This window comes from Pantherophis guttatus, chromosome 2 (genome assembly GCF_059756535.1).
Source record: "Pantherophis guttatus breed Tessera chromosome 2, ASM5975653v1, whole genome shotgun sequence".
Taxonomy (NCBI): domain Eukaryota; kingdom Metazoa; phylum Chordata; class Lepidosauria; order Squamata; family Colubridae; genus Pantherophis; species Pantherophis guttatus.
The window spans coordinates 154,894,939-154,967,027 of record NC_142064.1 but is presented as its reverse complement, the minus strand read 5'-3'; the positions used below and the strand labels follow the sequence as shown (position 1 = coordinate 154,967,027).

At 42.9% G+C, this 72,089-nt stretch overlaps 1 protein-coding gene and 1 long non-coding RNA gene across 10 annotated transcripts; both read right to left on the bottom strand.

Annotated features, from left to right (window-relative positions):
* Window positions 1-2,463: 2,463 nt before the first annotated feature.
* Window positions 2,464-6,294, bottom strand: LOC117662977 (uncharacterized). The gene is made up of 2 exons (XR_015732464.1): window positions 5,526-6,294; window positions 2,464-3,493 (listed from the first exon to the last, which is right to left on the bottom strand). It is a non-coding gene; the product is annotated as an uncharacterized LOC117662977 (long non-coding RNA).
* Window positions 6,295-19,043: 12,749 nt separating this feature from the next.
* On the bottom strand, window positions 19,044-71,360 carry LOC117662976 (uncharacterized). Of its 9 annotated transcripts, XM_087887055.1 has the most exons (7): window positions 71,231-71,328; window positions 48,532-48,582; window positions 47,060-47,191; window positions 42,684-42,804; window positions 25,410-25,547; window positions 24,465-24,552; window positions 19,044-24,287 (listed from the first exon to the last, which is right to left on the bottom strand). In XM_087887055.1, exon 7 carries the CDS (start codon window positions 21,632-21,634, stop codon window positions 20,375-20,377), a length of 1,260 nt encoding a protein of 419 aa, XP_087743181.1. In that variant the 5' UTR covers window positions 21,635-24,287; window positions 24,465-24,552; window positions 25,410-25,547; window positions 42,684-42,804; window positions 47,060-47,191; window positions 48,532-48,582; window positions 71,231-71,328; the 3' UTR covers window positions 19,044-20,374. The 9 variants fall into 9 exon arrangements, with proteins under 9 accessions (XP_087743181.1, XP_087743180.1, XP_087743179.1 ...); XM_087887054.1 differs by having other exon boundaries at window positions 47,060-49,193; window positions 71,218-71,360; XM_087887053.1 differs by having other exon boundaries at window positions 47,060-49,193; window positions 71,231-71,304.
* Window positions 71,361-72,089: the final 729 nt, after the last annotated feature.

Here is a 72,089-nt window from a genome sequence, read left to right as displayed (position 1 = left end):
CAGCACTTTGTACTCCCTCCTGCCTCCCTTTGATACCTATCAAATTCTTCCTGTTTTTTTCAGGGAGCAATCATTAAAATTGTTCAGAAAATCCAGCCCAGCTCTTGAAGGAACCCAGTATGGGGCCACCCTAGCCACTTTTCATAGGACAGGCTTGCAGGATTTGGCTCTTTTGTTGGCCTTCAGGTCCACCAATGGGAGTCTGGTGCAAAAGAAAATAAAAGAACAGCTTACATTTAGCATTCTATAATTCTTGGCTGAGTAATCTGTTTTGAAAATCCGAAGGGAGCCCAGTCCCAGCTCCATTAAAAAAAAAAAAAAGGGGGGGGGGAATCCATTCTTCCTTACAAAGGCCCTGCCCTTTTTTCTTTTTTTTCTTTTTTTCATCTCAGCAGAATAATTTAGGAGGGGTCATTTTGTTGTTGCTATTATTAAGTGATGTAAGTGAGAAATGTACTACAAATCATTACCCCATCTACTTTTTACTCATCCCAATAATAGAACACCAAATTACTAAACTTGGCTCTAATGCACTATTTCACAGCCGGCTGCCTGTGCAGAGATAGGGAGCCTCCATAGCTATCTTTCCTAGAGAAGGCAGACAAGAGAACCAGGGAGAGCAGATTCAACAAGATTTGTTGATGTCTGTTATTGGGGGGGAGGGGGCAGGGAGACAAATTCTTGCATATTCTTTCCCTCTAGATCCCAATCTAGATCCTACTCAGAACACGGCAATTAGTTACCACATTTTGAGATCAAATGTTAGTAGTTCTACAGAAGAACGTTAAGATGGCTAAAATAGTGCAGTACTTTGGGTGAAGTTAAGCTTTTTAGGAACGGAACCAAGGGTGATAAATTTAACTTGAAGGGATCATATAAGCCATTTAGAGGGAGGTAGTTGATTGAGTAATAACAGATCCCACCTCCCCCCCACCACTCCGGCTCCCACCCTCCCCATGTGTCCTCGGATTTAATGTCTGATTTTAACTTTTTATGTTTTAACTGTATATGTAACTGTAAGCCGGCCAGAGTTACCCTAAGGTAAGATGGGTGGATAATAAATTTAAACAAACAAATTAAATAAATAAACCTTAATTCAATATGTTGTGGGCCTGCCATCCAAGCTGAACCATTACTTTGTGATCTAAGGTTCATTCATTCTTTGCTCCTTTGGCTATATTTAAATTTCAAGGCCAATGCTTTTGTGAAAAAAAAGCTTTTTGTGCAGGTTTCAGTCACGGAGACAGAGGCTATTCAATTTGAAACGTGCAGGTGAGGATCATGTGGTGCCACAGACTTGAAATGTGCTTGAAAATGATTGATAATCTGGGTTGGGTGGCTGCAATCGGCAATAATTTATTTCATCTCCTGTTCTCAGCCCTCAAGGCTATGAAGATAACCTCAAAACAGTGAGTCAAGCAAATAGAACGTGTTTAAACTTGCCGGAGAACCGAAGACTTTTGTACACTAATTCAACAGGGGAACAAAACGGGGTGTAGGGATTCCTTCTTCTTCTCTCAAAGGGCCTTTGGTGATACCCATTTGGCAATTTGTGAAATGGGTCACTTCTTGGTTTGTATAAATCTCAGAACCGCTTTTGGGCAGTTTGACTCAAATGGATCCAGCAGAAAGGAAGAGGAGAAAGAGAGAAAGAGGGAGCCCCACTGTTGCTAAATGTGTGCAGGGGAGATTATATGGGAAAAGTGTATGGAATAGTTTAAGAGCCTTTTGTCTAATAGACACATTGACCTTTCTCTGCAGACATGTACAACAAAAGGACCCCTCCCCTCCCTGGAGGCCCCTGAATCGTCCTTTCTCATTGCTTGGGGTTTAGATGAAAGGTATTTGCATGGAAGACAAAAGCTTCCAGTCAATTGCTTTATTTCACCTACAGAGCAAGAATCAATAGCAATGGACTTCTTTTAGTCAGGTAAGGAATGCCTCCCACTCTTATTTCCCCCTAACTGAAAAAGGGGGTTCTTTTAAAACAAGAAAAGAATGAGAACCAATTGGAAGTAAGGGAAAATTTGGAGAAAAAGTTATCTCTTTCAGCTCTAATCAGTTCAACCTCCTGGCCCAAGAATACAATTGTAAATTTAATCCATTCCTGCCAAATAATTAAAAAAAAACTTTCCATAAACCATCTCCATTTTAATTGCCTTGTACATCCTATAGTCTGGTGGAACCTTATTTAAATAGAGTTAATTTTGACATTTGGAAGCGGCTTGTAGAAATACTTTGACCGAAACCACTGAAATCAAACCAATGTTATTTAACATCTGCACAGATTGGGGTTTTTTCCCCAGTCTAAATTCAGTTCCGCTCAAGTGATTTCAAATAATCTGAAATAAAACCCAATCCCAAAGACTGTTGCTAAAATATGAGGTGACTCATATTGGGTGGGTGGAAATGATCTGAATGAGTAACTCTACAGGACTCAATAATATAAGTCACACAAAAACATTTGTTATTGTGATATCCTGCTTTTATCTGCTCTTTTCATTTTCAGATATTAAATCTTTGGACTTCAAATATTTTGTGGCTGGCCAAAGAAATCATTTTGTGACTAACCATAATTCTCATGACAGCTCAAAACTCCCTAATAAGTCTGGGCACTTTTTGAGCCTTTGCTGCAACAATGGAAATCTTACGATGAAACTCTTCAAAATGAAAATAGCTTCTCCACGACCAGTAATGTAAACCAAACACTTGTATTAGATTATCCTAGTCGTAGCTACCTAGACCATTATTAGCCTCTTCGAATCTAACAGTGGGAGAAACAGTTAGTGGTGCATTAGCCATTTGAATCAAGTTACTGAAATTTCCAAAGCTAATGGTGATTGGAATTGCCTAATCTTCGGAGGTTTTTCTTTATTTGTTTCATTTTTTTCTAGCTTCACACATAACATTTCTTCTCATTTGGGGCTAAATGAGTTGGAGCACTGTCAGAATCATCTCTGAGCAAAGCCAGTCCCATCGTTAGCTGAAACAAAGCAGCAACTTCAGGCAAGGCACTAGAACAAGATAGAAGTTAATTCGGGTGAGGCCATCACCAGATGGCATCCTGATTTGTCACCCAGGAACGGATCCCTCACTGCATCTATGACAGGACTCTGTGCAGCAGCTTGACACCCTCGTGATCCATAGGAACTTTGCTCTGTTGTGGTCTTCACAAGAACAAGTTGTGACATGGCCGTTGGCACTGCAACATGAATACCTGGTTCTCAGGAGCTTTCTGGAGCAATTATTAGAGAGATGCTGGGTGGAAGAGTGGCTGACTGCAAGGCAGGTAGCACCACCACTGCTACCAGGAAGAGTGAGCGAGAAGAACCATATGGTACAAAGAAGCAAAAAAAGAATTGGTTTTGCCCCAGGCTGCAGATACCAGAGAGTCTTGGAGCAGACAAGCTATCCTCTGCACTCAGTGGTCCTTGTTGTAGGTCTTCCACAGGATGGAAATTCAAACAATGGAAGTTTCTTGGTTAGGAGCTATCTGAGGGGAATGAAAAGAGGAAAATTAGAATAAAGGCAAAAGAAAATAAGTACGGTTTTTGAGTGTCTATCTGGTCCATTTGAGTAAAGCAAGATGGGATAGGAAGCCAAGGAAAAATAGTTTTTTAAAAAAAAAAAATCTGAATTTAATTAATTATGGTCTGCCTGCTGTTCTGAGTCATTACAGTAAGACTTACTTCTGAGTAGGCATATGTTGAAAATCTTGTTGGAAGAGAAAATAAAGAGGAAAAATGCCATGTGTTTCTTTCCCCTATCTTGTTCACTCATTATGCTAAGCAATAAGGTGGCTTGTTTGCTTTTAGTTTTTCACACGGTGTGATTCCATCATTAAGGTTTGTTTAAAAATCCATGGTTTAAAAAATCTGGCTTAGTGTTATGTATGAACCAGGCCAATTGGTTATCTCTCACTAGAGAAAAGGATAGAGATGGGATGTGCTGAGTGCAGGGGGGAAATAACTTTTTCCCTGGTCTTATTTTTAAAATGCCAAACAAAACAAGCAATGTGAATAGGGGCAGGAAAGAACTGTGCCTATTGTACTCAGGTCTATAAGCATGGACTTCATGCCTTCAGATTTCGGCTGCCACCAGCAGAGACAATTGATCCATAAAAGTTGTCCATCTCTCCTGAAAATGAAGGAGACTAGGAAGAGAAAAAAACAAATTACTCATATTTTTTGGATTATAAGATGCTCTGAAGTATAAGACGCACCTAGCTTTTGGGGAGGAAAACAAGAAAAAAAAAATCTGCCTCTGCCTCCCAGCAATTTGCCTCCTTGCAGCAAATAACAAACAGCTTGGTCAGCTTCAGCATTTTTCACATTTACGACCATTGCAGCATCCCTCTAGTCACGTGATCAAAATTCAAATGCTTGGCAACTGGCGTTTTTATGTATTTATGACGATTGCAGTGTCCCAGGGTCATGTGATCAACTTTTGTGACCTTCTGACAAGCAAAGTCAATGGGGAAGCCAGATTCACTTAACAAGGATGTCACTAACTTAACTGCGGTGATTCACTTAACAACTGGTGGCAAGAAATGGGGAAAAACTCCCTCAACTGTCTTGCTTAGCAACAGAAATTTTGGGCTTAATTGTGGCTGTAAGTCAAGGACTATGTGTATAGCACGAAGTCTTTGATGCCATAAGAATGAGATAGCAACGTTAAGGATATCTTACATCCTATGGTATAGGGACGTGATGGCTAACCTTTTTGCCGTCGCATACCAAAAGTGGGAGTGCAGGGGGGTCATGTGCACACATGCCCACACCCATAATTCAATGCACCCTGCCCCCCCGTGCATGTGCATGTGACCCCCACTGCACTCCCCCTGCTTTTGGCACGCAATGGCATGGTGGGTCCAGTAGGCCTGTTTTTCGCCCTCCTCAGGCTCCAGAGGCTTTCTAGGAGCCTGGGGAGGGCGAAAACAACCTTCCCCACCCCCCCCGGAGGCCATCCGGAGGCCAGAAATAGCCAGTTTCCCGACTTCCGGTGGGCCCGAAAATCAGCTGGCTTGCGCACACATGCGCGCTGGAACTCAGCTAGGGCAAAGCTCGCATGCCCACCGATATGGCTCCGTGTGCCACCTGTGGTATATGTACCATAGGTTCGCCATCACGGATATAGGGTAAATGTTGTGGAGGTTAATAAATCAATAAACCGTGAACCTCTATCTATGAGATTCTACTTAAACAAATGAGCCTCTGAAGCAGCCTACAGCAAATGTTTTTATTTACACAATAAAAACATAATGATATATATACAATTAATAAACACCACTAAGTTACTATTATAAATTATACTGTCAGCTATCTATCTATATACATATCTATTCTCTCTAAGCTATGCTATCTATGAATATTCCTCCTCAGAGGAAATACCACTTTATACCACAGAACTGCTCTTCTAACGGACTTCCAGACTGCTCACAGTTCTCTAAAGGAAGATCCTAGAATACAATACAATACTAGACAGAAGATCAAACTGAACAGCAAGGTGAAGAGCAAACTGAATACCAAACTGTAGAGCAAGGGTTTCTGTTAAGAATCACCTTTTTTACTGTTAACTGTGACAGTTATAGGAGGGCCCTGGAGATTCAAACCTATTAGCTGCCCTCTGATTGGCCCACGCATCTGTACATTCCAAAAGCCATTGATAGGCACAGCTATAGAGAAATAATTTTTCTCTAACAGTAAGGAATGCCCAAAAGACTTCAGGCCGTTTCCTCCAGTTTTTACTCTTTCTCTGGCATTATACGAGATTCAAGCCAGCAATACAACAAACGGTGGACTTTAGAATGCCCAGATGTAGTAACTCTTATAACCAAAGTCCAACCAGCTTGACTCTTCTCTCATTGCTCTAGCAACAACTTACTATCAGTCCGTTTACAAATGGCTTGATAGCCATGCTCTGATTATCATCAGACACCACGTATTAGTCAAGAATAAATCCTAAATGACAGCAAGGGGGCCTAAATGAAGCAATCAGGCCCAACACACTTCCCTGCCTAAGAAGGAGTAACACATGGCTTCACCATGACTAAGGAGATTAATGCTCAATGTCAACCAAGTTGAGATAGGCAGAACATCTTAAGTTCATTACCCTTGGAATTTTTAAAAAAGGAACAACTACTTCTCTCTGGTCTTCTACTAATACTTAAAATCTGTTGCCTGAGATAGGCCTGCACTAGATGGCCTGCAAAATTCTAGACAACCAGAAGATGGAAACAAAGTGTCAGAGTTTTCTGTAGCCATTTGCTACCATCTAGTGGTAATTTGCATATCTGCAGCCCTATCTGATCTAGTCAACTCATTCTGTTGAATGATCTTCAAAATTACCATGAGTTCCTTGAAGAAACTTTCCTCAGATAATGAAGTAAGTAGCCAGAACTTCAGGCCCCAGTCTACTGCAGGAAGTCATCCTGAGCTGGACATCCACAGCATCAGAATATTTAACCTCTGATCCCACCAAAGTCGTTGAGATCCCACTGAACTCTAAGTGATGCCAGGGTTTTCAAACAGCTGGCAGAAAGAGATACAAAGCTGTGTTGTGAATGTCAGAGAGCAATACAGAGCAGGGGTCTCCAACCTTGGCAACTTTAAGACTTGTGGATTTCAACTCCCAGTGTTCACCCAGCAAAGCTGGCTGAGAATTTCTGGGTGTTGAAGTGTACAATCTTAAAGTTGCCACGGTTGGAGACCCCTGATATAGAGCACTTACCGGTACTTGCAGAAAAAGTCTCCATGAGGCTAAGGAAAGTTTTGAAGATATGAGCCTGTGTCTTCAAAAAATCTTTGCAGTAGGAACAATATCTAGTACTGGCCTTTACTATGTGTTTGCAACATTATTGACCAGTAACTGTCTTTTAGAACCTTTTCTGTATCTGAATTCGTGGGCCAAATTTCTTTGATTCTGGAGTAATTTTCTTTTTCAAGTCTTCATTCTTCTCTGGATTTCTTCGGGTGTTGTCTTTCTCTCTCCAGTTTTTAAAGCTGACTTATTATTGCCAGTGGCATGATCTGCAGATCTCTATCTAGCATTTTTCTTACTTTTTGGTGACCTGAGGGACACACACACACACACAAACACACACCCTACCAGAATAGGACAAATAGGAGTAGAGGAAAGACAAGTCATTTGAATGTGAGTGTCCAAGCTTGCTGGCCTTTTCAGGATGCTCAGACTACAGGTTGTAGCTGTTTCATCTGCATCAGGGGTATCAAACTCGTGGCCCGCGGGCTGGATGCATCACACGCAGGCCACACCCATCTCCATTTTAGCGAAGGGACGGGGAAAGTTGTGATACGTCACGTGAGGACGTGACAATGTGTCATTGTGAGTTTGACACCCCTTATCTACACCTTTTGCCAAAAGGGGATTTCACTTTCTTACCAAAATAGGGAAATGGGTAAGGAAAAGCAAGCTGGTGGTTGGAGGAAGAAATAGTGCTAATGTAACTTTGGGCCAGTTATCCCCAGCAATAAATATTTCTGATCCCTTCCAGAATATTTCTGTCCACAGCTGGTAATTATTTTCCCTTCTCTCTCCCACACATTTGGTTCCAAGGTCAACACTGTTAAGCCCTCACTCCACCCATACCAAACAGAAAACTTTATTACCAGACGGTGAGCTTTTGTCTCAGTTTATTCCTTGTTTGTTTAAAATTATTGCATTGTCTTTGCAGTTCTGTCCCACCCTGCAAAGCACCATCTGGCATAAGAAAGATCTAAGAATAGCCTTGCAGAATGAGGCCAAGATCCACCTTCAACAGATTAACAGAACTGGAAGGGACCTTGCAGATCATCTAGTCCAACCCCCTGCCCAAGCAGGAGACCCTACATCTGCCTCTAGCTAGGATCAAACTCCCAACCTCCTGATTGTGAGGTAAGAGCTCCACATCTAGGCCACAGTAGCCTTGGCACCTTAATCCAACATTGTTATGCACATAAGGCAATCAGATGCCTCAGAAAGGGTTATAGCAACAAGGTCTCCGACAAGCCCCCAATGAGGCCAAAATGACCACAGATGCACATTGCTTTCATGATGAGAATGCCACCCTCATGTACTGGTGCAGGGGTGGGTTTCACTTACCTTTGCTACTGGTTTGCTTGCGCACCACTTCTGTGCATGCGCAGAGTATATTTGATAACGTCTGGGCGTGTGGGCAGAGCCTCCCGCCACCACTGCTACCGGTTCGCCCGAACAGGAGTGAACCGGTAGCAACCCATTACTGTACTGGTGTCCCATCATCTAATGTATGTTAGATGTATGTTAATCTGCAGTGTGTATGTCCTGATGGCGGGGCATATACAATTCAACATTTGCCTCCCTTTGATCTCCCTGTGGCGACCAGTGGCTGCAAGCAGTAGCAGAATCATACATTCCTTCCACTATTGCCCCTTCATAGTTGGTTTTTTGGAGATGTACTGCTCCCAACCAGGAAGCCAACATACTGTAACTGACCACCAAGAACATTTGTATCCACTTCTGCTGTGAGCAGATATTGCTGTTGTCCCTTTAATAAAGGGCCTGCTTACTAAACTCAAAAGACACACCTTGAAAAACCTCTGGGACCTACATTGCCCAGTGCACATCCTGAATCAGGTGTGGGCAACTATGGCAACTTTACGACTTGTGGACTTCAGCTCCCAGTATTCTTGAGCCAGTCATGCCAACTTGTAATGCCAACTTGTGAAGTTCTCAAAATTGCCCACCCTTGCCCTAAACAATATGTTCTCCAAATGCTGGTTGCAGTTTGGGTTGCAGTTAAATGAGTCCATGTGAGAAACCAAATCTCTCTGCTATAATGTTACATAGAAGGAATCATAATTCTATACAGGTAATCCTCACTTATTATCATTTGTTTAGCAAGGTTCAAAGTTACAATGGCATTTAAAAAAAGTGATTTATGACTTGTGCTGATAACCATCTCAGCAGCCCTATAGTCACATGATCCAAATTTGTGCACTTGGCATGTATTTACAATGGTAGCAGAATCCTGGGGTCATGTGATCAGTGTTTGCAAATTAAACAAAATGTTAAAAAGTTATGATATTTATGTAATTACTTACCAAGCACATCTCAATTATGTTAAAGTAAGCCAAATATCTTTACATCCCCAAGGCATGTCACAACTTTTGAGCACCCCTAATGTTTGGAAATTGAACATGGAAAAATTTGACATGCCCTAATTTGCAACCTTCCCTGTTGACTTCCAACAAGCAAAGTCAATGGCGAATGCCAAATTCACTTGTGATTCACTTAGCAACTGCACTGAGTTGCTTAACAATCATGGCAAAATAGGTAGTAAAATCAGGCACAGCTCACCTTGCTTAGCAACAAAAATTTGTTCCAATAGTGGTCATAAGTCAAGGACTATATGTAGCTCTTTAGAATGTCATAGCATCAAATAGAGGAGTTTGTTGGTGGAGGCAGTTAGAAGACTTACAGAATAACAGAGTTGGAAGGGACCTTGGAGGTCTTCTAGTCCACCCCCCTGCTTAGGCAGGAAACCCTATAGCATTTCAGACAAATGGTTATTCAATATCTTCTTAAAAACTTCCAGTGTTGCAGCATTCACAACTTCTGGAGGCAAGTTGTTCCACTGATTAATTGTTCTAACTGTCAGGAAATTTCTCCTTAGTTCCAGGTTGCTTCGCTCCTTGATTAGTTTCCACCCATTGCTTCTTGTCCTACCCTCAGGTGCTTTGGAGAATAACTTGACTCCCTCTTCTTTGTGGCAGCTCCTGAGATATTGGAACACTGATATCATGTCACCCCTAGTCCTTCTTTTCATCAAACTAGACATACCCAATTCCAGCAACTGTTCTTTATATGTTTTAGCCTCCAGTCCCCTAATCATCTTTGTTGCTCTTCTCTGCACTCTTTCTACAGTAGGGCTGTCAAACTTGCAGACTGCAGGCTGGATGCATCACTAACTGGCCATGCCCCTGCCTGGTTTAGCAAAGGGTGTTAAAGTCCGATACATCACATGACTCTGCCCTGACAACATGAGTTTGACACTCCTGTTCTAGAGTCTCAACATCTTTTTTACATCATGGCAACGAAAACTGGATTCAGTATTCCTAACCCTTACCAAAGCATTATAAAAGAGGTATTAACACTTCACATGATCTTGATTCTATCCCTGTGTTTATACAGCCTAGAACTGCATTGGCTTTTTTGGCAGCTGCAGCACACTGCTGGCTCATATTTAAGTGGTTGTTTGACTCCAAGATCCCTCTCACAGGTGCTACTGTTGAGTGAGGGACCACATATACTGTACCTGTGCATTTTGTTTTTCTTGCCTAAATATAGAACCTTACTTTTTTCACCATTGAATTTCATTTTGTTAGATAGCGCCCAATGTTCAATCTGTCAAGAATCAGGAATCTGATGAAACTGAGTTGGCCCTTGGCTTCATCAGGATTACTAGCAGATTATTTGGATCCAACGGACTTTCCAGCTTGAGATCCAAATGCTGCATATCCGTATACCTTACAGCAGGGGTGAAATCTAATTTTTTTTGCTACCGGTTCTGTGGGCGAGGCTTAATTAGTGGGCGGGGCTTGGTGGTAAGGTGACTGGGTGGGCGTGGCCAAGTCAATGTCACTTCTTTGCCCTTTTTTAACCTACAAAACACAACAATACACAACTGGCTCACCCACAATGTAAAACCAGCTGTGCAAGACCCAAAATGGCCCCTGCAACAAGCAGCAACCTCACACAGCCACAAAAAGCCCAAAAAAAACAACTTTCACACTTCACACACACAAAATTCCACATACAGCTTTGTGAGATTTTGTGTGTTTGTGTAGTTAGAGTGAAACACTACAGAAACACACTAAATCTCAGAAAGCTGCACAAATTTTATTTTATTTTATTTTTATTTTTATATAAAAGCAGCTAAATTTAAAACTTCCTAAACTTTAAATTGCTAGGTCTAAAAAAAGAACAACTAAAAAAAACCCCAATTAACTATTTTTTTTAAAGCTCCCAAAGGGGAAAAAAACTTACCCAATAGAACAGGGGTCTCCAACCTTGGCAACTTTAAGACTTGTGGACTTCAACTCCCAAAATTCCTCAGCCAGCTTTGCTGGGAGTTGAAGTCCACAAGTCTTAAAGTTGCCAAGGTTGGAGACCCCTGCAATAAGAAGGTATAAGGCAGGAAGGAAGGAAGGCAGGCAGATAGAGCTGCTCACCGATGAGCTTGATTGCAGGCAGGGAGATTCAGTTGCTTGCAGATGCAATGGATTGCAGGTATTTCAGCAAGCGAAGCAAGGTAGGCGTTGCGACCAGCAGCTAAGGTAAGCAAGCTGGAGGCTGGGGTGGGGGGTCGGGGGGGGGGGGAGAGAGATTTTTGCTAGTTAGCAGGCAACTCAGCTGGGATCGTCAGAGCTTGGATCGTCAGAGCCATTTAAAAGAAAAAACTTTTTTTCTTTTAAATGGGTCTGACGATCCAAGCTGAGTTGCCTTATTAGCAGGCAACTCAGCTGGGCTCGTCAGAGCCATTTAAAGGGAAAAAAGGCTCTGATGATTGTGCGGCTCAGCTGGGCATGGGGGGTGGGGACAGGGATTTTTGCTACCAGTTCTGCGAACTGCCTGCTGCCATCGCTACCTATTCGCCCGAGCCGGTCTGAACTGGGAGCATTTCACCCCTGCCTTACAGTGTATGTCAAGTGGACAGTGATTACAGACTAAAACTAATGGAATCTAAGACTGATACTTACATGCATCAAAGATCACTGTACATGCCACAATATTATTCTTCTGCACAAACCTAAACCTAGGAATGCAAAATGCCAGACGTGCAAAAACAAGCAAAGTTCTTTCAAAGGTGTTTTCTTTTTTAAATTAGACATTAAGAATCATAAGACATTAAGCAAAGTTCTTGAAGTTATTGGGCTGAAACAAAATGCTCTGACATTCTGCAGATACGTTAGGACCGCAACTGGCAGTATTTCCAGCTGACATGTCCCAGCATATCTGGAGGATAGCAAACTGTGAAAAGCTGGGTTAAATTTTCAATATTCTCTTACCGTTGAAACTGAAACCCTAGATCAGCATACAAGAACAAAGCGAATTCTAAAAAAAGAAGACAAGAATCTTCTTCATTTAGTCATGAAAAGCAGAAACAGTTAAACAAGGCTGGTGGAATCTGATCATGTTGTTCTCTTTTGTACTTTGTACTTCCATGCAGCTGGAAATTGCCTAGATAAATAGCCACAGGAAAGGATGCTTAACTGTGCCCGGAAAGTGCTTGAAAGATTGCTTAGATTCTGAAAAAGTCTTCTTAGGGATGCTTCACAGATGCCTACGTATTATCTGATATCATCTCATCACTCAGTGACTGTCAGATGGTTGGGTAGCTGACTATTTAAAGAAGTGAAGTCAGGTGATATGAAAGCACTTTGGGTCTGAAGTTTGATCTGTGATGCCTGCTTTATATTTGTGGGTCATCACTTCATTTTTCAGTTATTGAGTGATGAATCAGCATGTGTGAACTCATCTTGAGAAAAAGACAGTGTGGGGATCATTGTACTATATCTCACAGTTAGATCACAGATATATTACTTTAGAGAAGGGCTGAGGTCAGCTTACTCTCGTTTACTGATACTTCAACTGCAGATTGCCAAGTAATGGTTTTTCTAGAAAATTCCGCGAGAAGAGAAAAGGAGCTATGTTGGATCCAACCAAAGACTTGTGGTTCTGGTGTTCTGTTCCCACAGTTCCTAAGCATATACCTGTCATAAGTTCTAGTAGGAGGAAAATAACTATCTTCTGTCCATCTCTTGAGTGACTTGGATTTGGAGACGTGCTGCCTGTGATCCAGAGGTAGCAGATAGCCATCATGTCTACCAGCCACTGATAAATCTCCTCCATAAATTTCTCTAATCCCTTTTTAAAGCCATCCCTTCTGGCAATGAATTCCATACTTTAAGTGAAACATATTTCTTTTGTCTGTTTTGTATCTCCCACCATTCAGATTCTTTTTTTAAAAAATAGTTTTTATTGAACATTTTCCAACTTTAAAAACCACAAGTAAAGAAAAAAAAAGAAATAAACCATTGACTATAAGATAAAGATATATGTATATATGTACAATCAGAACAGTTATAATTAGTATTATATTATTATAATACAACTACTATACTTCTACTAGAATTGTTAAAATCTATGAGAAGGCAAATATTGAATAGTGAAGTACAAAAGCAGAATATACATGCTGATATGGAAAGCTGTAAAATTGTATAATACTTCTGTGTTGTTTGTTTTTCCTATTTGTCAGATTCTATTATTATGAGGAAAGGACATCTTCTCTACTTCCTTTCATTTACAGTATTTTTACCAAACCCTGTATCATTTTATGAACTTAAACATATCTTCATTTATTATTTCTTTTATTTGCTCCATAAAATGTACAAACACCATGGCCTTTCCTCAGACAGAAGGTTCTCCATTCTAGTAATACTTTTGGGTTGTTTTTTTTTTAATAGATAGTGAGGTTTTAGTACCTTTATACTGCTGGAGATGGGCAAACAGAAGGGTATATAATACAGGTAGTCCTCGACTTACAACCACAACTGAACCCAAAATTTCCGTTGCTAAATGAGACTCTTCAGTGAATTTTGCCCCATTTTACAAACTTTCTTGCCACATTTGTTAAGTGAATCACTGCAGTTGTTAAGTTAGTAACACAGCTGTTAAGTTTGCAAAAGGTGATCATATGACCCTGGGTAACAACTTTGCTTGTTGCCAAGCATCTGAGCATCTGAGCATCAACTTCTGTCCTACTATTGCAACACCATTGAGACTGTCCTGACATACGGCATTCTTGCATGGTATGGGAGCAGCTCTGTAGCGGACAAAAACGCTCTACAAAGAATCATTAAAACTGCCCAGAATATCATCGGACTCCAGCTACCAGCCCTGGACAACATCTTCGAATCTCGCTGTTTGAGAAAGTTGTATAACATTCTCAGAAACTCTTCCTATCCTGCTTACAATCTTTTTGGACTGTTGCCTTCTGGCAGAAGATACAGAACAATTAAAACTCGGACCACACGTTTTCTGAATAGTTTTTATCCCAGAGCTATAATTGCACTCAACAATGAACTAAAGGGCCACCATCAGTGAGCTGTTGGACAGTATTACTTGGTCTGTTGTGTGGATGTTTGGGTGGTTTAGGGGTGGAGAATTGTGGTGGGTGAGAGTGTGTTTGGGGATTGTTATGTGTGTTGGGCTTGGTCTTTGGGTGTTAAGTGAATTTCGTTGTATGGGTATACTGTGCATACACATACAATGACAATAAAGTTATTTTATTTTATTTTTATTTATTTTATTTATCTGAATTTTGATCATGTGACCATCGGGATGGTGTAGCAGTTGCAAATATGAAAAGTCGTAAGTCACTTTTTTCAGTGCCCCTGTAAGTTGAAATGGTCACTAAATGAATGGTTGTAAGTCAAGGACTACCTGTATACAGCCAACACTTTTACACACTGTGTTACAATGCATGTACTAACATTCCCCGAAACAGTTTCTGCTGTTTTAAAACATAAACTAAAGAAATGGTTGTAAGTCAAAGACTACCTGTACCCTAAATGGTCACATCTTAAATATGTCTCAAAGCCTTATGATATTTAGCAGATCTATTTTTGATTCTTTCCCTACAGATTCCTAACCATCAAATTGTCCTTTTTTCATAGCCAACATAAAGCTAGGCTATATCACCCTGCTGTAGAACAATAGTCCCCGAACCCTTTAGGTCAGGGGTCCTCAAACTTGGCAGCTTTAAGACTTGTGGACTTCAACTCCCAGAATTCTCCAGCCAGCATAGAGAATTCTGGGAGTTGAAGTCCACAAGTCTTAAAACTGCCAAGTTTGAAGACCTCTGCTTTAGCTCATCAATCTCTTCAGGAAATGTCAGATTATTTATCAACCCCTAAACCAGGGGTGAAATGCTCCTGGTTCGGACCGGATCGCCCAATCCGGTAGCGATGGCGATAGGTTGTTCGGAGAACCGGTAGCAAAAATCCCTGCACGCCCTGCCCACCATGCCCAGCTGAGCTGCACAATCATCAGTGGCTTTTTTTTTTTTTACTTTTAAAAGCATTTTTTCTACAACCTCTTCTGATGAAAAAATGCTTTTAAAAGTTAAAAAAAAAAAGCCTCTGATGATCGCGCGGCTCAGCTGGGATCGTCAGAGGCTTTTCAAAGCATTTTTTTTCTGCAACCTCTTGGCCGAAGAGGTGGTAAAAAAAATGCTTTGAAAAGTCTCTGACGATCCTAGCTGAGTTGCCTGATCGGCAGAGGCTTTTCAAAGCATTAGAAAAAATGCTTTGAAAAGTTAAAAAAAAAAAAGTTGGCCACGCCCACCCAGTCACATTACCCCCCCACACACACACACACACCAAGCCATGCCCACAGAACTGTAACAAATTTTACATTTCATCCCTGCCCTAAACATTTATTCTATGGAAATATTTTAATAAATACGACTTTAACTAATGGTTCTATGAATAATGATAACAGCAACGTAAAGCCTTGGAGAGTCCCCTCGACCTTTGGGGTTCATATTGGCCACTTTGGGGAACTCTGATCTAAAATATGCTTCCCAGAGGCCCATGCAGCATGCGCCCTTCCTGCTTTTTGCAAGGTGGTGATAACATGCTGGCTCCTGTATTTTTTGCTCTAATTGAACTTGCTAATTGTGGGCATTCCATCTGTGGATGTATGGTTTTTGTTGTTGGCTTGTTCAGTTTTTCAATTTGATTGTTTTATTCTCTTGCTTTGTTGTACACCACCCAGAATCTCATAACGGAGGCAGTGTTTACAACTATTGTCAACCAACCAACAAACGACTTGCTGTGTTATAGCAGCAAAGATGGGACAGAGGTGAAAGGCAGGTGGGAAAAAAATTGCCCCTCTTTTGCAGTGAGAAAATTAGGAAGAAAACCTCAGTATGGATGCATAATGATATTTAAATATTTGTGTAAGTCTGAGGCCCTCAACGTGGCATGCATGAATAGCATCTGCTTGCCAACAGCTCCCTTGATACCCACTAGGCTCTTTGTCTTATATGACTATTTTTTTTTCATGCCTAGGAAACTCTTTTAATTAAAAAATAAATAATTAGGAAGCTGGCAAGTTGCAAACCACTCCATCTTCAATATTATTTTTAGTCACCAGAAGACCTTGGTTTCTAGGAAAATCCCATGGGCATCTTTAGTAAATAAACTGTAATGTGTACTTGTAGCCCATGATTTTCTTTGGAAGGATGCTCAGAAAAAGGGGGGGAGAGGGAGAGGGGGGGAGGGAGAGGTGTGGCAGTGAGAGGGATCATCTGAAAAAGCAAGAAGGACTAGTGATGAATAAGCTGCCCTATTGAGTCTGCAAAACTCCAGAAGACCAATAGAAAGTAGTAAAGAGTAGGTTTTTCTGAATGCAACTGCACCTGCATCCAGTGGTCATCTAGAATTTTGCAAATTGGTGCGGCAACAGTAGGGACAGATAATCTTTATTTTCTGCTAAACTAATGATTATTCAATGTACACAAGCACTGTGACAGACAAACTTAATGAGCAGGCATTTTTTCCTCCCTAACAATCATATGGTTCAACGTCCATAACATGTTCTTAGAATTTCCAGCATATTCACTATTCCAAAAGGTTGCACCCCATCCCAAATTCCTGGATCCAGGAAGGGACACACACACAGAGAGAGAGACACGGGGGAAAATGACATTGTAAAATGCTAAAGGGAAGTGTGTCCAACCAATCCCAAGTCCTGAAATTATTAATCCTGAAATTAATAATAGTTATTAAAATTATTAAGAATCAGGCATCATGGAATAAGGTTCACTTTCATCATGTGGTAAAAATCTTCAAATTCCACTAGTTTTCATCCCCCAAAGGGTTTTTGGCTACCCCCTTGATAGCCAGAAGAGGTGTGGAAGAAGCCATGGTGCTATTCAACATTTAAAGGCTTTCAATTATTTTAATCCATTAGAAAGTCACCCCAGAGAATTCCTGTCACCATGAAATATGCAATAAGTGAGACTCTTCTTTGGAGTTATGAAATTATGCTGTTTACCCAGTTTTAAATTTAATTTTAATATCAATTATCTCTACATCTCAAATGCTTCAGGGAGTCTTATCCCAGATATAGGATGCTAATGGTGGCTTCTCAGCACTTTTGCTGGACTGTCAAAATGCTGGGTCAGATTTCACCTCCAACTCTGTCCCGTTCAGTTTATTCCTTTAATTCCAAGAGAGGGATATTAGGTACTCAGAACCATCTCTTTTGCTCATGTCTTGTCTGCCCCTTATGCCAGCTTTTCCCAATCAGTGGCCTTTAAAAGTACTAGTACCTCCTGTTAAATTGGGTGAATGAGGACACAGCAAGCCAGGCAGTGAGTGACAACAGTTCTTTAATGTAGGGCGAGAACCCAGCGACTGACCTGGGGAAACAGCTCCCCTTATATATCTTGCAGCTGTGGTGGTCAGCCAATCAGCTGATGGCTAGTTAATTCAAAACCTATATACATAACATTCCTCCCCTCCCAGAAGTCACTTGGGGTGGACATTAGCATACGTAGTCCCTCAGGTGACCAGGGCGTGTCCGCACCCTAGTTAACCTGAGCAGTTCAGTCGGAGGTGTGGCGTCGAGCGGGTCGGAGGAACTCCCTGTTTCTCCCTGCTCCACCAATGGAACCTCCGAAAATTCGTTGTGGGCGGTGACTTCTTTGGCTGGTCGATCTTCCGTGACAGCTAAGTCCTCCACTTGACTCGCGCTTGAGTTAGCTCTGGAGTTCCGTTGGTAGTTAGGGAGCGGTTCGTCAAGGATGTCTTCTGTGTCGGCGGCTAATTGTCTCTGTAACTGATCGATGTGCCGGCGCCATATCCTCCCATCTCCCATATCTACACTATAAGACTTGGGCCCGGTTACCTTCGTAATTATCCTGGTTTCCCATGGGGGCCCATTCCCGTAATTTCTTGCATGTACTGGAGTCCCTATGGTAAACTCTCTAAGCTTCCTATCTGTCCCTCTGAAGTTGTCAGGGGAATAGCTGGGGTGTAGCCTGTCCAGGACTCCTCGGAGTTTTCTCCCCATTAGAAGTTCCGCCGGGCTTTGGCCTGTGGTGGTACATGGTTTGGCATGTTGGGCCGTTAAGAATCTGTCTATTCTTTCCTGCCAGTCTCCGGGGCCTAGCCATGAGATGGCTTCCTTAGCCGTTCTCACAAATCTCTCCGCCAATCCATTGCTAGCCAGATGAAATGGGGCGGATAGTATGTGCCTGATCCCCAACTCTGCCAAGTACCCCTCAAACTGCGTGGCCATGAACTGGGGCCCGTTGTCTGAAACTAAGGTGTCCAGTAGGCCATGGATGGTGAACAACTGCCTTAGCTCCCTAATGACTGCGTTGGTGGTAGTAGCTTTCATAAATCTAATCTCCAGCCACTTTGAGAAGGCATCCATGACGACCATAAATACCTGCCCATGGAATGGGCCAACAAAATCTATATGGATCCTGGACCAGGGACCCTGAGGCCGCTCCCATTCCCTTACCGGTGTTGTAGGAGGGTCTGGCCTAGACGCTTGGCAGGGCTGGCACTTCCCCACCCACTCAGTGATGTCCTTATCCATTAGGGGCCACCAAACGTAGCTCTTAGCTAACCCCTTCATCCTTACGATCCCGGGGTGCCCCTCATGCAACAGATTCAACACTTTTTCCCTTAGGCACAAGGGAACAATGACCTGATTGCCCCACAATAGACAACCCCCTTGCATTGTCAGCTCGCCTCTTTTGTTAGTGAAGTGTTTGAATTCCCCGCCCTCAGTCTTTTCCGGCCACCCCTTCGTGACCCAGCTCATGACTTTCCGAAGTACATGGTCTTTGGTTGAAGCCCTCGCCACCTCTGCAGACGTGATGGGCCCCGAGTCCAAGATGTCAATCAGCAGGACTGGGATTCTGGGTGTGGGGTCTTCTATCTTGTCCAGCAATGGGCAACGGTTGAGGGCGTCGGCGTTGTCCATGCTCACCCCTGGTCGATGTACCAGGCGATAGGAGTATGCTGCCAGGAAGATGGCCCAGCATGTCATCCTGGGAGACAGGGCTGCCGGGGTGGGTCGGTCCCCTGCTATTAGACCCAGAAGGGGGCGATGGTCCATGACGAGGTCGAAGCCTCTGCCGAACATGTACTCGTGGAACTTCTTGACTCCGGAGACAGCTGCAAGGGGCTCCTTGTCAAGTTGACTCAAGTTGACTTCCTTTCGGCACTTGAAAGAGTCCGGGAGTAGTAGACGATGGATGCCTCTAGACCGTTCAGAAGTCTATGGCTCAGGATGGCCCCCACACCGAATGGGGATGCGTCACAGACTAGAACAAGGGGAAGCGTAGAGTTGTACTGGATTAGAGAACTCTTGGCCGACAGGAGTCTCTTTACGGCAGCAAACGCGATAGCCTCAGCCTTCCCCCAAACCCATGTGGACTTTTTGGCCAACAACCTGTGCAGGGGCTCCGCTACTCTTGCCTTGTCCTTTAGGAAAATTAGTCCCAGCAACGCTTGTAGTTCCACCTTGTCTTTGGGGGTGGGGGCCTCTTGGATCGCTCTAATCTTGCTCTCGGTGGGGTGTATGCCAGTTCTGTCTACCTGATACCCCAATAATTCCACAGAAGGGACTGCGATCATGCATTTGTTGCATTTGACCCTGAGTCCTGCACTTCTGAACTTCCCTAGAACTTGTCTAAGTCTTCCCCCTAGCTGCTGTTCGTCCTCTGTGGTGACGAGCACATCATCAAAATACGGGACCACCCTGGGGATCCCCTGTAACAGTCGCTCCATGGTGCTCTGGAACAGTCCGGGAGCCATGCTGACTCTGAATTGGAGCCTGGTACACTTGAAGGCACCTCTGTGTGTGACTATAGTCTGTGCCTCTGCGGTAGCAGAGGCAACTGCTGATACGCCTGCGCAAGATCGAGTTTTGTGAAGATCTTGCTGGGCCCTAGGGAATGCAGCAGATGGTGTACGATCGGAACCGGGTAAGCGCTCTGTTGGAGAGCCTTATTGATCGTACATTTATAATCCACGCAGATGCGCACAGACCCGTCAGGCTTAACACGGGTCACTATTGGGGTCTCCCACTGGGCATAGTCAACTGGCACTAGCACACCTTGCTTAATCAATTTGTCCAGTTCAACATCAATTTTTGGCTTTAGGGCGAATGGTACCCTCCTGGGCTTCAACCAGATGGGGGCAATATTGAGGTCAAGGTTGAACGAAATAGCGGTCCCCACATACTTGCTGAGCCGCTCGTTGAACACATCCTGGAACTCCTGCATCAGGTCGTCTTTCAGGATGCTTCACACATTGCGGACTCCGGTGAATCCCATGCCCAGGGCTCTGAACCAGTCCATGCTCAGGAGGCTTGGGAGCTTTCTGCTGACCACGGTGAGGGGAAGCTTCTCCTGGAATTCCCTGTACTCCACCTGGAACTTGCCAATTCCTTCCACGGGGATGCGGTTCCCCTGGTAATCGCGCAGTCCGAGTTGCTGGTGCCGTAGGTGCCATTTCTGGATGCTGGGGATGGCCTTTTGTAGCTTGTCCCAGGACATGATGGTTATTGGGGATCCGGTGTCGATCTCCATTACACACTCATGCCCTTCAATTTCGACCGTCGTGTAGGTCTTCTCTCCGGGGGATGTGCAGGTCTGGCCGATTCGAATGGTGCTGGCTTCGAGGTCCTCGGATTTCGCGCCCTTCCTGTGGCCACCCTTCTGATTGGTCTTCTTCCACTGCGCCGTCTCTGATTGGCTAGCGCTGCTCCGCAGCTTGTAGTTGGGGGTCTGCTTGGATCTGCAGACTCTAGCGACGTGACCCTTCCGATCGCATTGCCGGAAAATGGTGTCTCGAAACTTGCAGTTCTGGCGCGGATGGGGTCCCCCACAGCTGGCACAGGCGTCTCGGTGACCTCGCCGGTCCTGCCAGTACTGTTCAGTTCTGCAGACCTCTTCATCCGACTCCTCCTCGCTCTCAGTGCAGACGGTCTCTTGATGAACCGGCGCTGACCTCTGTGTCATTCTGACCTGTGTTGTCCCCTGTAGTCTCTCGGCTGCTTTGGTAGAGGATTCTTGAGCCCTTGCCTCATGTAGTGCGATGTTCAATGTTAGATTCGTCTTTGCGAGCAACCTCCTCTGCAAGCGAATATCTCTCACTCCGCAGATTAGTTGCTCTAGGAGCATCTCATCTAAGTCTCGGTACTCGCACTGGTTTGCAGCCTTGCGCACGGCAGCGACGTACTCGCTGATTGATTCTCCCTCCTGCTGCATGCGTTGTCGGAACTCGTACCGCTGGACGTATTTCGATGGCGTCGGGGCATAGTGGTCCTTCAGCAGCATCTGGAGCGTTTGCCACGAGATGGTGTGGACTGAATTCGGTTCCGACAGGGCTTCGGCCATGTCGAACACCTTGGGTCCACAATGGCTCAGGAACAGGGCTTTCTTCCGCACGTCGGGCAGCCCCTGTAGATCGCTGGCCACCAGAAAACATTCGAAGCGGGACATGTAGGATCCCCACTTCTCTTCCGTTGGGTTGAAAGGTGCTGGTGATACGTAGGCAGACATCGTTGGTAGATTCTCCAGGTACTCCTTTCGCTTGCCTGGCTGGATTTGGGGTTGCAGCTCTCTTGTCGGCTCGTGGCTTCAGCTCTTTCCATGGCTTCTGGCCTCAAAATCCCACCCTCGTCGCCAATGTTAAGTTGGGTGAATGAGGATACAGCAAGCCAGGCAGTGAGTGACAACAGCTCTTTAATGAAGGGCGAGAACCCAGCGACTGACCTGGGGAAACAGCTCCCCTTATATACCTTGCAGCTGTGGTGGTCAACCAATCAGCTGATGGCTAGTTAATTCAAACTTCCCACCAAAACCTATATACATAACACCTCCAAACCGCCGAAGCCTGTAATCCAATATCAGCAGCAGCAGCGGGGAAACGTTCCTGATGTAATGGATGGAATAAATCAGGGGAAAAAGACCTTTATGTTTTGATAAAATGAAAGGCTTTGAGCATTTCTAAAAGCACTGGGGAGAATTTAGGGGCAAAGTGGGCTTCAAATCAAGCAGATCTCTGAAAGTCTAGATCCTACATTTGACCTCTTTCGATCCATTCACAGACAAGTGGCTGTCCAGTATCTTCTTAAAAGCCTCCAATGATGGAGCACCCACAACTTTTGAAAGCCAGCCATTCCACTGGTTAATTGTTCTCACAATTAGGAAATTTGTCCTTAGAAATTTCACAGTAAGAAGTTTCCTACTGTTCTGTGAAGAGTTAGATGTCTCTCTAGTGTTGATTTGCTGCTAGAGAAGTAACTGGAGAGAACAAGTTGTGAGATAGCTTGGTCTGCTGGTGCCGAGAAAGTGCTTATTATCCCTTTGCATATGCATTTCTTTCTCTCAAATTAACTAAAGGAGCACCCTTCAAAGTACTGTGAGCTAGAATGTGTTAATAGCTTTTGGCAACTGATTTCCGGTGACAACAAAAAGCAGCAAATGGTGGCTTGTTTAATATATTGCTGTTGTATATTTTTTATGGCTGAGGGAAAAGTACCATTTGTTGGTCAACTCAAGCCATAAAATATCTTACAGGTGCTAACTGTCAACTTGTCCGAAGTAGGTTTAACTTGCCTGGAGAAAAATGAGCCAAGAATGGTTTAGGATGTTTGTGAAGAAGAATAAGTAGATATGGGGGTCGATTAAGCACTTGCCAATATTTTCCTGCATATTTCTACTCGTTTCCCAGGTTGTTCATCTTTAAATTCTACCAGAAATTTGCTGGAGGAAAAGAAACTGAGCATGTCCCCAGGGGGTTGGAGGAGAAAACATTAGCAAGGAAGAGCTACAGTTAGATGAAGAGTTAATGCTCACTCCAGGCTATTAGATCTCTCCTGCAAATTTCTCCCTCCCCACTCTCTGATTACCATTATTTGATTCTTAATGTATAGTTTAGCATTTATCATCATTTGACTCTTAATGTATAGCTTATCATTAGGGAAATGAAATATGGAAAATGAAACTAGATGTATGAATCAAGCCTCCGACAAATAGGCTGGAAACAGCCTTCAACCCTTCTATGACATTCCACATTCTACATTCAGGGACACCTGTTCGTTTTGGCCACAACACCTGAGCTGCTGGGCCTGGATCCAGCAGTCATGGGATTTTCTCCCAGGTGCACCTAAACACGGTATGGAAGTTCTTCAGCTGCCTTCATCTCATTCCTAAGCCACACTTTTACCCTGGGTGCAATCTGATGCAAATCAGTGTTGAAGTCAGGATGTGCCACCCCACTCCCCCAACATCTGTTGGTCATTTTAGATTATTATGGGAAAATCTCGCACACTCCAATCTTTGGAAATTATGTTCTAGAACTGTGATGGTGAACCTTTTGGACTTGACGGCTCAAAAATTCAGAAAATGTCTACCTTGATTCTGCTGGCATGTCACTTCCTCTCTCTCTCTCTCTCACACACACACACTCACACACACACACACACACACACACACACATACACAGGAACAAAAGAGAAGTAATTCTTTATATATTCATATTTTTAAAATAAAAAATATAGTCCAATTGTGTATGTGATTCCCAGGATCTGTTGCGAGCTGCTTCCCTACAAGCGGTGTTCTTTTTCTGTTGACAGGCCCCTGTGGCAACTCTGGATCGGAAGAGGCTTTCATTCTTGCAGCAGCTTCAGAGAATGCTCTTCTGTGGCCTTTGCAGCTTCTGAAAAGTGCAAAAACACAACCCATTTTCACACAATGTTTTGAGGCCACATGAAAGCACGGCCCTCTCACACAACTCCTGCAGGCTGCACGAAAGCGTACCCCATTCTCCCATGGCCTTGGAAATCTCTGAAAATAACTTGAGTATGGGGCATGCTTTCCAAAATAGTAGTTGGCGGGGTGATGGTGAATGCTGGTGTGTTACCAAAAACTTTGTGGCATGTCATCTTTGACACTTGTGTCATAGATTCACCATCATTGCTCTAAGGCTTGGGTAGCCAGACAGCTCATTCTTTCAAACCAGGCTACCGACCTGTAACAACCAGGTGTAAATCCCAACTTGGAGATATGAATGATCCTGAACAGCAGATCTCTGGAGATAGAAAGTGGGCGGGAGGGTGGATTGCAGGGTGAAACAGGAGAGAAACAGCTCTTCCTTGCTTCAGGTTGCAACCTTCAGCCTTTTTTCAGATGTTCAGCTGTTGTTCAGCTCCTGTTGAACATGGGTTTATTATTATTATTATTTATTAAATTTGTATACCGCCTACTCCCGAAGGACTCAGGGCGGTGAACAGCCAAATAAAATACATATAATACCAGGAAAATGCTAAACCCAAATGCTATAAAAAAAAAACTCAACAAAGAGGCATCATATGTACATGTGACAGACCTTGAGAAGTGAAATTGAAGAGAGCTTTCTCACTCTCTGGAGCACAGCACTCAGCTGAGTCACTTTTAAACATGGCTTCAATGTTTTCCTGAAAGAGTGGTAAACCCACATTCAAAAGCAATCTGAATATGAATGCATCCTTCTTTCAGAAGAGCACTAAACCCTTGTTTAAAATTAGTCCGCCAAACAGCTGGCAGGCACTGGGGGGGGGCATCTCCCCCCCCCAGGAGAAGCAGGTCTCTCTTTCTTCACCCTGCATCCACACACACTCCCATATCTGCCAGCTGTTTTCTAGACTGCATGACAGATCTTGATAGATTGGCTTCCCCCAATTCCATTGCATCAGAGCTTTGGTGGGTAAAAAGTGGGTAAAAAGTCAATTTCTCCCTTCTCCCACTACCCCTCCTAGCTGTGTTTGGGCAGTCACGGGCCGGCCTTCACCAGCAGTGCCTCTTCTGTTTTCCCAGGCAGCTTTCACCATCCCCCAGATCAGCTGCCTCAGCATCACATCTTGACAAATGGCTCCAGCTATCTTTCAAAACTCATTTCCTCTCCAGACCACATTAAAGAGCCTGATTGGTGGGCATTTCCTGCTGGCTGGTGATCACGGGGAAGAGAGAGAAAAATAAAGCTGGTGGAATTCATCCGCCCCTTTTCTTAATTTGACCTGTACAGAATGAATAGAACACTTTCATTTGGTATCACAATCACAAGATAGAGATTGGCAATTGGGATGGGAGCAGCATATTTTACACCAGTATCGTTTTTTCTGCCACTTCAAGGATGGGTGAGTAGCACTTTAACATGGTTGTATGGAGTGAGCCAATGGTCCTCACCCCCTGTGCAAGACAAAGTCATTTGTGCAGACATAATTATTGCCCATCTGGAAGAAATAACAAAGTCCTTATTCCCCATTCCAGGCAAAAGGGAAATGAAATATTTCACCTGCTTTTTTTCTATGGTTCATCTTATTTCTCATCGTCTGCATTTCTCTGCCCATATGCAGAAAAAAAAATAAAAATCCAGCAATTACTAGAAGAGAGAAGTGCAAAGCCTATCAGGCCACCTTTCCCTCTGAAGGACCTGAAAGAGAAGTTTATTTAGTTAATTCAATTATTTTTAATCCTGCTTTTTATTCTTTCTATAAATAACTCAAGGTGGTGCGGATACCTTACTTTTTCCTCCTCCTATTTTCCACAACAAGCATGTATGGTGAATTGGGCTGAAAGAGAGTGATTTGCAAATGTGGAAGCAGACACTTGAAAGCTATAGGGATCCTTCTTTCTTTCTTTCTTTCTTTCTTTCTTTCTTTCTTTCTTTCTTTCTTTCTTTCTCTTTCTTTTTTCCTCTCTTCTCTCTCTCTCTCTCTCTTTCTCTTTCTTTCTTTCTCTGTATATTCTCTGATTGCAGAGGTCCAGGGCTGCTTTCAAATAGATGGGAACCTCACATGCACATGCCAGAGACAAAACTGATTACAAAATAAGGTGTTGAAAGATCAGTTGGCTTAATAAGAGGCCTCCTGCTTTGAAGAACTTTCTGTCTCTTTCTATAACAGCAGCAGCAGCATTTTCACCATAACCTTATACTTAGCAATAACAATGAATGAACTTACAAGTGCCATATAACATAGGTCTTTGTTTATTTCCAAAGTCCTAGTGGAGGAAGTTTAAGAAACAACAACTTGTTTTTTTTAGAAAAAAACCCAGTTAACTAGTTTCTTAGCCAAACTCTCCTCCATATGGGTTAGGACTACAAAACTCATAGGGAACTTTGGGAGTTATGCCATCCCAAACATCTGGAAGACACCACATTTCAAAAAGCAAAATGAGTACACGAGGTCTGTCTTGAGAAGGAGACTTCCCAAGTTGCAATTACTATGATTATCTATGCTGCACATGAAGTCATAAAAACAGCCTGTCTCTCTGGTTTCAGTCACTCAGAGCTCTTTGCTCACTGGAACTTTAATAACCACAAGAAATACATCTGCTGGATGACTGTGGCCAGCTTGTGGTCTTGACTGATTGGCTTGACCTGTAGTTGACTGCAGGGACCGGACTGGATGACCTGTGCTTTTGACTCGCTCTACGATTTCTGGTAAGGCTTCCTGCTCTGACTCTTTGCTGGGCACACCCTCCTGGAATGAGCCAGCTGGCTTAGCCAGCAATATGTTTCCAATCGCCTCCTCCTTAATCCTTGAAATCCAAACCATGTGTTATCTGCTCACCTGCAACTCATCAGCCCCAAACTACTGAATAAATGTGTCCCATGCCTCTGTGCTTGTCTCACCCCACCTCAATGCTGGCTCAGCCCTTTCCTCCCCCCACCTCTCCGGCCCGGTCTTCACAGTGTGTGCCAAGCACTGGCAGCTCCCAAAAAGCATGGAAAGGGACCGTAGCATTCTGCTTGGCAAGGCTTTCCTAAAAGACAGCTCTAGGAAAGGGCCTGGAGGAAATCCGGCTGCCTTCCAAGGAAAGCAGAAGATTCAGCCTTCCATTCCAAGGAGCTGCCTCTGCAGGATAAATGTTTCCAGCAACCTCTTCAGCAGGGGTGGCTCATGGGGAATTGGCCCCAAGGATGATTGCTAATCATGTAGGATTTTCGGTTTGACCAATAAAACTGCACGGCGTGAGGTAACTAGTGCTGAAATTTGAAAAGCCAGCAGGCTCTAGTGCGGGGCAGATTCCATTCTTAACATATTCCAGATTCTGCCCTGACTCATTTCCGCCACCCCCATCCGTGGGGAAGTCAGGCTTTTTTAAAAAATAAAAAATGGAACAATCTCAGCCGTTAAGCATAGGCAGGACAACTCGGATTCCCGCTAGCTCTTGGAACCCACAAAATAGGGGACGTCACAAGCTCAATTCTGGTGAGCCAGATCCTTCATTCTCCACACACGGTACTTCCAAGAGTTTGTCTTAGCAGCAATTCTCCAAGAACTTGGACTTGAATTTGTCCAGCAATACAGAGGTTGAACCAGGGACCTTCAGTATGGAGAAGGAGGCCCTCCTCCATTGCAGGCTCAGCTGCGATGAATGGTGCATGACTCCACCAATCCATTTTCAGAAGCTTTGCTGTGAAGGCTGTCTTTGCACCAACAAACCCTGGTTTGGTAAGAGGGGGAAAGACCAATGAAGCATTGTGGTTAAAGTAGTGGCCAGGCGAGACGTATTCAAGTTTCATCAGTCTAAAGTTTAACTGGATGGCTTAAGGCCAGCCACTTTTTTCAGTCTAACCCACCTCATAAAGTTGTGGAGATGAAATAAGACAGCCCTTTCTATATACACTCTTCAAGTCCCAGAGGAAAAGCAAGATTAGAATGCAATATTAAGATGATAAGATAATAAGATAAGGTATTTGGCACAAGCTGAACACAAATAGCTATATACTTCATTACACAAAAAAGATCAGGCATATTGATTTTGGTTATAAGGCAGAAATATGAAAATGTGGCTCATTGCTATTTTTAAAATTTACCACCTGACTCCGGTAATGACAGAGGAATCTCCAGACAAATTCCGAAGCAGCAGCAAATATGTCCAAAAGGAAGACTGATGGTTTGCGTAAATAGGTAAACAACAACACACAAAGGATCTCAGCTGGTGGCTGTGGCCATAACTCAGGATTGCCTTCCACCTATGGCCTCTAATCTTCTGCATGTGCTTTGTACTCAGCCCCATATCTTGTTTCTCTCTCTCTCTGGTTGGAAGCAGCCCACTGCTTCTGAAAATGTATATGGACATTTTCCTATAGGAGTCAAGTTGGGTAAGCAGCATGCTTAAACATGCGCTCCCAAATTCCACTCCTATTGCCCCAGGCAACATGGCCAGCAACAAGAAAATGAGAGAATTACAGCTTAAAATTTCTAGAAGACACGACAAACCCCTTAATGGATTTAGGAGTATTGCTAGGCACAGCTGTAATAATTGTTGTCTAATATTTCATTTGCTAGGGAAGCTGGGTGCTTGCTATCAAAAGCTGACCCAGTGGCTGCTGGATTTAGGAATCAATCATTAGAGAGGCAGGAAAAAGACCTTGGCAATAAGGATCATTTTGTTTCAAGAAAAAGATAATATATATTTAAAATAAAAATAACAACTTGGGCATCAGCAACTATGTGCATTTGTTTGTTTGTTTATCAAATTTATATAGCCACTCATCTCACAGATGTGACTCTGGGCAGCATACAATAGAAACAAAACGATTAAAAACCAATTAAAACATAAACATAAATGAAACTAACTGGAGGAGCGTGCATTCAAGTGTACACGCAATACAGTCATTTCCCTATTTCCATAGGATCCACTAACAGCTTTTAAGAGATTTCCAGAAATTTGATAGGATTGGGTTCAATCTCAGCACAAAGATGTGCAAAGGCCCTCCTAGCCACCACAACCACAATTCCTTGCTCTTTGAGTAGGAGTTGCGAGTCCAGAAGGACCCCCCCAGATGGCACACAGATTCTCCTGGGGACAATGTAACTCCATCCAGCACAAAGATAGTAAAGTCCCAGATTGAGAAGGCTTTAAAATCCAAACCCCGCTCAGTCTTGCCAGGGTTCAGCTGAAGCCTGTTGTCCTCCACCCAACTCCCCACAGCCTCCAGGCACCAAGACAGGACATCAGTAGCATTGCTTGGTTTGCCAGGGGCAGAGATGTATAATTGGCTATCATCAGCATACTGGTACTTTACCCCATGGTGGTGGATGATCTCACCCGGCAGCTTCATGTAGATGTTAAAAAGGAGTGGAGAGATTATCCAGCCCTGTGGAACTACACATTGTAGCGGCTGAGGGAGGGCCTCTCACTCCCAATCAACGCCAATCGGAATCAACTTTGTAGGGAGGAAGAGAACCAGCACAATACAGTGGCACCCACTCCCAATCCCCAGAGCTGATCCAGAAGGATTCCCTGATCATGGCCAGCTATTGATGTTGTGTATTCAAGCCCAGTCATTTCCCCCCTCCCCCATCTTTCCCTCCCAAAAAGCCATGTGAAGGAGGAGACACAAAAAGAAGCATCATCACCAATCCATATTGATGCTAAGCCCATCTGCTACTTTCCTGATCTCCTGGCTACTTTATATAGGCAATGTGCACGGTGGCTGTGGATGATGTGAGCTGTAGTCCAATGCCTATGGAGCGCACTAGGACAGGGAAGGCTGTCCTAACCAGAGAAATCCATGCTGGGGTCAGATGAATTAAGAGCTTGAGCAAATCGAAGGCAGCTTCAGCTCAGCTCTTTCTCTCTCTCTCTCTTTCTCTCTCTCTTGCTCGAGAGGGCTGACAAATCATTAATTTTTAAGCCGTCTTCTGAGACATCTTTCTTTCCCTCCCCAGCCCCCCAAACCAATCTTTTTATTTACTTTTCAGCCCCAGTTAAAGGTTAACCTTATTTAATGCTTGCATAGCTTTCAGTAAATTAACATCTAAGCAGGTATTTTATGCAGAGCAATGACATACACTTCCCTATTGTGTGTTCTGCTTATGCAGGATTTCTGACTGGAATTTTTCTTGTGCTCCCTTCAGTATCGCCTCCCATTCATTCTTGCCTGTTCCCGCCCTCACACACCCCCCCGGGTCTCCCCCCTCTGTCTGCCCAATCTCTCCAGGCCTGGTGGGAGGAAAGGTGGGCAGCAACCCCATTTCACTCCCCCTCGGCCAGATACGAGTCTTCTCTGCAAACTGACAGGGGTGGCCACAGAAGGTGATCTTTGGTTCACTTTCCCTTTCTAGCCCTGGGCACTGAAACTTTCTGCAGAAGAGTTCTCTCCCTCAACACATCACTCATCAAAATATATATATATATATATATATATATATATATATATATATATATATATATATATATATATATATATATATTGCTTTGCTTTCAGAAAATTGGCTGGTTCTTTTAGAATCCTTTTGGGGGCTTTCCATCCTCTCTTCCAATCTATTTCGAGAAATCATCTTTTCCCATACATCATCTTGAAAAACACCCCGCACAACTTAAATGCATACATAATTTCCTGCACTCCTAACTTCTCACACCTAGGAATCGGCTACTGGTATATCTGGTCTGAGTTTCATAAACCGTATGACCCCGAGCACCTGAACATTTTTTCTCCCATCAGAATTAGAAAAAGAACAAGTAAGGCTTGCAACAACAGCTTGCATTATACGGAGAACACCTCTGCAGTTTCAGCAAGTCAGCAACACCCACTCCTGGGATGCCCCATTTCACCCTCCTATTATACAGGTAATCCTCCACTTACAACAGTTCATTTAATGACTGTTTGAAGTTAGAACGGCATTGAAAAGAGTGACTTATGAATGTTTTCACACTTACAACCGTTGAAAGTATCCCCATGGTCCCATGATCAAAACTCAGACACTCGCTAACTGACTCATATATATGACAGTTACAGTGTTCTAGGCTCATCTGATCATGTTTTGCGACCTTCTGACAAGCCAAGTCAATGGGGAAGCCAGATTCATTTAACAACAGTGTTACTAACTTGACCACTGCAGTGATCCACTTAACAACTGTGGCAAGAAAGGTCATAAAATGGGGCAATATCAGGGGTGAAATGCTACTGGTTCGCTCCAGTTCGGGCAAACTGGTAGTGATAAAAAGTAATGGTTTGGGCAAATTGGTAGTAAAAAAAATGCTTTAAAAAGTAAGAAAGAAGTTCTGACAATCACAGCTATGCTGCTTGATTGTCAGAACCTTGGACAATCAAGAAATAGGTAGTAAAAAATGCTTTAAAAAGTAAAAAAAAAAAGTTGGCCATGCCCACCCAGTCACATGGAACCCCCCCCCACCAAACTATGCCCACCAAGCCACACCCACAGAACCGGTAGCAAAAAATTTTGCATTTCACCACTGGGCAAAACTCACTTAATTGTCTCACTTAGCAACAGAAATTTGGGCTTAATTGTGGTCATAAATTGAGGACTACCTGTATTTTATACTTACTTAGGAGAGAAAATATCTCTATGGGAATAGTTTTGTGTACATTTGCCATTTTTGCTGTGGTCAGTGTTGTTGCCAATAGGAAAGCAGGGCTGCATAACTCTATATGGCAGAGGTGTCCAACCTTGACAACTTTAAGATTTGTGGACTTCAATGCCTAAAATTCTGGGAAATGAAGTCCACAAGTCTTAAAGTTGCCATGGTTCAGCACCTCTGTTTTAAGGGGCTCCACGACCATCCTGCCTACAAGGCAAGCTTCTTGGCCAATTGACAGAAGAAACACCTATTGTCATCAGGCTTCTCCTCCAGGAGTTAGAAATGTGAACCAGATTTTTGTTGTTGTTGTTGTTGAATGGAAGAGTTAATCCATACTCTCCTGATTTTGTATGCTATATGGCCAGCATAGCTGCCACAAATGAAGCTGGCCACAATGCAGAGTTCTACAATGCACAGATCCTAAACACCTAAAACTAAAGAGGTTGTTTTTCAAAAGCTACTTTTATAAGGTAAAAGGGAAAGACAGAAAGAGAGAGAGAGAGAGAGCATGAAGCACAGAGCTGAATAATCAGACACAAACATAGTTCCTACTTTACAAACTACTCTTTGAGCCACACTTTTAGAAAATACAAGGTCTTTGGATATTAGTAGCTCTGGTTGGTAGTTTAAGCTCCGAGCTTGGTGATTTGGTTGCAAACGTTTTATCCCCATCCAAGGAGACATCTTCAGTGTGCTTTGGATTGTGCTTATCTAGGGGAACACTGGCCTTTAAATACCTTTCTGAGCCCTGGTCTGATTTCGGGTTGTGTGATTGGCTGGTCGGGACATCGACCCAATCTACCAACCAGTTAGAACAGGGCTGTCTCAGGAATTCTGGGAGTTGAAGTCCACAGGTTGCAAAAGAGCCACAATTTCCCACCCCTGACTTAGAACAAAAGAACATCAATCACGATCCCGTAGGCAGCATTTAAAGACCAATGAACAACCATGCTGCCAACAAATTTATAACTTGACAGTTCACAAGAAATCAGACCACATCTGACACAGCTGATCAAATCAACCCAAAACCAGACCATGACATCATCAGAAGACATCCAAGCAACAACACCAGCATTAATTTACATCACACAGACGGGACTTATAACCAAGGACTGTGACTCAGCAACTACAGCTAGCCAATCAAACAACCCAAAATCAGACCAAAACTCAGAAAGGTATTTAAAGGCCAATGCTCCCCCAGACAAGAGCAATCCAAAGCTCACTGAAGATGTCTCCTCGAATGGCGATGAAATTAATGGTGAAATCCAAATATTTTTACTACTGTTTCTGTGGGCGTGGCTTGGTGGGTGTGGTGTAGCTTGGTGGGCGTGGCTTGGTGGGCGTGGCAGGGGATGGATACTGCAAAATCTCCATTCCCTCCTCACTCCTGGGGCCAGCCAGATGTGGTATTTGCCAGTTCTCCAAATTACTCAAAATTTCTGCTACCGGTTCTCCGAACTGCTCAAAATTTCCACTACCGGTTCTCAAGAACCTGCTGGATTTCACATCTGGATGAAACTTTTGCAACCAAATCACCAAGCTCGGCGCTCAAACCAAAAACATAAATACGAGGTTTTTCAGATTAACTGCACAAAGACACTATTGAAGACCATACTGTTATTGATTGAAGGACCAGAAGAATGGGTGACCCTAAGCCAGACTGAGTTATGCAAGACAGAGTTTGAGATGGATATTTGAAGCCATTGAGAAAATCCTTATCTATAACACTAGGCAGTTTTTCTATGAATCAGTTGAGCCTTTGATGGTAGACTGAGGCTGTAAAGGACTTCGGATTCCAAGGCCAAAATATGCTTTGAAGTGCATGGGGTGCTTCTATAACACCTGTCTTCAACTCCTTGAAACAGCTGTGACTTTTCCCAGGAAATACATGGCTGCCCTTTGCAGCTGCAGTGTGAACCCAGGAAATGATGTGTTTGGAGTTTCAGATGGTGTATCCTCATGTAAATGACAACCAAAAGATTCAAATTCAGCCTTAAATGGATCTTAGTCTAGGGAAACTTCAAGGCTTTTTGGACAGGTGTATAACCTGGTCCCCCCTCCCTTAGGTGGAAAAGTTTGTGGTTGGAATTCCTTTACTGCTTGCTCTCCAAAAAATCATGAATTGTCAGAAGATACTGTAACCTTCTAATTTTGAGTACAAAATAACTAAGCTTGAAATAGCCAGAGTTGTAAAAAGAGGAGAAATGAAGAGAGCATTGCTCTTTCCCAACGTTAGTGAGTTTCAACAAAGAATAAAATATGAAAAACAAAAAGAATTTGGGAAAGGAAAAGTCAGGGATAAGGAGTTGCAAAAAGTAAAAAAAGTAAAAAACAAACAAACTTGATTTTCTTTGATACAGTTACAAATATAAAGTACTTTTAACCTCTAGCTCTAAAATTCACAATAGTACCCACTGCTTCCATAATCATAAGCAGTTCTAATTGTCAAATTCCATAATCAAAGTTTCATTTCCTTTGGTTTCAAGAAAACTGTCCAAAAAAGTTTTCAATGTAGAAACAAAGCTAGACAAACTCTTTTTTTCTAATCAAAGGGAGAGTTGCAATGAAAAACTTTTTCTTCTCACAGTCTCAGCAAGGAATACCCGAAGGTCTAGCATGGTTCACAACATGAACTATCTAATCCAGGGGTCGGCAACCTTAAACACTCAAAGAGCCACAAAGTCCTAACTGAAAGCCCCCCATTCAATTCTGGAGCTGACCGGAAGTCCAGTTCCCCCACCATAGAGTCTCCTCCTAGCGCGGTGTCCTTTTTCCTCTACCTGCCCTAACCAAAAGCCCTATCAATTGGGGAGCCAACCAGCAACAAGGAGCCACAGCAGAGGGATGAAAGAGCCACATGCGGCTCCAGAGCCGCAGGTTGCTGACCCCTGATCTAATCTGATCTGCCTTCCCAGTCTAAAGTACAAACTGGGACACCATCATCTCTGAATTTTGTCATCGAGTTTTTAAGTTTAAAACCAAATGAATGTGAAAATATATATTTTACAACTAAATGCATCAACTTTGATAATATTCCTCAAAAATACAAATATGTGTTTTTCTGCTACTTTTTTCCTTTGGCAGAACATGAAAATGGGAAGAGTTATGAAGGGATAAATTAATTACATGCTGTAACACCACAAATTGATATATCCCATTTTAATATTGACCCTGAAAAGAACCAAATACTGACCTTGAGGTCAAAGTGAAGTCACACACACACACACAAAAGTTGGAGGGTACAAAAGTATTATTCTTGGAATCCATGCATTTAATTCTCATGTATTCTTTTAATGTTTTCACTTCTATCAGCATGTAGCGCTGCACTGTGACTTTTCACTATTATTCCTTGGCAGATAGTGGAACTGAGATACAGAAATGTATATAAGGCCAGATATCAGAAAAGAGTGGATTATTATTCCACATTTCAGAGATTGCAGATGTTTGGGGACCACGTTGGTAGAGGAGAAGCAGTGGCAAGAACATAAATCTGGTTTCCCCATTGACTTTGCTTGTCAGAAGGTTGCCAAACCTGATCACATGACTCCAGGGCACTGCGCCCATCATAAATATGAATCAGTTGCCAAGTGTTCAAATTTTATCATGTGACCACAGGAATGCTTCAATGGTCAGAAGTGTGAAAATTGGTATTGTCACTTTTTTTCAGTTTCGTTGTAACTTCAAACAGTCACTAAATGAACTGTTGTAAATTGGGACTACCCATATATTCAGGACCTCATATATTCAGGACTTCTCTAGTGTTGGCTCAACATTGGATGATCTTTGGTTAATTGTTGGAAAAGTAAATGAAATGTATATGGGGGGGGGAGGTACAGATCTCTATAAACTTATCTATGCTAAGTTATTATCCATGGAAATGTAGAAATGGTCACTCCAAGCTAAACTGTGAAACAAGACATATTTCACTGGGAAAGATGTGTACAAGTGTAGGAAGTTAGCACCCACCCCTTTCCTAGAAGAATGAAATATTTTAGGAAATATTAAAAAGGCAGAATATTTTCCCTAAAAGAGAAGTAGAAACTCAGAGAAGCAGAAACTCAGTCCCCCACCCTTTGTCAATGGACCATCATCTGCAACACAATAGGACCCATCTAGCAACAGAAACTAACACAATAGGACCCATCTAGCAACAGAAACTCACCACATGGCACCTGGGAAGATTACATCAGCCAGCAAGGCTAGCTAAGACCCCCTGGGAGTATGACAACCAATCAGGATAATCTTTCAGGGACCCAGGAAGTTCAAAGCCAGAGAGGGCATAAAACCCGGGGACTCGCTGCATCTCGTCCCTTTTCTGTTCAGGAACTCGAACCATGTGATCCTGTCCACCATTAAACCATCTTTCCAAGCAGTCTCCATGTTTCCAGTTTCTTTTTCCCCACTTGGAGCTGAACCCAGAAGGATAATTCTTCTAACACAAGTAGGTTCAGGGGACCTCTCTGCATCTGTCCTAGGCAAAAGTGGGCGATGTGTGTTTTCAAGGTCCTTCTCTTGGTTGCTTATCTTTAAAGTACCCATAAAGGAGAATATTTGTAGCTCAGGGTTGAAATGAAGGGTCCTGGGTGCTTGGTTGTTTTCTGGCAGGTGTTTCTGATGATGTTGCCTAGTTTGGGTAATGAAATTTCTGCCAGAAAGTAACCAGGACCCCTCATCTTTAAAGTAGGTATTGACTGGATAGCTCTTTACAGAGAGATGTGGCTTCTGGAAAGTGGGACACAGCCATTCTGGGAACCTAAAAATCACCAAACTGGATTTCTGGCTGAGCAGATAGGTAACAATGGTCTCCCTTCAATTCCTAGTAAGTTTATGGATACATTGCATAGCTTTCTTTACAACAATATGGAAGTGGATTGCTATTCTCTTCTCCCGGGGTAACTTTTCACTTTCCAGTTTAGCCTAATGGAATTTTTCCTGATAGCTTCCTGTCAAAGATCTCACCTGGGCTAACCCACTTTAGCTGTCAAGCAGAGACCAGGTTGATCAGGTGTGGCCACCCATCTCCTTTAATTGTGAGGAATTACTTTGACTCAGTACAGCTCCTACTCCACCACTAACAAAAGAGAGCTGTCTGTTTGACTATTGACTCACCCTATTAAGTGTTTTTTTCCCCCCTTTCTATACCTTGGTCCATTATTACCACAAGAAATTGGACTGTTGTTAACAGCTTCCGGTGAAGTTTTTGCACAATTGTTAAACAAATCAAGTAGTTTCTTCTAATTCCTTTGCTTTAATGAGAGAAGGAAATGGGGTTTTATTAATCATTGGGGGCTTTCAGAAATTGCCTTTAAGTGCCTCACTTTGTTAAAGAAAAATCAATAAAGAAAAAGAAAAGCTTAAGTTTGTAAATGGACACAAGTGACAAAACTCCACCAATTACCCTCCCCTACCCCCTCCTCCTCTTCCTTGTCTGCCCACCCCAAATGAAGCACTTGCTAAGCTTCCATTAACTCAATTATCGTTTCAAAAGCATCTCTGATCATGTAATCCTCCAATCCACACCACACTGGGCTTCATTTTTATATCCAGCTCCAAAATGATTAACTTGCACAAAGTTATTTATTGAAGTGAGATAGCAGGGCTTGTCTTCTTTTCTGGTTGAATGTATATGGCACCCGTTACTTCTGTCCGGTTGGAGAGCCTGTGCTCAAGCGGTCTTATTGGCTTAGAGTAGCTAGCACACCCAGGTACCTGTAGATCTGCTAAAACTGTAGTTCCTAGTTACCCTTCACGCTGGTTGGGTTGCAGGAGCTGTGATTCAGCAGCCTCTGAAGGGCTACAGGCCTTCCTGTTATAATGGATCAAATATGCATCCAAACCTTTTCAGACAGCAGGCAGCCCTGCCTCTCTGGAAAGTTCACAAATGAGTTAGGAAAGTGACAGTCTGTTAGAGCTTCACACTAAGTTTTCAGAGACACATATTCCTTCTCTAAAGGAAGGTTTCACTTCACAGGAAAGTTGTCTGCTTTGCTCTTGTGCTCTTAACAATCCAAAGCAATCAGCAGGGAAAGCTTTACAGAGGAATATTCACCAACAAAATCGACTGCTCTGTCTGGTATCCTACCAGCAGATCCAGTGGTGGGATTCAGCCAGTTCACACCTATTCGGGAGAATCGGTTGATAGAAGAAATCATATTTTGTTTTTTTTCCACTTTACAGGGCTAATCCTGTAAAGCAGGCAGGAAGGAAACATTCTGGTGGTGTTTCTAGCCTAATCTTTATTGCCCTGCTTACAGAAACTGCCTCTCTGCTTAACCCTTATTACATTGTAACAGCTAAGGCGCTTCGCTCATAGATGTGAATGATGTTGAATTGGCCATGGCCACACGGTCACATGACCACTAAGCCACGCCTACCCAGCTGGTCATTAGGGCAGAGAACCAGTTGTTAAATTATTTGAATCCCACCACTGAGCAGATCCATCCCTATATAGCCACGTTCTTGAGGTTTCCTACTCCTAATGTGGATTCTGCCACATCCTATAGCTCTTCAATCAGTTTGTCTTAAGGGCAGATATCCCCTAAAGCAGAGTGTCTATGGAAATTCTCACTCATCTAGGTCATGGTTGTCCCAAAGGTGCTTTTTTCAACAGGCAGCTGGACTTTCTGGTTTTTCTCTGAAGACCTTTCGCTTCTCATCCAAGAAGCCTCTTCAGCTCTGACTGGATGGTCAGCTGTGTCTTGAAAAAAGCACCTTTCAGAGTCTAAGGCAGAGGCTTCCAACCTTTTGGGTACTAGGGACCAGTTATGTGGAGAGAGGAGTTTCCATGGATCAGAGAGGGCGTGCTGCCTGTAGCTCACAGATGGAGCTTCGCTTGTTTGCATGGCCCAGTTTCTGACATGCCTGGTGCCAGTCCATGGACTGGGGCTTAGGGACCCCTGCTCTAAGGGTAGGGATTGGTATTCTTTCACTTATTAAAGGCTGCACTTAATGGAATAGTAAGGTCTGCAGTGAGCTTTGAGAATTGAGAAAAGCAACCTTGCCTTGTTTAAAATGAGTTCTCCCTTTGACTTTAAAACTGTTAAATCCCTCTTTGGGATTGGACTATAGATAGCCCTCAATTTATGACTTGAACTTGTTTAATGACAGTTCAGTTACAACTCAGAAAAAGTGACTTATGACTTGTCCTTGAAGTTACAATTGTCAGCCCCACAATCGTTGTACCATCCCTACAGTCACATGATTGCAATCCAGGCACTTGGCTGTCTTGTGATTTGTGACAACTTCCCGGCTGGTTTCCGACAAACAGATTCATTTAACGATGTCATGATTCGCTTACTAACCATATGACTTACTTAATGACAGTGGCTTAAAAATGGACCTAAAATTGAGTCTGGTCATGTGATGACTCCATAACTGCTTCGCTTAGCAACAGTAATTCGAGTCTCCATTGTGGTCATGACTTGGGGACTAACTGTACCATATATGTGTGTATCTCTTACAAACCAGAAATGGGGATACATGAAAACTTCACTGGCAGATCTCTTGCAAAGATGTCCAGGAACAAAACTTTAATATAAAGGATGTACCAAAAGACAAAGCCTTATGGACAATTTATTATTTGAATTACATTAAATGTTCAAATTGGTTACCATTTTCTTCCAAACAGGTCCTTGTTGTTTGAAACATCATCTTTGAAGCCTTCTAAGTACAGTAGCATTTCTCCGGGGGGGGGGGGGGAATAATTAACAAAGCATAGTATGACTGGCGCAAGGGGTTTGGTCCATTCTATATACTCAATAGGCTGCTACCTATCAGGTTGAACCTCCTGAAAGTTTCTACAGCAGAACACAAAGGAGATCTTAGCCTTTCTACCAAGGAGTTCTCTCTCCTTTAATAATATTTTGGGTTTCAGTGCATGAAATCACACCTAGAGTACTGCATCCAGTTTTGGTCACCACACTATAAAAAGGATGTTGAGACTCTGGAGAAAGTGCAGAGAAGAGCAACCAGGATGATTAGGGGACTGGAGATTAAAACATATGAAGAACGGTTACAGGAACTGGGCATGGCTAGACTAGTGAAGAGGAGGAGACATGATAGCAGTGTTCCAATATTTGAGGGGCTGCCACAGAGAGGAGGGGGTCAAGTTATTTTCCAAAGCACCTGAAGGCCAAACAAGGAATAATGGATGAAAACTCACCAAGGAGAGATTCAACCTAGAAATGAGGAGGAACTTTCTGACAATGAGAACAATCAACCAATAGAACAGCTTGCCTTTGGAAGTTGTGGGAGCTTCATCACTTGAGACTTTCAAGAAAAGATTGGACTGCCATTTGTCAGAAATGGTGTAAGGTCTCCTGCTTGAGCGGGGGGTTGGACTAGATGACCTGTAAGGTCCCTTCCAGCTCTATTACTCTTATCTAATCTCATTGCGGACGGGATGATTGGAGAAAGATCACTGGGCTCTTCTACTTGGACATCCTTTGACGGGCAACTGTTTCCCCCACCCCAATTTCTTGATATCCACATATTTATAAATATGGGAGTTAAATGAAAGCCATCCTCTATTTTTTAATTGCATTTATATCCCACCCTAACTCAAGGCAGTGAACACACCTGATACTTTTTCCTCCTCTTCCCTACAACAACAACAATAACCCTGTCAGTAGAGGTGGTTCCCAAACCACAGGCACCGTGGGATTACAAACTACTAACTCAAGGTAGTTCATGGTTTTGGCTTAGGGATCTTGTGCAAAAACTACAAAGACATTAAGGGTATGGTGAATTAAAGAAGTTTGGGAGCCTCTGCTCTTTGGGGAGACTGCTTTGTTCAATCAAAGACAATATTCCTTCTATGATCTCCTGGGTCTAGTCAGCCAAGCAGTCATTACTTAAGGATAGAATTTTAAAGGCAATGTCTAGTTTTCACTAATTTATAACAATCCCATTGTTATGAGTGGTGTTACATGGGAGGTACATGTATGGGGAAACAAAACCCAAATTCCCTCTATTTAGCCTCTCAGTTTACCATATGCTTTAGGGGGCACTGTGGTGCCATTTCAAAGCCAGGAGTCTCTCTCTTTTCATACACATACACACAGAGACACAGTTTCCTATTCTGGTGCTCCCAGGTGTCTTGGAGATGCAATTCCCAGAATCCCTGGCAAACAAGGGGCAGGAAAGTCTGAAAATTCCCATTTGAAATCCCCATTTCAGAATTTCCCAGAGTATCCAGGCTCCAGGCATGCAAGGCTGCTATAGGTTAGGCAGGGGACAACTGTTTTATGAACACCCCAGCATTGTTCGGTAGAAAGTTAGCACCCACCCTTCTCCTAGAAAAATGAAATATTCTAGGAAATATTAAAAAGGCAGAATGTTTCCCCTAAAAGAGAAATGGAAATCTTAAGGGACACAGAAACTCAGCCCCAGCAGATATTTTGGTGCCAGTTTATCTATAAGACAAAAGACTGGGCCATCTTATCTACAAGACAAAAGACCTTCAGCTCCAGGGTGATAAGATTAGCCCTCACTCAAGATCCAAACCAGGACAAAGCCATTAAGCTATAATAGGAATTGCCCAAATTCTCTTCATTACATTACCCAGCAAGATTCAACCAAGCTTGGGACTCAAGGCAACATATAAAATTACCCCTGCATGGCCCCATGGGAGTCTGACAACCAATCAGAATACATTTCTTTTACAGGAACAGGAAGCAAGTTCAAAGCCCAAGAGGGTATAAATCTCTCTCTTACACACACCCATGTGCTCAATTGTCCAAGACCTCAAACCATGTGATCCTGTCCACCATTAAACCATCTTTTCAAACAGTCTCCATGTTTCCACTGTCTTTCTCCCCACTTGGAACTGAACCCAGATGGACATTTCTTCCAACAGTTCCTTGAACTAAATCATTTCATGAGGCTCCACATCCAATGTACACCACATTAGCATATTAATCCTCTATTTATTCCAACAATTCTTTCTTTGGAAGCTACTTCAGACAGACAAAACGCATCTCCAGAAAAGTGAGGTTTATCTGGATGATCTTCATGCTGCTTCAGATTGCCAAACTAAAAAGGGTTAAGTAACACAGAAGCAAGCAGCTTCCTATTAGGTCTTAGACTTGGTCTTTTTCTGGGGTTGGGTGGGTATAGCATCTTTAAGTAATAATGGGGAACTCTCCTGTTCAAAAGGCCTAAGTCAGATCTGCTGCAGTTGTGGGCCCTTCTGACTGTGCTCCAAAGACTACCCCTATCTTAAAGTCTCCCTTGTGGCATCTGTGATATGATCAGCCATCACCATGAACTCAGGAAAAGTCATAGCGACACAGAATAGCACAGACTGATTAGCACAGATTAACTAAAAAGCAAAAATCTTTAGGGTCCTATTGCATTCAGGCTGAAGCCTGAATCGTAGCACCCTTTGTAATCAATTTATTTACATTCCTAATTTCATCTGTTTTTCATTTTAACCAAAAAAACAATATAGTGGATTTTAGAAAGGCAATAGCAGTGATATGTAGGTCCAAAGAAAACAGTCACCTTTGGATAATTAATTCCCAATTATCCTTCTGCATTATGACCCACATATGTGGATCACAACCTCCTGTCTGCTCCCCCTGTTTGCCTCAAGTTCAGTTCACATCCTTATACACCATTCTTTCCTTGAAAATGAGATATATATCTTGTCTGGGTTTCTTGCACCACAGCTACTTTATTTACTGTATTTTACTATGTACTTAATGTTGTAGAAGGCACAGTAAACAAAATAAGAACAAGACACGTGCCTGCCAAGACAGCCTGCAATCTAAAATAAATGTACAAATAATGGCAACTGGCTTTGCTCGGCAGAATAAAAATGAAGTGTTTAGCATCCTTCCCCCCACCCAACTGTGCAAAACAAGAGAGTGAAATTGGATGCAATGCACATAGAGCATCCATTCAGTCACAAAAAATGAGCTTCCCCATGATAACCCACATTGAATCGAATATTTTCACCTAAGGCTACACAAATGGTAGCCAGAAATCTTTGAGCAATGGATCACCTTTCTTGGATGAAATAACTGTGCTAGACAAATTTCACTGGCACACTATTCCTTAGATACTACTAATAATCTAACCTGCTAGGAAAGCTTTGATCAACTGTTTTGGATGGAATATCAAATCCTACTAATATTTTTTTGACTGCTCCAAAAACAGGAAAAGTTACTGATCTCCAAACTATGTTTCCTGCACAGCTATAACTCTGGAGAGAATTTCTCTTGTCTACCTCCTTTTCTTTTGAGAGTTCTTCTACAGAGAGCAAAGTGAGATGAAAACAGCTACAATTTTTTTCTTTTCTTTTCTTCTCTCTCTCTCTCTCTCTCTCCTCTGGTCTTTGATTGGATGAGCTGCAGAAATAAGAAAATTAACCTTTTGTTAATGAAACAGTAGATTATCTGCTTTCTGCTAAAATAAGAAAAAAATAATCCACACACAACTACATTTATACACAGACACTCTGAAATGATAGATAGATAGATAGATAGATAGATAGATAGATAGATAGATAGATAGATGATAGATAGATATAGGGATGAAAAATAGATGATAGAGATGATAGACAGACAGATAGAGACAGACAGAGATAGAAAGGCAGAGAAGAAACAGACGGAGATTCTTCCGTTAAATCATGGCACCCCTCATCTTGTCTAGTTCCCTGGGCACTTGCCCTCTTGTCAGAAAAGAGAAATGCCAACTTCCTTTGCCAGAAATCTGCCCCTCCTCAGAGTCCAGAGTTGAATGTGATGTCACTTAGGTTTTTTCCATTTTTTTCCCCTCCACAGCATCAAAGGAAACTGCTATGAGGGAAAAAAATAAAGAAGGGTTTGCAATGCCAGTTAGCTATTTTAGGCCTCATCTGCTGGCCACTTGGAGTGAACATGGCTGAGTAGTTGGCTCAAGAAGGGGAAGGTGAGGACAGCTGTCAGGTGCTGCACTGTGGCATAAAAACGTTGCTTGTGGGGAAGGGAGGCCAGCCATGTGTGGAAGGAGACCTCGCAAGATCAAACCACACATTAATGGACAGATTGGAATTCATGGGGGAAAGTGGGGGAGGGATTCATTTGAAACCCCCTGCGGGATGCCTGAAGCACAATTCTTTTTCTCCTAAGTTGCAATAAGAGGTTCTAAGGAGGAACCTGAGACTTGGGAACATCACAGAGTAAATAAGAAGCATCCAGTGAAGAAGGCTGTAGAGAAGAGTACAGCTAAACAGCACAGCATTCATCCAACAATGGCTTTGAAGCCGGAGAGAAGCAGGCTGAAGCTTACAGCTGCATTCCAGCCGGAGGGCTGTGGAGCTTCTCAGAGGCCTGAAATACTGTAAGAACCTCTTACTGCTTGCTAAAGGTCGATAGTATAACTTCCCGTTTTGCTTAAAGGGAATCCTACTTTTCCCAAACTGATGCCCTCCAGATGTGTTGAACTATGACTACCATCATTCCCACTGAGTGGCACAGATTTTAAAGGCTGGTTGAGCTAGCCAGGGAAACAGGAAGCTTAATCCAACTTTTTAATGTCTCATGCTCAGGGATGGCGATACACATGGCCATTCAATATTTTATAAGGCAACACAGACCCAGGATATTATGAAGGTTGTTGGCACATCACCTCCCCATTTAAATTAGTGGAAGCTGAGCTCTCATGGTGTTATTTTAACTCTGCTCTTATACCAGCATTTCTTTCTTTCTTTTTTTTTTTAATGAATTCAATTCAGGATAGGCACCCTGTTACTTACACAACTTAGCTTTCTGACTTTGTTCTTTGTAGTATTTCAAGGAAACCATCCGAATTAATCCTTCTGAAGACCCCAAAATGCAAATGTACATTAGGCTAATTGAATTAGCATGATTTATGCACACAACCAATCCTGAACACAGATGCCGTCTAAATACAGGGCCAGAGAGCATTCTCTGTGGAGAGCCCAGGTGCTCAACATAAAAGAGGGGCTGCCTCTGGGGACTGAATTCCAAGGGAAGGCAATAGCCAACCGCATCATTTCTTCAGAGGCAAGCTTGGGACTGGAAGCTCCCATCAACCTGGGAGACCCAGAATTGCCCACACAAACAAACACAGCATAATATCAGCTTTCCCTCAGCAGATGCCTTTCAGATGTGTTGGATTAAAATAGTTCCCCCCCCCCTCCTGACTGAGAATTGTGGCACAATGCATCTGGAAGCTACTGAGTTGGGAAAAGCTTTATCCCATGGTGTGTGTGTGTGCGTGTGCGTGTGTGTGTGTGTGTGTGTGTGTGTGGAAGTCACATAAACAGGCCTAAAAAGGATATCAAAATGGTAGCATGACACATTGGAATGATAGCATCTGCCTATTGTTGTTTAGTTTGATATATGCCACCCAATAATCGATAATTCTGTAATTTGAGATTGGTTAGTGGGTGTCACATGGCCCCGGGCATGTTACACTTTGTCATTTATATAGCATACTTAATGCACACTGTACTTTACCATATTTATCTTGTTCGTCCTCACACTCTGAGAGGAGGCAGGTCATTATCATCCCCACTTTATAGATGGAAAATTGAGGCTGAGAGATAGTAAATTGCCCGAGGCCACCCGGAGTGCTCTTGTCTGACATGGAATTTGAACTGAGGTCTGCCATTCCGTATTAACACTTTATCCTCTGAGCCATACCAGCTTTTTAATATTGTTTGACTGGCTGAATGAAATTTTAGCACACTCTATTGTCATGCAAGTCCTAAACCTATCAGGCCAATCAATACTGAATGCTGGATAATCCTATTAATGAGGATAAAATTCAGCAAATATTTAGGTTTCAGCCCAAAGTGCACTTTTAAAAGTCACCTTTTAAAATTCTTTTGACTGAACAGAGGACACAAACAAGAGCAGAGATTTCTCATAGACAGAGACTGCATCCATATGTTCCAACTTCAGCCTGGCAGGGTGGAAGAAATGCTTATTTAATGAGTCACTGAACAGTTGGGAACACTTTTAAGATCCTGACAGATCACAGAAAGGATCTAGAGCAATCTCTCTGCTTCTACCTAAAAGTAGAGCAAGCAATTTTTAAAAGCTTCTTTTTGTTTTATGATATACACAAGGGACTCCTCACACTTGTGCTAATAAACATTTTCTTGTTCCAATGATGCAAAGTAGCAGCAGAGAATTCTCTTCTTTCACATATTGCCCTTGCATAGACTATAACCCATCAAGTTAATAAAATTAATCTATTAAGGGAAAGAGGCAATTTTCCTAGCAATCAATTATAATATCTGGTTGTTGAGAAAATGTAATTTCTCGCTCCCCACTCCTCTCTGAGTGCATCCATTTCAGTTTGGATAGCTGCTGGAACCCTGACACTTGAAATGACAAATATGTCTACTGGCTTTGAAATGTTCACTTCCATTCTGTCTGTGACATAATTGGTTACCATTGACACCTTTCCCTCCACTGTATCTTTCTGAGAGTTGTTTTGAGGACTCTGAGACAGCCATCACATGCAGGTGCTAAATCCATTTCCCAATCAGCCCACAAGAGAAGAGGAAAACCATAGCACCAAAAGGTGACGAAATGGCAACCATGCCCAAGGTCCATAAGGATGCCGCCATTGTCCCACTACCACTATCACATGCCATCTACACCTAAAGGGAACCAACAACCTCAAGAAAATGGGATAAACCATCAGCATACTGCCCCAGATCCCAACCAGTGTCACTTCTTTGAATCCTCAGGGCCAGTGGCCATCTTTCCCCACTCATAACTATTTTGAAGCACTGCTCACCAAAGGAAGGGAAGAGCCCACTGAACATGGCAACCCTCATCAGAGAATGTTAGGAGACTGGCTATCATCGACTGATTTAATGTCCTGGAGGAGGAGGAGGAGGAGGAGGAGGAGGAGGAGGAGGAGGAGGAGGAGGAGGAAGCTGTTTTGCCCATGCCAGACATACATTCCACCCCTTCTTCCCCATCCCGTCTCTTCTCAAGCTTCCTCCACTGCTGTCTTGAAGAGCCTCCAGCTACATTTCTGCAGGGGGCAACCTTGCAACATGTCTAAGGACACCTGTGTTATCAGGACTGGTCAGGCAATCGCATGGGAAGACAGGATTATAAAGAGGTTACTTGAAATGGTTCACTGGTGGGGGGAGGCAGAGATTAAATTAGAGAAAGGTCCCATAACTGCCTGCTGACGGGGGGATTGCTGGTCTTCGTCCATTTTATTGTCTTCATAGCTGCTACAGCTTTGCCATTGCTATGTAGGCGGCCTCCCCTTGGCAGATTCAGCAGCCTGTTAAACGTGTGACCTCCCTCAGCAGGCAGTACAACATTCCTCAGCCTGACACCCACCAGCCATGCTGGGAGTGTAACTCCTAAATTCTGCAAGTTGCTTTCTCAACCCAACCCACCTAGAGGGTGTGGGTAAGGAGCACTGCCTGAGGGGAGCAGGTGTGTCTTCTTAAGGACAGCAGGAAATCCCCAGGGATTTCTAGGGAGGGTGCTGATATCGGGGGAAGGCATACACTGATTTCATTGTCCATCTATTCCTTTGACAGGTCAATTTTCTCTGGTATTTTACAGGGGCTTTTGGGTGCACCAGAAATTTAATCTCCCAGCTGATTTATTTGCTTACCTGGTCTTTGTTTGAAAGTATTCTGTGGCCTCTTTGACTCCAGCTGCGCAGAAGCAAAGTGTCCCATTTCAGTAGGGCCCCCTGCTATGATTTTGATCTCTCCTCTTCCTGATCTCACTTTGCCGTCTGTCTCTAGGATGGTTGAATGGCAATTTAGACCAATTGTGTGCCTTCCAGAGGTTCCGACTACAGTTTCCCTAATCCCCAGTCAACAGGGCTGATTGGGGATTATGAGGCTTACAGTTCAATATCTCTGGAAAGAACTGAGCTGGGAAATGCTGATGTAAGAAAAAAAGATTACCAGCACATTAGCTGTTTTCTTCTGTATTGTTTCTGTTTCCGACTCTTACCTCAAGAAATGCTGGATAAAATACAGGAACTTCTAATTTAGATAGAGATATTGGGTGGATTCAGGGATCAGGTTAAGACATGGTTTGTTTTAATCATAGCTTGTTGAATAAGTCACAGTGGCCAGAAAAGAGGGGAGGGTCCTCTCACAGAAAAATGCCCTTCGGAGTTTCAAGTGAGACATAAACTGCAACTTCAGAGTAAGGGTGAGGGTGTGGCTGTTGTCATCCAGGAGCCTTTAGGGCAGTGGTGAAATCCAAATTTTTTTACTACGGGTTCTGTGGGCGTGGCTTGGTGAGTATGGTGTGGCTTGGTGGGTGTGGCTTGGTGGGCGTGGCAGGGGAAGGATACTGCAAAATCTCCGTTCCCAGCCCACTCTGGGGCCAGCCAGAGGTGGTATTTGCCAGTTCTCCGAACTGCTCAAAATTTCCGCTGCCGGTTCTCCAGAACCTGTCAGAACCTGCTGGATTTCACCCCAGGGGGGCTTTAGGGGGGACTCTAGGAGGGACTGGCTGAGACACATAAAACATGTTGTTCTAGAAGCACACACATAACTGCCTGCATCACACTCTTCTGGACCCTCTTCAAGTACAACACATTAGAGTTTTCCAATCAGAAGATGACTATGGCATGAGTGGCAGAACTCTCCAATCCAGGAACAGGCACAACTGGTGAATAACAGAAAGCTATGCAATGGCCCTCCTAGACATATCTGCCACTACTCTTCGAGCAAGAGTTGTGAATCCAGGAGGACCCCCATATTGCACACTGGGCCTATCTGGGGCAGTGCAACTTCATCCAGCATCAAAGGTAGAATAATCTTGGAACTGGCAAGCTGCAAAACCAAAAATCACTCAGTCTCACCAGGGTTCAGCTGAAGCCTGTTTTTCCACATCCAGACCTTCATCATTTAATTTGCCAGGGTCAAACACATATAGTTAAGTATTGTCAGCATGCTAATGATCTCACTCCGTGGCAATGGATGAGCTCACCCTGGGGCCTCATATAGATGTTGAATAGGAGTGGGGAGAGCACCAAATCCTGCGTCATACCACTTAATAAGGGCTGAGGGCTTGAACTCTCCTTCCCATTGACTGGAATCAACCTTGCAACTTGTCTCTCACCTGGCTCCTCCAGCTCAGACAGACTCCAACGAAAGATCTTCAGCCACAATTCTGCAAAAAAACCCAAACAAACATGACATCGCCAGAAGTGACAGGTAGGCAGGCAACCAGGAGGCAAGTGATAGGCAGAAAATAGGTGGTGGCAAATGGAAAGCATGACCAGTAACAAGTTTTCCAGACAAATTCTCCAGACTTGGCAGCAAATTCGCTAGAGGCAGGCAAATGACAGACAACAGGCTGCTTCAAGTGACAGGCAGGGTGCAGCAGGCCAGAGGCTAGGCAGCAGGCAAATACAGGCAAGCCTACCTCCAAATGCTTGACTCTAAACACAGGCCAGTGCCAGGCAAGCAGCAGACAGCAAGCAAGCGGAAGGCAATAGGCAAATGTAGGCACACCCAATTCAAAATGGCTGCCTCGAAATGCAGGCTGGTGGCAGGCAGCAAACAGCAAGTGCAGCAAAACAGTGACAAGTTCTCCAAACACGACCAGCACACTTCTCCAGCCTGGATGAAAGCCAAACAAGTGCTGACCCAAATATTCACACAAGCACACAATATATTCCATACAGATACACTAATACCTAAAATGAGGGCAGGCCATTGTGGCTCCTGCTCTCTCCCACAACTCTCTGATTTCTTCAGTATGGACAGTCATGCAAATCTCTTAAAAAATAAAGTAAAATAAAATAAGTAGAAGTGGATTACTTGGACTCTTTTCACAGGATTCAGACTGAGTCATAGTACTAAGACAGCATTGGCTGCATTTGTGGGAGACCTCTTGAGGGTTCCAGATGAGTGATTTCTCAGTCGCTTTCACACCATGGTATCCTTCTGGAATGGCTTAGGTGATTTGGATTCGGAGGCATGGTTATTTAGTGATTCTCCCACTTTCTTAATGGCTGGTTCCAGTGACTGTTGGTTGAGGGAAGAGAAGAGATCTAGCTCTAGTCTCCTCTTATGTGGAAAGGCTCAGTTCTTTCACCTCTCCTATTCAACAACTTCAATAAATCTGCTGGGCAATGCCAGCCTGGGCACACAGTATAATCTGTATAATGAGGATACACAATTGTACATCTCTGGCCCAAGACAGAGAAGTAATGCCGTTCAGATGCTTGCCCAGGCCCTGATGGCTGTGAGGATTTGAATAGGGAAGAACCAGCTGTGATGTAACCCTACAAGGCTTTGGTTTGGGGGGGGGGGATCCCCTGGATCTGTAGACTTGCCATCTTTCACTCTTGATGGGGTAGCACTCCTCTGGATGCTATTGGTGTGTAATTTAGAGATCTTCCTTGAGGAGTCATGGTCAGGGAGGACTTTGCACAAATTCATCTTGCGTGGCAATTGGAGTCATTCCTGCAAAAGGTTGGGAGGGGTTGCTCATGTCCAATTGTGCACTAGTCACTTTTCATTTGAACTATTGAAATGAGCTTTATGTTGGGGTACTCTTGGAGTCCCACCCAGAAACTTCCATTGTTCCTGTATGCAGGAGAAGTTGCTCAAGGTTTACCTGCGTTACACTGCTGCTATGTAAATTGCACTGAATTACACTTTCCTGGTGTAATTCAAGGGGCTAATTAAAATTCTGTATGGCACAGGGCCAGGTTATTAGAGAGACCAGTTCTCCCTAACAGCATCTACCCATCCCAGTGGTTTGGACAGGATGGGCTTGCTTTAGCTCCCCTCTGATTAGATGTTCTCATCTGGTAGGATTTAGTAAGAAGATTTAGTAAGAAGATTCTCCCACACTGTAACACAACCTCTCTCCATCAATATGGAGACTCCCTCCCTTCTTGTCTTCTAGAAGGCCATTAAGACCTCACATACTGGGACATTATCCAGAATCAAACAAACTGCAACATCTTAGCAGGATGGGCAAACTGAGTGATGACTAACCAGAGATTTCATAGAATTACAGACTTGCAAGGGGTGTTAGAGGACTAATCCATGTGTTCTTCTATGAATGGTATTATAAGGTTAGAATTCTAGGTAAGATTAGAAGAGATGTCTTCAAACAGTGGCTGGATGGTCATCCATCAGAAGTGATATTCCTCATTCCAGGATCCATTAGATCACCTCTGGCAGATGACCATCCAGCCTTTGTTTGAAGACATCTCTTCTAATCTAACCTAGAATTCTAATGTTATACTACCATTCATAGAACACAAATGCCCTAAACCCTGAATGGAGTATTTTTCAGTGAGAACCTAACTGTTTTTTTCCATCTTGCATTCCACATGGAAGTCTTCTATTTAATTCTAAGGGTAATAAATAATGCTCCAAGAATTCTTGGTTATGATCAAACCATTCTCAAAGATTATTGCATCACAGCAATATTTTCCACTGAATTCTGAATAACACTGTGTGTGTAGGGGCCTCTATTTTGCTGCTCTCTTACCATGTCTGAATTTCCTTACTATGATTACATGAATCATTTTATAATAGCTAAAAGGCTGACCTAGAAATAGCTTACATGTGAAAAAAGATATTTTTCATAAAAATGCTCCAAACTGGAACAATTTGCCAGGAGAACTCTTTAAATAACTCTGCAAAACTTTTATTTGTTTACAAGTAGCGATGGTGCTGAGGTTGTAGGCCAGGCATATAACACAGGTTTGCTCCTCCCTTTTGCACACTCAACACAGCTCCTGCCCTGCTTCAATTTCCAGCTCATCTCATCTCCAGCAGTTCTTTCTTCCTCTCTTCTTTACCTACAAATCACGCACCTTTCTCTTCCTTCCAGCAATCTTGAGTTTTTCAAATAATTATGCCATACATGACCACAGGAAATTTTGTAGACCGTAGTGTAAATGACACATAGAATTCCATGTGAGGGATACAACAGCCCAATTACGCAACTACGTAGGAATCACCTAAAAAGTGGGAAGGTTTTGACCAAACCTGGAATATACTAATTTAGACATACACAACAATTGAATCTACTTTAAAGAGAATTGCAATCCTGTCCTGTGGGGGGATCTGTGGCCAAGTAACTTGTATATTTGTTCCAGGTGTTACCTTTGAATGAATAACTTCAAAGATTCTGTTTTCTCTTTTTCATTGTTAAACTGGATCTGAAGTGGGCAGCACTTCAAACAGAGGATACCTTCAAATGAAGGACTGCCCTCACCAGCTGTTCAAATAGGGGAATGTCTCTTACACAACAGAACAAGAGGCCCTCCATCCAAAATCCTTTCTAGAGCTAAAATTCCCAGGGATCTGTAGAAGGAACTTGTGGTAGCTAGCTTTAATAAGTACTAATCACTGATCATCAGCTCCTTCTGAAGTAGATTTCCAGGCTTCTATTAATGAATGGTTTATTAAGATTTTAAAATCCAGTTGTGTTATGTCAGTGATTATTATAATGCCAAGGCTTTGTATGGCTATGCATTCCAATTGCAATTTTTAATCGGACTTGAAACTCACAACATCTTCATTCTCATTATATATCTTCTACTTTTAATTCATTTCTCCATGAAGTGGGGGAAATAGACTTCAAGGCATCCTGGTTCCAAATGTTCTGCCCTAGATCTCACTCCTTATTCTGTATTTTTTTCCCCTCCAACTTTCTCAAACTATCTGTGAATGCCATAAGATCATATCAGCATTACAAGAATAGTGACTCAGAGGTGGAGGTAGTTTCACAAAGCTAGAGTTGCCTGTAATACAGAATCACTATTTTTTTTGTCACACAATTGTGTTTTGCCAAACAGATTTTGTAGGCCTTTGTTTCTTAAAGCCTGCCTTGCCTCTTTGATCAGTTCTGAACAGGTGGGGGAAAAAAACCTTACATTGGTGGGTTTTTTTAAAAAAAAATATCTTTATATATTTGAATATAAAAGCAGGAGATAAAAACTACCAACTGTACCATTTTAATATTAAAACCAATGCTATTATTGTGGATTATATGGCAAAATGGGTTTTTTTCATCTTTACCCCCATAGATTCCAGAATCATTTGCTATCACTCTTTGACAATAGGCATGTGCTATTAGCATTAAAATCTTTGTGTGTGTGTGTGTGTGTATGCCTTTATCCACCCACAAAGAATAAACCTCCCCATCTTTATATTACCTAAACAGCACTATTTCTGCATAACAGGTGATTTGGGAGAACCTAACAGTCTGCAGACATAAAGTGAGAAAAATCTCATTAAGCAGCACTCTGGACTATAACAATTTGTGTCCAACCTTGTAGAGAACTTTATTTTCACCACAAAGCATGGAATGGCTGTCCTTGGCAGTACCAGCAAGGTACTGCTGCAACCTCAGTTACGTTACATCACAACAAACTACTAACTGATCCTTTTTAATCTTCTCTTACCTTATACACTGTTAGTACTGATTGGTAGTAACTTTACAGGTTTAAGATTGGATTCTCCCACAGCTTTACTTGGAGAGTTTGAGGATTGAGCCAAAGACCAATAACCCTCCCCTCACCCATGTGAATGAACCAGGCCTTGCTAATGTGTATGTGTGTGTGTCTTAACTGGCAGAAACTTTTAAGTAGCAAAACAGATGAAATCTCTTAAGAAGCACAGATGCTATTTTCTGGCAAATCATCTTTCAGTAGAGAGCAATCTGCAAAAGCAGCACGTGTAGCTGGAGAAATGCTAGATGGTAATAGGAGAGCTAGATGGTAATAAAACCGGGCGGCCCCTAGAAACTGTATTTGGAGTAGATTGTGCTTGGGCATTTTATTTGAAAATCTGGAGCAGGGGTGTGTTAAACTCAAGGCCCACAGGCTGAATCCGGCCCGCGTGGTGCTTAGATCTGGCCCGTGGGACTTCCTTGGAAACAGTGAGGGACCGGCCCGTGGTGTCTCTGCCAGTGGAAACAGGCTCCCAAGCTCCGTTTCCAGCTGCGACGGCCTCCTGCAACTCTCTGCCAGTGAAAGCTCTGTTTTCGCTGGCAGAGGGTTGCAGGAAGCCGTCGCAGCCGGAAACGGAGCTCGGGAGCCTGTTTTTGCTTGCAGAGCACTCAGGCAGCCACAGGCACCTCTGACATGAGTGACATTGAGCAGGCCATGCCCACTCTGCCCATATCCATTCCCCCCCCCGAGGTCAAACCACAACCCTAATGCGGCCCTCAATGAAATTGAGTTTGACACCCCTGTTCTGGAGAAAGAGGATGACAGTGCAAAAGGAGAAGAAATTCTAAATATGGTAGAATCCTTAGGACCACACAATCCAAAACTGTGCAATCAGGTGGCAGTGGAACTCTGCTCATCTTGGTGCAGAGTGGGGTGTGGGAAATGGAGAAAATGGTCTGGCTTTTTAAAATTAAAGCAACTGCTGAATAAGTCAACTAACGAAGCTTGTTTTGGGGTGGGGAGTAATCCCACAGATAGTTCTCCAAAATACCAAGCAAGCACTGCTAAACTAAGGTGATCCAGGATGTTTTGGGATGTCAGGAAGAATGAGAGAACTGCAGAGGATATGACATCAGTTATGCTACCAGTTGTGGCTTCACTGTTTTCCCAAATGCATTCCAAGGAAACACCTGGAGCCAAGTAGGAAATAAAAAATTGTTCAGGTTATTGTTTTTCCGAAAGCCTCAAGGAATGCAAAGATGTACCCCAACTTGGAATCCTCCAGAGGTGACAAATGACCCAACTGTTCTCAACTTTGTGCCCTTCAGATGTGCTCAACTACATTCCATTTTTCCTCAGCAGGCACTGCATTTGGGCATGACAAGAATTGATGTCTATTACAACTAAGGGCACAGGGCTGGGGAAATCAGAGGAATTGTTCAAAATACAAAATGAGCAACGCTGAAAACATTGAATAGCAAACTAAAAATCAAATACTTTGAATGCCTTGCATATTTCTGATTATTCCCATTTCCATTTCTGAAAGATTGGATGCAGAGTTGATATTATAACTTCCAAGTATTTTTAAAATTCTCTTGAAAGACACTCCTACCAAAAACTCCTTGAGCAAAGCTTTCACTGTAGTCTGTTCTATAATGCACTGTATTATAATAGCATCTGTTCTATTTATTCCCTTTCCAGATCTGAACCTTGGAAGAACAGTCCATTATTTAATGTCCAAATTCCCAGACCACCAGGATGTTTTATTCCCTTTGTAAAAGGAAAAACAATTAACCCACGCATGTATTATCCAGCTGCTGATCTTTTATCTGGCTTTGCACTTTTGAGACAATTGTTTTGAGATGATTGTTTTGAGACAATACCTATACCAATAACCTTGTTGCAGGATGACTGGCAGTGCACTCTTCTGTGGCTTTATTTGCATGTAAGCACCACTTTATGCATAAGGTTGTAGCAGTGGTGGGTTCTTCCCAGTTCGGTCAGGTTCGGCTGAGCCGGTAGCGGTGACGATATGACTAAGGTGACCAGATTTTAACATTGGTAAAGAGGGACATTGTGGGCGTGGCTTATTTTGTGGGCATGGCTAGCTGGTCATGTGACTGGGTGGGCGTGGCTAGCTGGTCATGTGACCGGGTGGCCATGGCTATGTGTATAGGGTAAGGTGAACAGATTTTAACATTGGTAAGAGGGACACCATTGTGGGCGTGGCTTATTGTGTGGGCGTGGCTTGGAGGCCATGTGACTGGGTGGGCGTGGCTAGCTGGTCATGTGACCGGGTGGCCATGGCTATGTGTATAGGGACTACTCAGAGGGCTGGAAAGTCATTTCTGACAGGTCCTCACACTTTTGACTAGTCCTCACACTTATGACCATCCTCACATTTATGCCCGTGCAGCATTCTTAACAACCATGTCACTCATTTCACAACTGCTTCTCTTCACCATGGTGACAAGATAGGGCAAAAAACGTAAAATGTGAGGACAGTCGTAAGTTCGAGGACTGGTCAAAAGTGTGAGGACCAGTCAAAAATAACTTTTTCAGCCCTCTGAGTAGTCCATATGCACAAAAAGACTAACCAGAGGGCTGAAAAAAGTCATTTCTGACAGGTCCTCACACTTTTGACTGGTCCTCACACTTATGACCATCCTCACATTTATGCCCGTGCAGCATTCTTAACAACCATGTCACTCATTTCACAACTGCTTCTCTTCACCATGATGACAAGATAGGGCAAAAATGTAAAATGTGAGGACAGTCGTAAGTTCGAGGACTGGTCAAAAGTGCGAGGACCAGTCAAAAATAACTTTTTCAGCCCTCTGAGTAGTCCATATGCATAAAAGGATACAGTAATAGAGAGGGATGAAGGAAGGGAAGGGAAATTAGAGTAGGAGTGACGGTTAAGAGAGGGAGGAAGAGAGGAGGAGAAGGAGAAAGGAAGAGGAAATAGGGAGGAGAAGAAGAGGGTGGGGGGGAAGAGAAAGTAAGAAGGAAAGAAAAGAGAGGTGGTAGGTTTGAGGAGAAAGACTGCTGTACAATAAAAAAGATGAAAGGGAAGAAAGCCAACCCCAAACAAATATAAAGATATTAAGATAAAGAATGAATTGTTAAACTTTAAAGAATAAAAGAGAACAAATATGAATAAATAGCAATAATTAGAAACACACATACATACAATGTATTTTCTTTGAACAGAATATTTGGCTGGTTCACAAATTTAAACAGTGTTTAGTCATTTCAATTAAATTTACAATTTCTATATTTCCTTTTTGCCATATTTATTCCTCATCTATTTTTTTAAAAAAACAATATTACCCTTCATCCTCATCTCTAATCTTAATCAAATTCAATTTTTCCCTTCTATTCTATTTTATACCCCTTCCCATTGTCATCTATTTTTATATCCATCCTCACATTGGTTAATTATGTAATACAGTTGTTTAATACAAATTCAACATTTTAATATAAATCAATTAGTTATATAACTATCTTTTTTGTATATTAATCAATATGAACATGAATATTCCAATTATTTCCATGCAATCCAATTTCTTACAAATCAATTAATTATACTTACCAATAATAATAAACCAAATAATTTCCCCCATATATTCCTCCAAACCACAACTTAACCATTTCTGCTTTCAACACAGTATACAATTAATAATATCTCAATTATTACAATTCCCTAGTTAAAAAGAGCTTTTTTTTCTTTTGTGTTTTAAAATCTTGAACTCTTCTCTTTTGCCCTAAATAATTTTCCATTGTTTGCACTTACCTTTTCTGATGAGGAAAAGGAAAATAAATCTGCTGCCTAATTTTCCAACGTTGCAAGAAAACCGCAAAGCCAACAGCCTGTTTTACTTTCAGTTTCATTTTGAGCTTGGTTTGCACAAAGAGAAAAAAAAAACGGAGCAATTTAGCAAGAGCAGATCCCTGTGCAAATCAGCTGAGAGGGGGAAGCCGAGCTAATCAACGTAGGGCGGCCCTTTGAAGCCCCGCGGCAAGAGTTTAAACAGGTTTTTTCCCTCTAGCCATCAGCGGGGATTCAGGAGGCAGAATGAAAAATCGGGACTTTTTTAAAACGCCGCGGGACACGGGACAAATTGCTCAAAAGCGGGACTGTCCCGCCAAAAGCGGGACGTCTGGTTACCTTAGATGACGTCACCGAACCGGTTCTCCCCCCCCCGCCCCCCCACCCACCCACCCAAGTTATTCTTATCTTTTATTTGGTCCCACCCCCAATCTATTGCTGCCTCCTGAGTCCCAGCTGATGACTAGAGGGAAAAAAACTGTTTAAACTCTTGCCGCAAGGCTTCAAAGGGCCGTCCTACAGCTGATCAGTGTTAAAAGCAAACAAATGAGTAGGGTCGTAAGTGCGAGGACTGGTCGTAAGTGCGAGGACCTTCCAGAAATGACTCTGACCAGTTAGCCACGCCCACCTAGTCACATGACCTCCAAGCTACACCCACAAAATAAGCCACACCCACAGAACCGGTAGTAAAAAAATTTAGAACCCACCCCTGGGTTGTAGTGCCCAGCAGAGAGGCTGCAGTGAAGTGGGATCTTTGGTGCTCTCCGAGCTTGGTTATTTTCTTGCAGATATTTCATTACCAAACTTGGAAACATCATCAGTGCTAGAAGGGAGTGGGGTTTGCTCTTATTTTTATATACTGGTAGCTTGCCCTCTCAGTGCTGGGGGGAGAGGGGCTGTGGTCTGGCCTTATCAGAGGATCAACAGAAGTTCTTGCTTTCAGGAGGTCTGGTCACAGAAAACTGAGTGATCTCACATGCTTTCATTTCATCCTTTTTACAAATATGATTTTTTTTGGGTGCTGGGAATTTGAGCATAATAATCACATAAAGAACCTAACATCCATTTCTGCACATGCCCTAGGGGCAGCAACATAAGGGAAAATTTTGTGAAAGTGATATCCAGAATACTAAATCAACCTCCATCAAGGGGTTAGGTCACTCCTCCTGTTCGTTGGATGAAATACTAGGTGGGATACGGGCATTTTATTTAGAAAGCTAAATAAAGAAAGGCAGAATGATGACATTACAAGGATGTAAGCATCTTCTTCTCATGGGCCAGCTGTTTCTACCCACGTTTATTCAATGGTTCTGACTGCATGTTCCTGACCTGCAGCTGGAAAGCTGCAAAAGGACGTTGTCAGTTTCTTTCAAACACATTGCAGAAGCTTCTCCCTGAGGCATTGGGAGACAGTTATTGTTCAGGGGAGGCTGGTGCAGATAGTTTTATATGATCAGATCCAGATGGAAGATTCCACCTGGGTTGGGGGTAGGGGGAATGGGAAGCTTTGTGGGGGTGGGTTAGGGGAAAGAACATAATGAAGCCCTGAGATCTAAATGAGTCCTTGCTGAATGGTTTCAGATCAAGGGTTTACTGAAATCAAAGAGAACCAGTTGCTCTCAGGGAAGTGCTATTAGCTTTCATTATTTAACTACTACTAGACGGTCTGGCAGATCTGCAAAGATAGAAAACCAAGCTATTTTTTTTTTCATACCTTCATACATGCTATGTTACATGAAGCTCAGTGATGAAGCTTGCACACTTCAAACAGCTCACTCAGTCATTATAAGGTCTATTTTTGAGGGATGTGTGATATTAAGGTTTAAGAGTGGTGTATAAAGTGAGCCACTATGGCTTGTTCTACAAATAATGATTTAAAAACTCAATTCAGCATTATGTGTGAAACCAAGCAGTTTCATACAGTCTTCCCCAACCAAATGCCTTGTAGATGTTTGGGGACTATAGTTCCCAGAACTCCTCGCCAGAAGGGGCAAAAAGAGGATTCCATCTTGGAAAGAGCTAGAAATTACTATATTTCAAAGACTTGCTGGCATTTCTACTCCAAACAACTCTGAGTGATGTAGATTTAAAAAAACAAACAATTACAGACAATAGGAAATTAAGTCAGGAATGGCATGATCTTAAAGAGAAGACTCCAAACTTGACCTCCTCTAAATGCCCACTTCCAGAGTCAGGTTTTTACCTCTCTGAGAAAACTTATCAGGGGGAGGAGGTAAGTTATTCCACAGCCTGGTGTCCCTACAGAGAAGACGGTAGTATGGAGTCCTTGCAGATGGATTTCTTTAGGGAATGGGACCCTTTAGCAGGGCCACTCTCCCAAATCTTACAGGACAGCCGGATCCATTTCAGAGCAATCAACTTTGGAAATATCTAGGACCTGAGACACGTTAAAGATGGTAGCAGAAATTAAGCGGCAACCAGAGCATTTCCCATACTAACGCAGAGGTGGTATTCAGCAGGTACTGACCAGTTCTGGAGAATTGGTAGCGGAAACTTTGAGTAGTTTGGAGAACCGGCAAATACCACCTCTAACTGGTCCCACACCCATCTATTCTCTGCCTCCCAAGTCCCAGCTGATCGGGAGGAAATGGCGATTTTGCAGTAACCTTCCCTTGAGTGGAGAGGGAATGGGGATTTTACAGTATCCTTCCCCCGGAGTGGGGAGGGAATGGAGATTTTACAGTATCCTTCCCCTAGAGTGGGGTGGGAATGGAGATTTTACAGTATCCTTCCCCTGGCACGCCCACCAAGCCACATCCACCAAGCCACGTCCACAGAAACGATAGTAAAAAATTTTGAATCTCACCACTGCACTAATGGTGTTACATGGGTGAACCAAAGTTACCAGTAACTTTTCAGGCCACTGATTGTTGAACCAGCTGAAGCTTCCATGCAGTTTTCAAGGGTAGCTCCCTGAGGAACAAATTGTAGCCGTCCAGCTATGAGGTGACAAGTTTGAGTGACTGTGCTCAATGTCCAGGAAACGGTTAGTGCACAAGATATAATTGTATAAAGAATCTCCTAGCCATCTGCAGGAGCAGCAAATCCCCCAGAATACAACCCTTAGGCTGCAAACTAGCTGATTAGTACCAGAATACCTGCCACAAGGGATGTGTGGGCTGAGGAAATGTATACAGAATTGCAGGGATCTCATTGATGCGAATGAAATTGTTTCCTTGCTCTAACCACCTCCCACCAATACTCCTGTTTATTTTTCTTCCCCTATGCTCTTATGTTTTTGTTTTTGTTTGTCTTCCCCCATTACAGCTTTTGGAATGTAATCTTCTCAGATACTTGTTCATAAGTCACACCAATGAAACGATGCAGTCGACAACAAGCAAGCACAACATGCCTTCTGTACAGGGAGATGCATTACCCACAAATCCAATGGGATTCTTTTCAGTGAAAATTAGGCTACCGGCTATTATGTCTTTGAGAAGAGCTCCAGAGTTGGAGTCCCTTTCCACCACATCCCGGTTTGTTTCTAATCTTCCTTATCCAGATTCATTTAAATATGAAAGTATTTGTTGCGTTAATGATAAACCTCTATCTTGGGAATAACACAATGAAGCCCCCTGAAAGATTTGACCAATTGACTCCATGCTGATAGGCCCGAATACATGGAATTCAGTTTTTGTTTCCCATAAATGTCTCTTCTATGTAATCCTATGTAATAAGGGACGTGGTGGCTCAGTGGCTAAGACGCTGAGCTTGTCGATCGAAAGGTCGGCAGTTCAGCGGTTCGAATCCCTAGTGCTGCGTAACGGGGTGAGCTCCCATTAATTGTCCCAGCTTCTGCCAAGCTGGCAGTTCGAAGGTATGTAAAAAATGCAAGTAGAAAAATAGGGACCACCTTTGGTGGGAAGGTAACAGCGTTCCATGTGCCTTTGGCGGTTAGTCATGCCACGGAGATGTCTTCGGATAGCACTGGCTCTTCAGCTTTGAAATGGATATGAGCACTGCCCCCTAGAGTCGGGAATGACTAGCACACATGTGCGAGGGGAACCTTTACCTTTACCTATGTAATCCTATTCGTACTAGGCAGAATTTATAAAAATCAAACCGTGCCTTTACAATTCCATCATAGGTCCTTAGGAAAGTGGGTTCAGCCCTAGACCCCCGATACCATAGAAGGAGCACTTCTTTGTTATTTGGCAAAGCAATAGTAGTTCCCCCTCCCCCAAAGGGTCAGGTTTTCACATACCCCCTCCCATTCCATAAGATTGGGAAGAAATGTCAAAAATAAATAAATAAATAAATAAATAAATAAATAAATGTTATAGAAAATGAGAAGGTGGAGATCTTGTGGGACTTTCGAATACAGACAGATCGTCATTTGAAACACAACACGCCAGATATCACAGTTGTTGAAAACCGAAACGTACAATTTATTGATATCGCGGTACCAGGAGACGCCAGAGTTGAAGAAAAAAAACTGGGAAAAAATCATGAAATATCGTGACCTGGCCATTGAAACTACACAGTTATGGATGAAACATGTAACAGTGATACCCATTGTCATCAGGGCACTTGGTACCATATCCAAGAATTTTACAAAACACATCAAGAAATTGTAGCTTCCTGCAATAACACCAGCGGAACTACAAAAAACTGCGCTACTCGGAACATCGTATATTTTAAGAAGATACTTGGTTGATACTTAGGACGTTGGCAGCAACCCGTATCAACCATTAGCACCAGTCAGTGGTATTCATGATACATTTTTAAGTGTTCAGTTGACCGAGTTTCATGTTTAATGAATATAATAATAATAATAATAATAATAATAATAATAATAATAATACAGCACAAGAAGAGCAAGCAGTCGATAAACATTCAAGCATGAGTCTCAAAATATTTCTACCCTCTCTCTGCAATGAGCATAGGCAGTCACTGAAGTCCTTCCTTACTCAAGGAAGTAAAAAGCAACTGTTTCAAGTAGGATGACAATACTGATTTTACTGGGAATATAGCATTTGATTGTTTCCCCCCCCCCCCATCCCCCTCTCTTTCATTATCTTTTCTCAATCTATTTTTATATTTAGAGGTTTGGCTTCATTGATTTTATAAGAAAATTTTTCATTAGGACTTCCTGTGTGCAAGACTGCAGAGTTATGTAGTTAGCACTTGTTTGTTGGAATTGGCTCAAGGTTTGTTAATTTCAGTCTATCTGGACTTTGGGCAAGAATAAGCAAGGCCCCTTCTTTCCCATTTCTTAGAATGGGCTAAATAATAAAGTCCTGGACAGAAGACTCCAGCTAGACAGAGAAGGGGTGTCGGGAGATTCAGTTTGACTGGTGGCAGTCTATCTTAATTATCTTTCATTGGGAGCCTTTGGAAGAAGGGGACTGCCATGGAAATTTTAAATTATCCCCTGCCTGGTTAGATGACAAACCCATAAGCAGAAATGTAATTCTCCAGACACTGGTATTTTCCTGTTCTCTCACCAGAAACAGCAAGTAAACACAGAAATTGGTATCGCTTGGGAATTAACCCCATGAGATTACTTGCCTGTGTGAGTGGTCCATTATGATTCCTCCAACACAACACTTTTTCCCCCAGGGAGGATTGTTAACATGCTTCACTTGCAAAATGTCAGGTGCATGTGTGAACTAGCCTTCACAGATTTTTCACAGGCAGGTCAAAAGCCAAGCAGACAACTGGCACACCAGACCAAATACCAGAACACTGTCCAATTCAACAGGGCACAAAATCTAAGGCAAAAGAAGTCAGGTCCTGCCTATGTGATGGAAAGCATTAGGAAAGGGTCTGAGCATCCCCCCTCAAACCTTTTGAAGTTTCAAACACGAGATAAGAAGATGCTCCCTTTTTAGGCCTAATGCTGGAGAGTGTTGAATGTTATTTCAGCACAGATGGTAGAATAACATATCTGATAGCACCTGAGGGGAGCAGGCTAGCTTAGATAACTCAGGACAGCCCGAAGGAATGCGGGATTGTCTTCCAATTGAGGAGGAACCCTCAGAGGCTGACACTCCAGAACAATGGTTCACTTACACATACACACACACACACACACACACACACATACACACTGGTAAGGCCATCCTGCCCCCATTGGATGTACAAGATGGTATCTTTCACTAGCCCAATATTTGGCAAAGACTCAAGAGAAAATAGGGAGATTTTTCAAAGCCTTCCAACTGAAGAAAAGCAGATGCACGAAGATATGCTTCAATAGCTGGTCAGCCTCCAAATAACTCTCAAGACTACAGTGAAAGCAGCAGTTTATTACGGGCAGACGTGAGTGCGCGTGCACACACACCTTCCAGAGTTAAATTAGCAAAGGGAACAAACGTATGTTTCCAAATGCAATTCCTCACTAATCAGAAAATCCCCAGTAGGTGGGCATGGTATGCTGGAGACAAGTTGCATTTGTAAAATATGATTAATCCCAAATAGCCACTGAAGTGGTAATTCCACTTTCTTCCTGTCTGATCTGGCACCAGGCAGTCATGCTACTTGAATCAAGGGATCCAACTGGGAGGAAGGGAATCTCAGCCCTACTTCTTCCAGTCCTGATAATTCATGACCTGTGACTCCAAGAAAAGTACTGGCAATGTTTCCTTCTTCAATAGGCAGGCAGATAGCTGTGTTGGTAACTCAAGAGGTGCAAGTCATTAGTATTTTATGGATATGGGCCTTGACACTGAGTTTTGTTATAAAGCACTTTACATTTTCAATCACTTCTCCCATTGTTCCTTGGGGGGCTGATTGGAAAGCACAGGGGCCACAAGTCCCAAATAAAGATAACTCCATCTGACTAGGGAAAATGCTTAAATTAATGGCTGAGTCAATTCCTTTTTGCTTAAAGTCATCCTTGCCTAAAATGACCAGGTTACTCCTCACAACACCCTTGACCCAGTGGTGGGTTCTAACCGGCTTTACTACCAGTTCTCTTCGTGCATGCACTTCGCGTGGTTATCACCGCGCGCATACTCCTTTGCTCACATGCGCGCCGAACTTGCGCTCCGCACAAGCGCATTACGAATCTGCCCAGCTGAGGTGCGGCAATCCACTCTGATGTTGGAAAGATAGAAGGCAAAAGGAGAAGGGGAATGATAACAGATGAGATAGATAAGTGTCATGACACAATGCACATGAATCTGGGTAAACTTCACGAGATAGTGGAGGACAGTGGCATGCTATGGAACATGGAGTCACAAAGAGTTGGACACAACTTAGCAATTGAGCAACAAAAACCTTCCATCTCAATTCCTAAGTTCAGCAGCAAACCAGAATTTGGCTCTCAGTTCAATACACTGATATAAAACAAAGAGGAAGATATTCACTGCTAAAAATCAAGGGAGACAAACTTTTCCCTTCTCTTGTTTCCTTCCAGAACTCTGAAGATTTGGACCAACTGGACCAAGCAGTTTAAAAAAGATGGAGAAAGAGCAAGTTTCTCTCTCTAATGTCCATTTCCTATATGGATTAACCTCTCCATTGTAAGAGAACTATGGTATGTGCATGTTTTACTTATATGATTAACCTGCACAACTGGTTTGGCCTTAACTGCAAAATATCAAATGGTGAGAAACCAACATGTAAAATTGCATGTGTGAACTGGCTCTTCGAAGCATTTGTTTTAACCCAGCTGAGTTAAACAACTCGGCTCAGCTTTCAATATACAGGTCAATGTGGTGTGGAAAGTCTGCTACGAAATCCTATGGATGCATAATGACTAGAATTTGAGCAAAAAAAGAATCAGATGTCCCCAGCGCAGAGATCCCAAAATAATTCCCAGGATGGGACAGGAGTATCCCCTCATTAAAAATATAATAAAGGAAGATCTTTAGCTGGGTTAGTAAAGAGAAGTGGGAATATCTTGGCTTGGAGAAAATGAACTATCCTTCTGAGATGGTTTAATGTTAAAAAAAAAAAAAGGGAGAGGAAGGAAAATTCCTGGTTGGTTATTACATATAACCAACTACTTTGTCTAGCTTTACTTTTCTAGTTTTGTAAACAGATTCAGAACTGGACTCATTTTGCCCATTTCTGAGATCCATTTGCCTCCTAAGCTTCATCAGACTCATTATCCCTCATTCTCCTTCACCTGCCTTCCGAAATCTCTCCCAACTCTATCCCACTATTGCTCTGTTAATGATGTCTCTAGTTGCTTCTTATTCGCAAAGTCCTGCAGCACAGACTCTTTCAATTTAAACATGTGTTGTGTTCAAAACCATCCCTGAACATTTGCGATCACGCTATTCAGATTCAAAAGCTAAATAGTGCTTTTACAACTCTGCTTAGCCTTTCTCCAAAGGCAAATAAAGAACCCCTTTATTGATTTTCCAAGGAAAAAACGTGGCAGCTTGGGGGGGGGGGTTAGAGCTCAGAAAACATCTCCCCCAAATGGTCTTTAATAAACTTGGGTTTAATGCCACCATCCTCGGAGGAACCAAAATCATGGAAGGGTTTATCAACCGCAAGGATTCACATGGCCAGCTTTCCTGGGGGTCAAGCTGCAATTATTCCAACATGTCCTACAAAGTCTAGAGGACTGGGAGCCACTTTTTCATGGCCCCCTTCTTTTTTCTTCTTGACTTTTGAGAAAAAAAGGGTGGATTTGAAAACTGACTTGTTCCTTAGTAACCTTTTTGGTGAAAATAAAGCAAAAGGGAAAGAGTAAATAGCCATAGGCTGACCATAAGCCTTCGAAATTAGCAGCAACTCATCCCTGCGAAGATCTGGGCTCCCAACTTCTATTCCCAGAATATTCCATGATGTTGGCAGTAGAAAATCAGATGCTCTGGTCTACTTAAAATTGATTTAATCGAATGTTGTGGCATGCTAACATCTGAGCAGCAGACTAAGTAGGCAAAATGTTACTTGGCCACAAGCTTCCCCATTATAGATAGAGTTTATAGAACTGTCCAAATTATGTTTAAATTGTATAAATCATTCCCAAAATCATGCACATAAAAATTAGTGTATTCCTCTTCTATCCTCTGAATTGATGATAACTTTCTCTTCTTTGGAAATAAAACTAGAAACCTGGTTTGATAATTTTTTTTTATTCCATGGCTTGCTTAGTTACACTTTATGGGGGGGGGAAAAGGTTTGCCAGGATTCACAGCAAATTAAATCATCAAACATGACTTACAAACCATAGTGTATTATCAAGGGTGGGCAACCATGACAACTTTACAACCTGTAGACTTCAACTCCCAGAGTTCCTGAGCCAGCCATGTTTGACCAATATGCTAAGGCGAGGCAAAAATAGTCATTAGTTTTAACATTCTCTTGCAAAAATGTGAAGATAAACAATAGACGAATTGTGAAGATTTTTGTGTACTGAAAAGTTTTGCAGAGTATGGGGTATGGTATGGTATGGTATGGTATGGTATGGTATGGTATGGTATGGTATGGTATGTCTTTCACTTACAACTATTGCATTCCCATGGTCACATGATTGAAATTTAGATGCTTGGCAATTGGCTCATATTTATGATAGTTGCAGTTCCGCATGGTCGTGTGATCACTTTTTGCAACCTTCTAACAAGCAAAGTCCTTCGCTCATTTTGCTGTGATTTGAAGACCTTCGCCATGATTTGAAGACCTTCGCTCATTTCGCCGTGATTTGAAGATCTCGTTATTTCATAGCCTGGACTGATGGGGGGGGGGGGGTTCTTAATAGTTTTTAAACTGATTTTAAACTGTTTTAATTTGGACTTTTAATTTTATATTGCATTAATGCCATTATGTATTTTACTGTTGTGAGCTGCCCTGAGTCCACTGGAGATAGGGGGGGCATATAAATCGCATTAAACTTAAAGTCAATGGGGATGCCAGATTCACTTAACAACCATGTTACTAACTTAACAACTGTGGTGATTCACTTAGCAACCGTGTCAAGAAAGATCATAAATTGAAGCAAAACTCACTTAACTGTTTTGCTTAGCAGCAGAAACTTTAGGTTCAATTGTGGTCATAAATCGAGGACTGCCTGTAATGAAGCACACAGTGCAGCAGCTGCAGTTCTGGAGGAACTGTCCGCGCCAACCAAATTTGAATATCCTCTAAGGACAATTTTTGGTAAACACAACACACTTCATGGCTAGCCAGTGATGAAATTAAATTTTCTCCAAGGAACAATTACCTAAGCTGTCCTCCCTTTCTTGTTCCTTCATTTAATTTGCTTGCCTGAATGAGGATTTTAGTGTAAACTTTCACTAAAGGGGGAGTGGGGGGTGGGAGGGGAATGGGGCAAATTCTAAGGTCTAAGCTAAATATAAGCTTAAATTTTCTTCCTTGAAGCCAAACTGTGGCAACCAAGAACAGATCCTGATGGTCTGGGAAAGTTAGGACCAGGGAGATGCTTCCAAAATATACTCTGCCGTGTAGAAACCACTCTACATTTACTTATATAACTTCTATGTCTTTTCATAATCAAGTTTTCCCCAAAAGTTCCTGAGCAAATGTTGATTTATAAAATACTCATAGAGTTTGAAAATCGCTGTGATATATTGATGTGTATCAGCCATTGTTACCGAGAAATGCTATTCTAGCTCATCTATCAAATTCTGCAAAAATATTGGTTGCTGAATGTCAAATACTGAAGTGTCATATCATTAGGCATCCAATGCAGACATGAAATATTGTTAAGAATATTCAAACCCTTAAAAAGAATCCTAGATATTATTTCTAATGGAACAATGTAAACGGCTACAGGAATTGCCACTGCCTCTAGCTGCATGTATGGTTCTTATTTTCCTTTTTTATTTCCCAATACAACATATACTATGTCTCTCTCATATACACAAAAACACACACACACACACACACACATAGAAGTTTTTCAGTTGTTACAAGAGCATCCTGGGACACATTTTTTCATGGTCATTACACATGTTCCTTGATTGTGCTGCCTTTAAACATTATGTAGGTATTGGAGTATCAGCCTTGGAAAAGCTGTTCCGGTAACAATACTTCTGACTTTTCAATGCCATGAGTATCTGAATAAGCTATGTTTACTGGCTCTACCACAGAGGTGGCCAACCTTGACAATTGGCTGGGGAATTCTGGGAGTTGAAGTCCACAAGGTTGGATGCCCTTTCTCTACCATTTGGAAAGAGAACAGTAATCTTCCATTTTTTTTACTGACCTTGGGAACTAATCCCACAAAAGCAAGAAAACTTCTAATTTTCTAAGCTTTTAAAGAGAGGTATAACTTATCGCGCACACACCAGATGTAGGAAAACCTACAGCCACATCGGGAGTATAATTTTTTGCCACTTCCCTTTATGATTACGGCAATAAAATAATAATTTCCCCACAATTCCAAGGCAGGAAATACATGTATTCAGTACTGTAAATCCCAAAATAGACTTAGCATTGTTTTAAAATGCTAAGGAAAGGAAAAACCATCTACCAAAATATCACCAAAACCCAAGGGAGGAAACAACAAATCCCAGTGTTGCCCGCATGTCTGGCACAACCCTCCCAATTATGTATTATCGTTCCAGTCGCTGTGTTCTTCTACCTTCCCCAAATCTATTAAGTGCAGTGTGGTTGCAACTTTGCCCACCCAGGAAATAGGGTTACATTTTCATTAGTGCAAACAAAAACCTAAACTCCTTTGCTGCCTCTTGCTTCATATCCTCATAAAGTAGCCAAACATTGTCTGGAGGGAAAATACTGTACAGCAGTGTTTCCCAAACTTGGGAACTTCAAGATGTATGGACTTCAACTCCCAAAATCCCACAGCCAGCCATGCTGGATGGGGAATTCTGGGAGTTGAAGTCCACACTTCTTAAAGTTCCCAAGTTTGGGAAACACTGCTGTACAGGTAGTCCTTGACATACAAGCATTTGTTTAACTATGATTCAAAGTTACAACGCTACTGAAAAAAGTGATGTATAATCAGTTTTCACTCTTCACCATTTATACCTGTGACTGTTGCATCATCCTCATGGTCAGATGATCAAAATTCAGGTGCTTGACAAGTGGCCTGTATATGAGAGTTGAATTGTCATGTGATCACCATTTCTATCCTTCCCAACAGGCTTCCGACAAGCAAAGTCAATGGGGAAAGCCAGATTTGCTTAATAACTACGGGATTCACTTAATAATTGCAGTTACCGTGTTTCCCGAAAATAAGACTGGGTCTTATATTATTTTTTGCTCCAAAAGATGATTAGTTAGTTGATTTTCTAGTTAGGTCTTGTTTTCGGGGGAAATTCAGTACTAAATGCATCTGTCTGGCTGACTATCTTAACCGGGGCTTATTTTTGGGATAGGGCTTATATTACGAGCATCCTGAAAAATCATGCTAGGGCTCATTTTCCAGTTGGGTCTTATTTTTAGGGAAACATGGTATTTACATACCAACTATGGCAAAAAGAAAGCTCATTAAAAGGGGCAAAAACCATTTAAGAACCGTCTTGCTTAGCAATGGAAATTTTGGGCTCAATTGTGGTTGTAAGTTGAGGACTACCTGTGCGGTAATGTAACACACCCTCTACATTATTTTTCTTTGCTACAACTATCTCTAGGAAATGCTTGGTTTGAAAAAGATACAAATCACTGGAAGAAGAAACTGAGGCCAAGAGATAACTTTTCATTAAGGTCTTCCCTCCAAATTTCCATAATTTTCATGGGAAAACATGCACAAAGCAAGTAACAATTCAGTGGATTTCAGACAATCTGGTCTGGGTAGCAGAGATTATGAGTTATATTATCCAATGTAGCAGAAATACTTCATACACACACATACACACTCCATCAATCTGAAAAAAATATACAAACTTCCATTTATCCTGAAGCTTACTTTCTCAGCCTGATTAACAAGACAGTTAAAATGACTTATGCTAATTTTACACACTATAGCTCTGAGAAGCAGCAGCAGTAGTGTTTTTAGTTGGGGTGTGCTGATACTTAAATACAATAAAACCCAAACAATAAATGTTGTAAAACAGGCTACACCAGAATCAAGGTTGTATGGTAATCAATATGGTTGATTGTATGGTAATCAATTTTAAGACATTATCTAATCCTTGCGCTACCATAAGTTAAACTAGTTTCAGATTCACCTGCCTTAAGAGAACATTGCTTCTTTCTACAGGAACTGGGTTAGGATACTATGGTTATCCCATCACACTCCCACTCCCACTCCCAAGCAAGCATGACCCTGGTTTAATTATCAGATTCCTCTTTCCCCCAATGTGGCTGTTTTAAATTCTGCTTTGTTTTAATCTTTGTTAGCTGCCTAGTATTGTGCATGAGGTGGCTATAAAAAGTTGTCTAAATAAAATAAATAAAATGTGCTGCCGCTGTGGTGGTGATGGAGGAGGAGGAGGAGGAGGAGGAGGAGGAGAAGGAGAAGGAGAAGGAGAAGGAGAAGGAGAAGGAGAAGGAGAAGGAGAAGGAGAAGGAGAAGGAGAAGGAGAAGGAGAAGGAGAAGAGTTTTAGGAGCCTTTTTGAACCTCAGGAAACTCGACTCTAACCAGTTCAAGGGAGAGTGGGTTCCAAAGAGCAGGAGTGCGATGGGAGGAAAAAAAAGCTCTAAAAGGAGAGAGGTTGCCAATTTTGACAGTAGAGAAAACTAAGCAACCCTGATTGCCTGATTGACCTGAGCGCACAGAGCCTGAAATTGTAATCAAGGTATTGAAATAACTTGGGTCTTCCAGCACAAACTGCCCAGAAGTTCAAGCACACATCACCACCAAATCAATACATAAAAATCTCCAAATCAAGGGCTCAGAAACCCGATTTGAGGAATCAGGTGGGAGAACTGTGAACCTCTGTGGCTCTTGTGTCACTTGGGGGAGTTGCTCCGACAATCGAGGCGGCTTACATATTGATGAAACAAATAAAAAGATTTCTCCGAAAGGGAGTTCTTCCATATGACTTGATCGCAGCCCGTTTGCCTGGATAACGTCTGGACCACTCCTCTTCTGATAGATTAATGGAGAGCACGCGCTGCCCATATGGCATAAATTCAACAGATAAAGCGCCCCTCCCCCCCCCTTTTTTTCCCCCCTGGCATGGCGAGATGAAGTGACAACTGACGTTTTGGGGTTTGAGATTCCCGCGTAGCTTTTAAAGATGCCAGCTTTGCCCCCACAAAAAACCCCTCCAACAACCCCCCAATACCAGTGCTATTTGCTCGATTTAAATCTGGTGCCAGTGAATCTGCTAAGAGGCGCTCCCTCTCAGTTTGCAACGCCACACGACGGCGAGGCGGGAGGGGGGGGCGGGGAAAGCACCTTCTGCCAATTGTTATCTATACCGCGGGTGATTTTTATAGCGTCCCCCTCCTCCTGGGCCACGCTTTGCACTTCGCTCGCCTAGTTTTCCACGTTCGTTTAAGAACACGTTATAGCGTTTGCACCGCGCCGGGCGAACGTCTCCCCGTTCTGCAGCGATTCGGTGGGAACCGCGGTGTCTCGCGCCCTGCGTCCCGATCGCAGAAATCGGAATTGCAACAATGGCAAAGCATCACCGCGGCTGGTTTCCCGCCCCCCACCCCCACCCCACGCCTTGCACCACGTGCGCCTGGACAAACCCTTCCGTCTCACAAGCAGCCTTGGCAGCGGCGGAGTTCTCACGAGAGCAATCAGCGAAATGGAACTCAAACGGCTTCGGAAGTCGAGAGACGCGCCCGCTCCCACCCTCGTCCAACCAGGCAGAACCCCCTCCTCCCACCCCACCTAGCCGCATCCAGGGGCATTCCCTACTGCAAGGTCTTTGCGCCTTTAAATACCCCGAGCTGTGGCTAAGCAGGCACCTTCTCCAAACATTCAGGCCCATTAACATTGTTAAGCAGTGAGTTAGGGAGTGTCAGAAATGTGCTATTTTCACACGCAGCCTGATTGATGAAGGGCGCCGCGCGCAGGGCCCAGAATTGGCAGCGAGACAAGCTTGAACAATGAGGGGGCCCCCAGCCAGCCAATAAATACCAGCCTCTAATCTCATTCCCTCCCCACGTGGGGCCAGACGGGCAGCCGGAGCTTCGCGCCCATTGGGCGACTCGCAGCCAACCAGAGGGTGTCAAAAAGAAGCTTTGCGCTGCCGTTGGCTGGCCGTGTTCTCTTTTGTTCTCGCTACCTCGGAAGGGTTAACTCTTTCTTCTCCTTTTCCCGGGAACGCCGGTTTAGCTAAAGAGGTGCAGACAGTGCCGGATCCAGCAGAAGTGCAGGAAAGAGACACACACAGAGCAGTTTTCAAAATAAAGGTTTTAACATCCCGGGTCATTAGCGCACACGCAAGCTCCTCCGTCTGCATCCTGGATGGAAGCAGCAGCAGCTGCAGCAGCTGCAGGGCCTTTAGCGCTCGATCGTGTTCTTCTTGAGCCCGCGTCTTCTTCCTCTCGACTTGCCCAGGACGGGTGTCGGGGTGCTAGGAGATCACGGGCTTTCAGCACGCCCCAAGGCAAAA

What these genes read in the sequence shown, in the direction of transcription:
- LOC117662976 (XM_087887054.1), bottom strand. Translation starts at nt 21,634, where the DNA reads ATGTCTGCCTACGTATCACCAGCACCTTTCAACCCAACGGAAGAGAAG.